This window comes from Triticum aestivum, chromosome 7D (genome assembly GCF_018294505.1).
Source record: "Triticum aestivum cultivar Chinese Spring chromosome 7D, IWGSC CS RefSeq v2.1, whole genome shotgun sequence".
Classification (NCBI taxonomy): Eukaryota; Viridiplantae; Streptophyta; class Magnoliopsida; order Poales; family Poaceae; genus Triticum; species Triticum aestivum.
The window spans coordinates 489,675,232-489,747,320 of NC_057814.1; the positions used below are offsets into that span (position 1 = coordinate 489,675,232).

The 72,089-nt window shown below is 46.4% G+C and overlaps 2 protein-coding genes and 1 pseudogene across 2 annotated transcripts; 2 read left to right on the top strand and 1 right to left on the bottom strand.

Moving 5' to 3' along the window:
• Positions 1 to 1,568: 1,568 nt before the first annotated feature.
• On the top strand, positions 1,569 to 4,206 carry LOC123165440 (probable cinnamyl alcohol dehydrogenase 5). The gene is made up of 4 exons (XM_044583083.1): positions 1,569 to 1,784; positions 2,764 to 3,391; positions 3,475 to 3,628; positions 3,762 to 4,206. Exons 1-4 carry the CDS (start codon positions 1,678 to 1,680, stop codon positions 3,977 to 3,979), a joined length of 1,107 nt encoding a protein of 368 aa, XP_044439018.1. The 5' UTR covers positions 1,569 to 1,677; the 3' UTR covers positions 3,980 to 4,206.
• A 1,363-nt stretch (positions 4,207 to 5,569) lies between these two features.
• On the top strand, positions 5,570 to 5,711 carry LOC123171714 (uncharacterized; annotated as a pseudogene).
• A 10,935-nt stretch (positions 5,712 to 16,646) lies between these two features.
• On the bottom strand, positions 16,647 to 36,161 carry LOC123171153 (uncharacterized). The gene is made up of 14 exons (XM_044588779.1): positions 35,732 to 36,161; positions 33,675 to 34,257; positions 31,328 to 32,285; positions 31,121 to 31,198; positions 29,980 to 30,051; positions 29,786 to 29,890; positions 29,541 to 29,690; positions 19,527 to 19,712; positions 19,365 to 19,444; positions 18,837 to 18,909; positions 18,660 to 18,761; positions 18,115 to 18,226; positions 17,343 to 17,427; positions 16,647 to 17,253 (listed from the first exon to the last, which is right to left on the bottom strand). Exons 1-14 carry the CDS (start codon positions 36,048 to 36,050, stop codon positions 17,031 to 17,033), a joined length of 3,126 nt encoding a protein of 1,041 aa, XP_044444714.1. The 5' UTR covers positions 36,051 to 36,161; the 3' UTR covers positions 16,647 to 17,030.
• Between the last annotated feature and the right edge of the window lie 35,928 nt (positions 36,162 to 72,089).

Genomic DNA, 72,089 nt, shown 5'->3' on the forward strand with positions numbered 1-72,089 from the left:
CACTGTCAATTGCTACTTGTGAGCTGCGTTGAATTTCCTCGAAGAGGAGAGGACGATGCAGTACAGTAGAGATAAGTATGTCCCTCAATTCAGAACCAAGGTTCTCATTCCAGTAGGAGAACCACGCAATACCTCGTGAACATCATCTACACACAAAATAACAAATACTTGCAGCCAACGCAAACAAGGGGTTGTCAATGCCTTGGCGGTTAATTGCAAGGATCAAATCTCGAAGTGATAGATAGATAAACAAAAACACAAAATAAAATAACCTTAAATAAATTGCAGCAAAGTATTTTTTGGATTTTAATATATGATAAAGATATACCCCGGGGCCATAGTTTTCACTGGAGGCTTCTCTTTTGAACATAGCATACGTTGGGTAAACAAATTACTATTGGGCAATTGATAGAAAAGCGCATAGTTGTGACGATATCCAAGGCAATGATCATGTATATAGGCATCAGGTCCGAGACAAGTAGACCGACTCCTGCCTGCATCTACTACTATTACTCCACACATCGACCGTTATCCAGCATGCATCTAGAGTAGTTCATAAAGAATGAAGTAACGACTTAAGCAATGTAACATGATGTAGACAAAGTAAACTCAATTAATATGAATAATCCCCATCTTTTTATCCTTAATGGCAACGATACCAATACATGAATCATTTGTATTGTTCTAATTAATCGGATTCGGACATTTGTTATAATTGAGATGATTATTGTATTGTATGATGTTAAAACATTAATAAGTTTTATTTATATTATTGGTCTATTATATAAGATTATATTGTTTAAAATCATGAATTTGCCTAAAACAAAGAAAACTGGTTAGCGGTACCGCGCGGGCTCAGGCGAAACGGATGCCCTAAATTTGTTTCATCGTGCGGTACCGCAAACCAGTTTTCGGGGGCACCGCAAAGGCGCAAACTATTTTGTGGGACGTGCTTTTTAGGATAGGCTAGAGATGCTCTTATAAAAAGAAAATCAGTGTGTATTACAAAAATTGATCGTTACACTAAGAAAATGTTGACGGTATATTGCAAAAAGTTCCCCGTGCATTACTAAAATGTTCATCGTAAATTAAGAATATGTTCAATGAATACTTAAAAGGTCCACGATATATTTGAGTTATTCAGCGTATATTTACACAAACGTTCACTGTGTATTAAAAAGTTGTTCAACGTAATTTACACAAATGTTGCGTATTCGAAAATTGTTCAACATGCATTACAAAATGTTCAATGCATACTCAAAAATTGTTCAGCGTATATATTCACATTTTCAAAATGTTCTAAATAAAAACCGAGCAAAAGAGCGGGGCGCTACAGTGCCAGTTCTATCCTCCCAAGAATGAAATTAAAAACCGATTTGGGGGCATAGTGGGCCGGCCCAAGCACCCTGACTCCTCTCGAGTGGGCCCTGACGATTTCCTCAACAAAAAAGAGAGTGGGCGCTGACGTCGGCGCTGACCACGGCCAGCGTTGGCCCACTTGGCACATCGAGACTTGCGGGCCTTCCATAAAAGGCGGCCCACCTCTCTTGTCGTCCTTGCCAGCGGACCTCTCTCTTATCGCACCACCTCCCTCAAAAAATTAAAAAGAAAAACTCCTCCCTCTTAGAAATTTCCGGCGGGGTGCTCTAGAGATTGCCGGCCGAGCCTCGCGTCAGGATGGCACCCACGGCGGCGGAGCAGAGCCAGCAGCACACGAGGAAGGCGGTGGGCCTGGCGGCGCGCGACGTCTCCGGCCACCTCGCCCCGCTCGCCATTACCCGAAGGTACGCAAGCCGCGCATCTGGTTCGCGCGAGACGACGAGCCCGCGCCGCCGTGGCCCCCCGGGCACGGCGGCTGTGGCAGCGCTGCGCGCCGTTCGATACGCTTGGTGTCGGGTTGTTTTTCCCCAATGCCATGATCCCTTTGTACAGTACGTGCTACTACGTGGAAATGGAATGCATGGTTCCGTGCAATAATTTATTCTCGTTATTAAATCTGTCGTGTAGCCGACGACGATTGACGGCTGATTGGATCTGGATTTCGTGAAATTAACCGGCGAGATTTCGTCTTAGAGCAAACCCTCCAATATCCTAAAGGTGGCCTCCCTATGATTTGACCGAATTTGTGCGGCCGACAGTGGTCCTTCTTGCACAACTGCGCACTTCATCTCGTATTCTCGTCTGTTCCGGTGCAAATTCTCAAAATAGTCTCTGTGGCATGCCAATTTGTTTCCCTAGATTTGTAATGGTGAGTATTGGGTTGCTTTCTGTGATATCTTTTGTGAAATTTGGCCTTTGCAAAGGGGGCCTGAAATTAAGGGGTGACGTGAAAGGTCAATGGCAGTGGCATACCGTGCACATGATGGTGCACATGATGGAACAGTAAACTGCAGTTGGAACTGAATTAGTAGATGGCGTTAGCAGTTTTATGTGGCTATCATAGCCGCGCCAGTGTGCTACGAGCTGTACAAAGGTGGTTGATGGATGGCTATAGGATTTGCTGCAAATTATTTTCTAAAATCTCTATTTTCCAGAAGAGTTGTTTGACTGAATCATGCCATTTGCTGTAACGGAAAATTCACCGATTGCACGCATGACTGATAATAGGCTAGAATAATTGCTCGAGTGACCACTGAATTGAGTTGATAGACGAACCCATGATTTGCTACTGAGATTGTCATCGTTATCTTGATTTACACACTCAGCATGTAATGGCGTTTCTTTTCAAGACGTTCATGTTTCTCGCAATTCTTACTTCATCAGGAGCACTGGAGATGACGATGTCGTCATAAAGATTCTGTACTGCGGGATCTGCCACTCTGACCTGCACAGCATCAAAAACGACTGGAAGGACGCCACGTACCCCGTGATCCCCGGGCACGAGATCGCCGGCGAGGTCACCGAGGCCGGCAAGAACGTGACCAGGTTCAAGGCCGGCGACCGTGTTGGCGTGGGGTGCATGGTGAACTCGTGCCAGTCCTGCGAGAGCTGCGACAAGGGCTTCGAGAACCACTGCCCGGGCATGATCTTCACCTACAACCGGGTCGACCGCGACGGCACCGTCACCTACGGCGGCTACTCCAGCATGGTGGTGGTGCACGAGCGCTTCATGGTCCGGTTCCCGGATGCCATGCCGCTGGACAAGGGCGCGCCCCTGCTGTGCGCCGGCATCACCGTGTACAGCCCCATGAAGTACCACGGGCTGAACGCCCCCGGGATGCACCTCGGCGTGCTCGGACTGGGCGGGCTGGGCCACGTCGCCGTCAAGTTCGGCAAGGCCTTCGGGATGAAGGTGACGGTGATCAGCTCGTCGCCAGGGAAGAAGCAGGAGGCCCTCGAGAGGCTAGGCGCCGACGCCTTCGTTGTCAGCAAGAACGCCGACGAGATGAAGGTATGCCCATGTGTCCGATCATCAAACAAGACCATAGATGGGTCTTTCTCCGGTGGTGCTTAATTGATATGTTGCGTTTGCAGGCTGCGATGAGCACCATGGATGGCATCATAAACACGGTGTCTGCAAACATCCCCATGGCCCCTCTCTTCGGGCTGCTCAAGCCCAACGGCAAGATGGTCATGGTCGGCCTCCCAGAGAAGCCCGTCGAGGTCCCTCCCTTTGCTCTGGTTGCCAGTAAGTCCTCCCATCTCACAAGCCACCTAGATGTCCTCTCCGATCTCGCAATTGGAAGAAATCATGCATTGATCGACCACATGCATTTTGTGCGTAACTGATACGCATATTGTATGTGTGGCTGAATGGACAGAGAACAAGACCCTGGCCGGGAGCTTCATCGGCGGCATGAGGGACACCCAGGAGATGCTGGACCTCGCGGCGAAGCATGGTGTGACGGCAGACATCGAGGTGATCAGCGCCGAGTACGTGAACACGGCCATGGAGCGCCTTGCCAAGGCCGACGTCAGGTATCGATTCGTCATCGACATCGGCAACACCCTCGACAAGGCCGCCGCCGCCGCCGAGTGACCGACTGACTGCCAGATCAGCCTGACTGCCAGACATAACTCAGCAATGCTCACGGTCTACTTTGGCCTCTGGTCCTGTGCTATTGTCAGTACTATTAACAATGAAGAATGTAAAATTCTTGTCAGTGATGTATTGTGCAATGTTGTTCATGAGAAAACTGCGTTGGCGGATGGATGGAAAGTTTGCTTCTTGACGGGATAATGGAGCTTCTTCCTACTGTTTCCTATTGTCTAAGGGCCTCTTTGATTTGAAGTAGTACTGTCAAAGGAATTGGAGGATGCCCCTGGAAATTTTCATCCACTCCAACCTCCCGTGAAGATTATGGTTTTCTTGTGCACAATTAAACGTCCAAACATTCATGTAGTATTTGAAATGGCATCATGTTATTCATGTGTTTTAGAATTCCTGCAGATCATAGTAGTAAACTGTTATCGTCCAGGTCCAGCTATCGAGTCATTTGTGTGCACTGAGCTCTAGCCACAATAATTACTCCATCCATTTTATCCATTCCACTTCAAAATATAGGACATTTTGTTTTGTTAACACGAGAATTTTACCAGAAATAACAAAATATTTGAAGTGGAAGAATTATTTGTTAACACCCCAGAATTAACGAAGAAACGACACAAATATGTTAGAAAATATTGTACATGTATATACGGTATAACTATAAGCCGTATATACTTCTGGTAGGATCTGGTGTTGCGTGAGTTAACTTGTAATCAGGTGGTTAGGTAGTTAGGATTTATCCTCATCTTGTATAGCCTTTCTTGAGGATCAATCCAGCTCTACCGAACCACCAAACTCTGTAACCTATCGATCTCTATATAACACGCGGCGTGTCCCTGCCAGAGGCATACACTTCAACCAATTATTTCATGGTATCAGAGCCAAGAGGTCTTGAGTTCAAAACCCTGCCAACGCAGTATTAAATAAAACGATTCTGCGGCCTACATCAATCCCACGTCTAAGAACTAAAATAGCCTAGACGTGGGGGGAGTGTTGAAATATATTGCCCATCTCTCTCCATCAGTTCGGACTTTTGGATGAGTTGGCTGGAGCATTAATTCAATATGGTATCAGAGCCTACTTTCTCTTCAACATCCAACCCTAGATATGGCTAGCTCCAGCGCCGGCGCCGCCGCTTTTCCTCTCATTCCCATCGCTGACAAGCTTCACCGGGGCAATTACCTGGTGTGGCGCGCGCAAGCCCTAGCCACCGTCCGAGGAGCGCAGCTGATCGACCACCTTAACCCCGATCATCCGTTCCCGGAGCCCAAGCTTGTTGACAAGGATGGCAAGCCAACCGATGTGCCCAACCCGGCGCATCTCATCGCACTGGCACAAGACTCTTAGGTGCTGAGCTTCATCTTCAACTCGATCTCAGCCCCTGTGATGATCCAGGTCGCCCACTGCACCAAGGCCGCGGTGGCATGGACCGCCATCAGGGAGATGTTCCTCTCCCAGACGCAGGCCAACATCGTCAACACGCAGATCGCCCTCTCCAACACCAAAAAGGGCACCACGACCATCGCCGACTACATCGGGCGCATGAAGGCGCTAGGCGACGAGATGGCTTCAGCAGGGAAGCCGCTCGACGATGATGACATGGTCTCCTACATCCTCGCTGGACTAGACTACGACTACATCTCGTTTGTCTCTTCCATCTGTGCTGCGAGGACCGAACCAATCAAGGTAGCAGAACTCTACTCTCAGTTGATTGGCTTTGAAAAACGCCTTGTTGTGTTCGAAGGTGGCAACCACTCCTCCCAGTCCTCGGCCAACGTCGTCTCCCGTGGCCGTGGTGGTTTCGGCCGAGGTGGAGGTGGCCGCGGCAATGGTGGTCGCGGCAACGGAGGAGGTGGACGCGGCAACAGAGGCCGTGGAAATGGAGGCCACGGCAACGGCAACGGAAACGGAGGAGTTGATGATCTTCCTAAAGTCACTTGCCAAATCGGCAAGAGGCAAAACCACACCGCCCTCAAATGCTAGCGCCGCCTCGACATCTCCTTCACCAAGAATGACAAGAGCGCAGGGTCGGCCACCACCTCTTCCTACGGGGTGGACACAAATTGATACCTTGATACAGGGGCTACCGATCACATCACCAGCGAGCTTGACAAGCTGACGGTTCGCAACAAGTACAACGGCAATGAACAAGTCCACACTGCAAAACGGAGAAGGTATGGAAATTAGTCATATTGGTCAATCTACTGTTCGTACTCCAACTCGTGATCTTCATCTAAAAGACATCTTGCATGTACCTGATGCCACCAAAAATCTAATTTCCGCTCATCGTTTGTCCACTGATAATCACACCTATCTCGAAGTTCACCCAAATTTCTTTTTTGTTAAGGAACAGGGAACAAGGAAAACCCTTCTCTGGGGCAGATGTAGACGTGGTCTCTACCCCCTTTCATCGGCTCCTTTGAGTTCAAGCAATCAAGTTTTTGGCGTCAATAAACTGGTGGCATAGCCGGCTAGGACACCCTTCATCCACCATAGTGCGTCATGTCCTTAGCCAAAACAACATTCCTTTCTCAAGTAGTGAATTGAATAAAGAAGGTGTTTGTGATGCATGCCAAATGGGCAAAAGTCACCAACTTCCTTACCCTAGTTCGATGAGTGTTTCCAAAGCTCCTTTAGAGCAAGTTTTTTTCCGATGTATGGGGGCCTGCCCGTGATTCTATCAATAAGAAAAACTATTATGTCTCATTTATTGATGATTACAGTAAATTCACATGGATATATCTCCTTAAACACCGATCTGAAGTGTTCAAAGTTTTTCATGAGTTTCAAACTCTTGTTGAAAGGTTATTCAATAAGAAAATCATCACTATGCAAACAGATTGGGGTGGCGAGTATGAGCGCCTTAATTCCTTCTTTCTCCAGTTAGGAATTACTCACCATGTCTCCTGTCCGCATGCTCACCAGTAGAACGGATCAGCTGAAAGGAAACATTGACATATTGTTGATGTAGGCCTCTCCCTCTTAGCTCATTCTTCTATGCCCTTGAAATTCTAGGATGAAGCTTTTCTTTCGACCACATATCTGACAAACCGCACCCCTAGCAAAGTGATCAATTTTTAAACTCCATTAGCTCGTTTGTTTCAAGAGAAACCGAATTACCATTCACTTCGCATTTTTGGATGTGCCTGTTAGCCAAAACTCGTCCATACAATTCCAAAAAATTAGCCTTCCGTTCTAAACAGTGTGTATTCCTTGGATACAACAACCTTCACAAAGGTTTTAAGTGTCTAGATGTTGCTGTTGGACGCGTTTATATATCTCGTGATGTCATATTTGATGAGACAATTTTTCCCTTTGCATCCTTAAACCCGAATGCAGGCAACCCTCTTCGTTCCGAAGTATTGTTGCTTCGTGAAACATCTCTCTCTGAACCTATTGATCACGAGGGCGAACTTGTAGTTGATCAATAGACTAATTTTCGTACTAATTCTGGAGAAAATCCCGCTATTATTCATCATTTTATGCAGTCACAACAAGACAAAGATAGCGTCGAGCACGACGAGGATCCAGGTGCTGCGGCAACTGATCCCGAGGCAGCGACAGGCGCAGACGGCACGACAGCAGTAGGCACAGGCGGCCCAGGCGGCGAATCTGTCTCGGGCTCACCAACTCCACCCAGGGAGCGCCGTGCGTCGCGGGCTGGCCCGCAAAATCCTGCCTCCCCTGGCGGGCCAACAGCCGGAGGACACGTTGTGCAGGATGGGCCGCATGAACCCGCGCGGCGATCGTCTCCTCTCGCTGGCTGTCACGTGGACGAGTCCCATGCAGGAGCAGCGTGTGGCGCGTCTCGCGCGGTTCCTGAACGACAGGACGCGCGATCCTCTGCCGCTGACAGCGGATCTGTCACGGGATCCCGTGCCGCTGCTCCCTCCTCTACGAGATCGTCTGTGGCACACCCTGTTGCAGCATCTGGTGTGCCAACCCGAGTAACCAGATCACAACATGGTATTGTGAAACCTCAAATACGTACAGACGGTACGGTCAGGTATGACAAGTTAAAACTGTTGGAAATATGAGCAATTTACCAAATAATTTTGCTAACGGAAATACTAGATAAAGCATGACTAATATAGCAGAGATAAAGTAAGTCATGCAATCTGACAGAGTGAAGGTAAATAGCATCTGCATATACGAACTTGAACTAAACACATCTAGAACAGACACTAGATGAAGTTGCATATATGAAGTAGAACCTATCATATGTAGGGCAGAAACTAGAGCAAAGAACTGTGTCATGACATCTAACAGAAAGAGCAAGAACACGTACGGGACAGTAGCAGCAGAAGCACTGGACTTGGGGTCGACATCCTCTCCAGCCATGTCGTTGCTGAGGTAGTCGACGTCGGGGAAGAAGTCATCGTCAAGGAAGTAGTCGTCGGAGTCCGTAATGAAGAAGCCAGTAGTCGCGCGGAGCGCTCCCCAAAAACCTTATCACCCTTCTCCCGTACAGGACTCAAAAGGTGCGGTTCTGGAGGCCTACTGTCCCGACCTGCGGTGCACGCCGCAATCTGGGATGAGGAAGATCGTAGCAGTAGCTCAGTGGTCAGGAACTTGGAGGCGAGAGAGTTGTGCTGTTCTGGTGTGTCTCTCTGGGAGGAGCGACCTCCCTTTTATAGGCACAGGAGAGGGACGCGAACAGGCTGCGACGGGAGGTGAAGCAATGGAGGGAGACGAAGCGAACAGGCAGCGGCCGAAGAGGCGCGCCGTTCAAATTCAGTGTCCACTACAGAAAACGTTTCAGCTCCCACGTGACCTTTCGTATACCCGCCGCGCGTGGCAAAAACTTAGACATCGGCTCGGCTCACTCCCGCAACCCGCGGCGCGTCGCGTTGTGACGAGGCGTGGCGTGGCGTGGCATGGCGAGGCGGGCGGCGGAGGAGGAGCGCGCGTGGATGTCCCTCTTGTTCTCATGCTCATACATGTGGGGAAAGAACCTCCCTTATAAAGAGGTCCGACTCCCTCTAAACTAGCAATGTGGGACTAAACTTTAGTAGTGTCCCTTGCCTTGCACGAATGGGCTAAGTGGGCCTCTAAGATTTATTAGGAATTTCTGAAATTGTTATTGGGCTAGGCCCATAAATAGATAAAATTCCAGCAATCCCCCACCAGATCCTAGAGCCACATAGAATTTGCCTTTAGTTCCAAAACACTGTTTTATATACCGGTACTGCAGTGGAGACTGTTAAGTTGAACTTCCACCTAGAACTATATGCTAGACTAGTAAGCAACTTGAACAGTGGACTGGGCCTTGAACTGCAAGTTTTCTGCGAATCTAGCTTCACATAAAGCCTTGACCGATACGTGGCTACCGTGGGTCTTCCCCGCGGGTGGAGCTTATGCGTCATACTCCGAGACCTTTCATGAGTTTACTAGAGAGAACCCTACTCTCATAGATTGCGACGTTTAACAATCAGACTCATATAGGTGTGTTCTTCAAAAGATGTTCTGCAGGACAACATCTCTGCTTAAATGAGCCACTTAGAACACATTAAGATATACATCAACCTGCCATGCAGTTTAGGAGAGTATTGCATCTTCATGGAGTGGTATTGTTAATAGTAAGGATACTCTCCTCTCAGTTGACCAACAGCTTGTCTTCCACATCTAATTCACGGGATCTCCGATCACAAAGAATAGGTTACCACTGTGAACAACTCATATTGTGGGTCTCATACCCATCTCCCTCGATGCATTATCTATCACATTACGTGATAGACCCTTAGTAAAAGGATCTGCCAGATTTTTAGACGTTTGGATATAATCCAATGCAATAACTCCGGAGTTTCTCATTTTCCTGACAGACTTTAACCTTCTCTGAACGTGTCTTGATGACTTCATGTTATCCTTTGAGCTGCTCACTTTCGTGATCACAGTTTGATTGTCGCAGTTCATAAGGATACCCGGTACAGGTTTCTCAACAACCGGCAAGTCATTCAAGAGCCGACGAAGCCAATCTGCTTCGACCGTAGCTGTATCTAGTGCTGTGAGTTCTGCTTCCATTGTTGACCTCGTTAAGATGGTCTGCTTGCAAGACTTCCAAGAAACAGCGCCACCTCCATGAGTGAATACATAACCGCTCGTGGCCTTTATCTCATCAGCATCTGAGATCCAGTTTGAGTCACTATACCCTTCAAGCACCTTTGGGTGCCCAGTGTAGTGAATTCCATAATTCGCAGTGCCTTTCAAATAACGCAAAACTCTCTCTAGAGCTTTCCAATGCACATCTCCTGGTTTTGAGACAAACCGACTCAGTTTGCTAACAGCAAAAGAGATGTCAGGTCTTGTAGCACTGGCTAAGTACATAAGCGAGCCAATAATCTGAGAATATTTCAATTGATCTCTAGCAATTCTTCGATTCTTTCGAAGTAACACACTCGCATCATATGGTGTTGGAGAGGGCTTGCAGTCACTATAGCCAAAGCGACTCAAGATCTTTTCCACATAGTGAGATTGAAGCAATGTAATCCCACCATCATCGTCTCTCAACAACTTGATGTTCAGAATGACATCAGCCACTCCTAAATCCTTCATCTCAAAACAACGAGATAGGAAATCCTTGACCTCCTTAATAACATTCAGATTTGTTCCGAAAATCAGTATGTCATCAACATACAAGCAAAGGATAACTCCCTCGCCCCCACCATGGCGATAGTACACACATTTGTCAGCTTCGTTTACAACAAAGCCTGCAGCTGTTAAAGTTCTTTCAAACTTCTCATGCCACTGTTTGGGTGCTTGCTTGAGTCCATACAAAGACTTCAGCAACTTGCACACTTTTCCTTCCTGACCATCTAGTACAAACCCATCTGGTTGTTCCATATAAATTTCCTCGTCCAACTCTCCATTTAGGAAAGCAGTCTTAACATCCATTTGATGAACGAGAAGACCATGTGAGGCAGCTAGTGAAAGTAGAACTCGAATAGTGGTCAGTCGAGCCACAGGTGAGTAAGTATCAAAGAAGTCTTCACCTTCCTTTTGGGTATAACCCTTAGCCACGAGCCGAGCCTTGTACTTTTCAATAGTACCATCAGGCCTAAGCTTCTTCTTGAATACCCATTTGCATCCTATAGGTTTGCACCCATAAGGACGATCAGTTATCTCCCAAGTTTCATTCGCCAAGATGGAATCCATCTCGCTACGAACCGCTTCCTTCCAGTAGTCAGCATCTTCAGATGCATAGGCCTCTGAAATAGAACTGGGAGTGTCATCTATGAGATACACAAGAAAATCATCACCAAAGGACTTTGCAGTCCTCTGTCTCTTGCTCCTAGTAGGAACTTCATTGTTCTCCTCCACAGACTTTCAAAGTGTTCCATCGAAATGGCAGGTTCGGTAATTGTAACTGGTTCCTGATTCGATGAACTAGGCATCTCCTGATTAGATGAGGTAGCCATATCCTTCATGGGAAAGATATCTTCAAAGAAAGTCGCATCATTCGACTCCATGATCGTACCGACATGCATGTCAGGTACCTCAGATTTTACAACCAAGAATCTATAGCCAATGCTATGAAAAGCATATCCCAGGAAAACACAATCCACAGTCTTTGGTCCAAGCTTCCGCTTCTTTGGAATTGGAACATTGACTTTCGCCAAACAACCCCATGTTCGCAGATAAGAGAGTTTTAACCTTTTCTTCTCCCATTCCTCGAATGGAGTTATCTCTTTGTTCTTTGTGGGGACTCGGTTTAGGACATGACATGCCGTCAATATCGCCTCCCCCCACCATGCCTTGGAGAGACCCGATGTGTCTAACATGGCGTTAACCAAATCAGTTAGAGTACGGTTCTTTCTTTCGGCCACCCCATTTGACTGAGGTGAGTAGGGAGGCGTCCTCTCATGGATTATACCATGTTCCGCACAAAAAGCATCAAATTCATTGGAAAAATACTCTCCACCACGGTCGGACCTAAGCCTCTTGATTTTTCGATCAAGTTGGTTTTCCACTTCAGCTTTATAGATCTTGAAAAAGTTCAAAGCCTCATCCTTAGATTTCAGAAGATACACACGGCAGTATCTAGTGGAGTCGTCAATTAACGTCATGAAATATTTCTTTCCACCTTTTGTCAAAACACCATTCATTTCACATAGATCTGAATGTATGAGCTCTAGTGGTGCAAGATTTCTCGTTTCCGCAGTCGTGTGAGACTTACGAGGTTGCTTAGCTTGCACACACACTTGACACTTAGATCCCTTGACAGTGGTGAAACTAGGGATTAAGTTCAACTTCGCTAGTCGCGACATGCAACCAAAGTTAACATGACAAAGACGTGAATGCCACACATTTGATTCACTATTGTTGCAAATATGATTAACAACTTTATTGCAAACGTCTGATAAGGATAAACGAAACAGGCCTCCTGACTCATAGCCTTTACCAACAAAGGTTCCATACTTGGATATTACAAATTTATTCGACTCAAAGACAAGCTTGTAGCCATCTCTACACAGAAGAGATCCGCTAACAAGATTTTTATTGACGGAGGGGACATAATGCACGTTCTTCAGCCGCACGATCTTCCCCGAAGTAAACTTCAGATCGACCGTGCCAACACCACGAACAGAAGCACTTGAACCGTTGCCCATCAGCACGGTTGAAGTCCCTGCGGTCTGATAAGACGAAAACATGGAAATATCACCGCATACATGCACATTAGCACCCGTGTCAATCAACCAATCAGGAGAATGACATACTGAAAGAATAGTGGGAAATATACCATACCCAGCATCCTTTATGTCAGTGTCTCCAATGACAACATTAGCGGTCTTGCCGCCTTTCCAGGATGACGCTTGTCATAGCGATTAGGGCAACTAGGAGCCCAATGATCAGGATCCCCACACACATGACAAGCACCTTTCTTCTTGTCATTCTTCTTCTTGAAGTTCGTGTGTTGCACAGCCTTGTTCTTCCCATCAAACTTTGCTTTACCATCAAACTTGCCCTTGTTCTTGAACTTGTGGGGCTGGAAGTTCTTCTTCTGTACCAGATTGGCACTAGATCCTCCCTCAATACCTCGAGCACGTGTGTCCTTTGCTCTCGCCTTTTCTTCCACATCAAGAGTGACAATGAGATCCGGAACGAAAAACTCCTGCCTCTTATGCTTCAGTAAGGTAGCAAAGTTCCTCCATGAAGGAGGAAGCTTATTGATGATACCTCCGGCAACAAACTTGTCCGGTAGCATACAACTGAAGTGCTCAAGTTCTCTAGCAAATGACTGTATCTCATGAGCTTGCTCAACCACGGAGCGCTCTTCAGTCATCCTGTAATCATAGAATTGCTCCATGATGTACAGCTTAGTGCCAGCATCCGAGACCCCAAACTTGGCCTCGAGTGCATCCCACATATCTTTTCCATTATCAATTGACGCATAAGCATCAACTACGTTCTCACCAAGAACACTCAAGAGAGCAGCCTTAAACAGAGTATCCATTTTCTGAAAAGCTTGTGCCTGTTGAGCATCAAGCTCTCCTTCAGGTTTGCCAAGAGTGGCGTCATAGCAACTAATGGTTTGAAACCATAAGACTGCTCTCACGCGCCACCTCTTATAGTGGATACCCTCAAACATAGGAGGTCTCATGGAAGCAGCACAACCACTTGGTGTAAATTGCCTATAATAAGGTTTTTGGATTGTTGGAAATATGAGCAATTTACCAAATAATTTTGCTAACGGAAATACTAGATAAAGCATGACTAATATAGCAAAGATAAAGTAAGTCATGCAATCTGACAGAGTGAAGGTAAATAGCATCTGCATATACGAACTTGAACTAAACACATCTAGAACAGACACTAGATGAAGTTGCATATATGAAGTAGAACCTATCATATGTAGGGCAGAAACTAGAGCAAAGAACTGTGTCATGACATCTAATAGAAAGAGCAAGAACACGTACGGGACAGCGGCAGCAGAAGCACTGGACTTGGGGTCGACATCCTCTCCAGCCATGTCGTTGCTGAGGTAGTCGACGTCGGGGAAGAAGTCGTCGTCGGGGAAGTAGTCGTCGGAGTCCGTGATGAAGAAGCCAGTAGTCGCGCGGAGCGCTCCCCAAAAACCTTATCACCCTTCTCCCGTACAGGACTCAAAAGGTGCGGTTCCGGAGGCCTACTATCCCGACCTGCAGTGCACGCCGCAATCCGGGATGAGGAAGATCGTAGCAGTAGCTCAGTGGTCAGGAACTTGGAGGCGAGAGAGTTGTGCTGTTCTGGTGTGTCTCTCTGGGAGGAGCGACCTCCCTTTTATAGGCACAGGAGAGGGACGCGAACAGGCTGCGACGGGAGGTGAAGCAACGGAGGGAGATGAAGCGAACAGGCAGCGGCCGAAGAGGCACGCCGTTCGAATTCAGTGTCCACTACAGAAAACGTTTCAGCTCTCGCGTGACCTTTCGTATACCCGTCGTGCGTGGCAAAAACTTAGACATCGGCTCGGCTCATTCCCGCAACCCGCGTCGCGTCGCGTCGCGTCGTGTCGAGGCGTGGCGTGGCGAGGCGGGTGACGGAGGAGGAGCGCGCGTGGATGTCCCTCTTGTTCTCATGCTCATACATGTGGGGAAAGAACCTCCCTTATAAAGAGGTCCGACTCCCTCTAAACTAGCAATGTGGGACTAAACTTTAGTAGTTTAGCAATGTGGGACTAAACTTTAGTAGTGTCTCTTGCCTTGCACGAATGGGCTAAGTGGGCCTCTAGGATTTATTAGGAATTTCTGAAATTGTTATTGGGCTAGGCCCATAAATAGATAAAATTCCAGCAAAAACCTCGTTTCGGAGGATTGACAATCACTGGTGAGCCAAGAAATTTGCAGGAAGCTTTAAATGACAGAAAATGGAAAATGGCTATGAATGATGAATATGATGCTCTTATTAGAAATAAGACTTGGCACCTAGTTCCACCAACAAAAAATAAAAATATTATTGATTGTAGGTGGGTCTATAGGATTAAGAGAAAGGCAGATGGTCAAATTGATAGATAAAAGGCAAGGTTAGTAGCAAAGGGTTTCTGTGTATTTTTTGGTCCCAACCTAATCTCTTGGAGTGTACGTAAACAGGCTACTGTTTCTAGATCAAGTACTGAGGCTGAGTATAAATCTTTGGCTAATGTTACTGCTGAGATTATTTGGGTCCAAACTCTTCTGCATGAACTTGGAGTTGCTCATTCACCAGTTGCTCGTCTTTGGTGTGACAACATTGGTGCCACATATTTGTCAGCAAATCCAGTATTTCATACAAGGACCAAACAAATAGAAGTTGATTATCATTTTGTTCGAGAAAGAGTAGCTAGCAAGCTACTGGATATTCGTTTTATTCACAGGTGATCAAATTGCAGATGGTTTTACTAAGGCCTTATCATGGCGAAAATTGGAAGACTTTAAGAGCAATCTCAACTTGATGAAGTTATGATTGATGGGGCGTGTTAGAAAGTATTGTACATGTATATACGGTATAACTATAAGCCGTATATACTTCTAGTAGGATCAGGTGTTGCGTGAGTTAACTTGTAATCAGGTGGTTAGGTAGTTAGGATTTATCCTCATCTTGTATAGCCTTTCTTGAGGATCAATCCAGCTCTACCAAACCACCAAACCCTGTAACCTATCGATCTCTATATAACACGCAGCGCGTCCCTGCTAGAGGCATACGCTTCAACCAATTCTTTCAAAGTAGAGGTACAATTTTTGAAACAGAATCTCAATAACCTAGTGCTCTTCAAAAGAATATTAACTGCGCTCTTTTTGGAAATTTCTACCACAGCTGCTAACAGACTGACAAAACAGGGTAAACAGAAAATGAAACGTGGAAACTTACTAGCGATCTGGTGATCTGTTCAACAGCTCCTCTTACCAAAGATCCGACGGCACGGTTGGGAGAAGCCCAGAGAGGGTTTGTGAGAGTGAATATTGACGCCGCGTTCAGTTTAGATGCGGAATCTGTTGCTGCAGGAGCTGTGACCAAGATATGACAAAGGTATGTTCGTTGCAGCGAGCTCCTGCAGGATTGCACATGCGGCGGATGCTCTATCGGCAGAAGCTCGAGCACGCCGAGACTGCTTGATTCTTACGGGCCAACCCGGGTGCAACAAGTTAATTGTCAACAGCGACTGCATGGACGTTGTGGAGTGGAGACCATGAATGATGGAGGGCGCTCTAGTTCTCTTGTTGCTGCCATTTACGAGGATTGCATCTTTTTAGTTCATAATTTTTCTAGTATCCTCTTTGTTCATTGCCCTAGGGAGAGTAATGATGTGGCACATGTGCTTGCATCCAAGGCGGAAGGAGACCTGTCCGTGATTTGGCAGAGCGATTCGCCAGATTTTATCGTTGATGTACTTGCAAACGATGTAAGCTTATTTGAGTCTTCATAAAGTGCCATGAAGGCACGAGATCACGGGCATCGTTCAAAACTGGCTGGCCTAGCACAGAGAACTCAGAGGTGAGTCTGCCTCCGAGCTCGCCGGAGGAGAGCTCAGAGGAAGAAGATCGGACAATGGAGAAGCCGGCCGACGACGAACCCGAGCAGGCGATCACTGACAGGGTCAATGTGGAGAGCTCGGAGGACGAAGACCAAACGATGTGTCCGATGCCCTTACTAAATCTCAGTTGTTCATTAAGCCTTTTAATTAGCATTTCTAACCTTTTTTTTGCGAAAGACATTTCTAACCATTCTCTTTCAAAAAAAATGCACCTCTAACCATTTCCATAACCAATCTACTCCTCACTTGTAGATACAAAATGCACCAATATTGTGCAAACTCACACACTTTTCAGACCGTAATTTCTGGCTAGTTGCTTGTATTTCTATGACCGAGATTCACGGAAATTATATCAACCACGGCAGCTTCACTTGGCAGCGCGTCAGGTGCCATTCGTTCAGCATGCAAAGAAACTCCTACTCCATACAAGATGCTCGCACAACCAGGAGGATTAGGAGCACACTGGGCTACTCCATTTGCAGCACAATACCTACTCAAGATCGTTCAGGAAGAGGGTCAGCTCCGAGAGCGGCATTTACAGAAGGTGGTGGTATCCCATCAGATGATCAGATCTCCTGCACAGCTTGCACTTGGCGGCCTGACAGGCAATGTGTTAACCAGCTGGGACACCATCCGGCATAGCCTGAGGATCATCACACGCCCCGGCTGAAGGTCGTCCCTTATGGAGGCCATCAGCTTGTCCAGGTTTGGCTGCGACAGTGTTGTCTGAGCTTGCCACACCTTGATCGGCAGCTCCGATGGCTCAGAAGGGTACACCGCGCTGTTCCAGATTAAGCAGAGGTGCCATTGTAAGCAAATGGTGTAGGTATGCATAGATAGATATATAGGCTCTGGTTTCGCTGGACTAACCGGCTCAGGTCTGTCATGTCAATGGTGAAAGCAACCCTCTTGGCGCTCTTGTAACCGATGAAGCGCAGACTGAAGATGAGTTGCCCTGCTTGACATGGTACAGATTTTGTAGTGACTACACAATTTTCAGGTTAACAGTGTAAATAGAGCTAGGAAAGAATTGAGCTTGCGATGGAGTTCATACTTACGAATCTTACATACTTAAATTAGTAAGGCCATCATGTGGTGCTCTCCGAGTAAACTCGGAGTTGTTAGCATGCCACTATCTTTTGGTCATATGCCCTTTTAGTTTTATCACATAAATACTTACACATATACTCCTTCCGTTCCAGAGTAGAATCCATTGCTATCTATAATGAGCAGTTTTAACTCCATGTGGAAAAAGGAGGTAACAGGGACCATGTTAAAATTAGCCATCTATAATAAATCGTAACGGTTGTATGGGTCAAGTAAAGTAGTCTCCTCATTTCCAGATGTACCTTCAGCAAGCAACGCGTGGCAACATCTCCATATTTTTCCATTAGTAACACTTGCCAGAAGTTCTGCTTACAGCCTAGCATGTGCACTATCTGCTTACCTACTTTCCATAAAGCAAAATAACAATAAAGACTACACACTGAGGATTTGTCTGAAAATAGTCGTGCATGTACCCGTTCTGTGAAACTTATTAGGAGTGTTGTAATATGTTAATAATATATGTTTATGAGTTAGTGCTTTATGATACAAGCAGTCACTGCATGAAAGTACAAAAGAGAATGGATAGAGAGGAAACCTGTCTGGGAGTCCACACTAAAATCTGCAGAGATCAGACTCAATAATTCCCCTTTAGCATCCTCGATTTCTTCTAGGACATCAATAAGATTACCGAGAAGCAAACTTGTTTCCTGCAAAAATATGTGGGGCTCATTATACTGAATTTTGCTATGTAACTTCCGAGACATGACAGCTGTTGTGGTTGACGCACACAGTTGTGAAGTCAAGCACCGAGGGTTGGGTCTCACTTCTACCTTGATTTTAAAAGTGTAGGGGAACAAGTCTTACCCCTCAAATCTCGATTCTTTTACCAAACCTAAAAGCTTAAGTGTCTTAATATTATTATAGGCATAACATCTCTCAAACTACAAATCAGTACACAAATGTGGTCTAAAATATGTGTATGCCGTATGTGTACAAAGGTAGTGCCCCAATGTCTGCTTAAGGCACACAAATATATTTCATATGCAACTACATATTATAAGAATTACTTTTAACTTTACTCACAAGAATTAGTCCAAATTGTCTCATATGTAAGAACTTTCAAAGTAAAGGCAAACTCACCATTGTCTTCTTCTGCAAGGATCGTAAGTCACTGAGTCTTTGATTCTCCTCAGCTTTGAAAAGGAAACTGAATGCCACAGTTGCTTTCAAATTTGGAAATGCCTGACCAAGAGAACAGTACCATGAGTTTCGTACATGCAGACACAGAAGAAGAAAATATCAGTTTCCTCATCTCACCTTTTCTATTTTGGTTCCCATCAGTGAGTTACTCACAAATAAGGTTGACATATCACTAAGGTTTAAGATGATCCTGTAAAAGGCACAGTAACACAAGACGTAAGACAAAGACACATGATAACAAGGTTGTCTTCCATTGCTGGCTTGCTGCTACCAATTGTTTTGCAAAACTGGCGGTCACAAGCAGGTACAAGATTGGCAAGATTATGTGCCCCAGGTTCAGGGTTAGACACCACCAAACCTCCGATGTCGGGTTCATTTTACTAGCAAAAAGTTTTGGCTGGTTGAAGAAAGGTTTCATTGAACATAGACATCCTTCCAAAATACGGTAAATAACTTGCCAAGTCCATGCAGGTTCGTCAGGACTAGAGAAAAACAGTTTAAGGTTTAAAGTACATTGGGCCAGTTAAGACCGGTAATTGGTTTCAACAAGTACCAAAGACCTGGAAGTTTCCTGTTCCACAGTGGAGAGGGAAATCATGGTTGCTACACTATGCAAAAGGGAAGGTGAATACAAGGAGTCAGTACCTTTGTAAGAGCAAATTGCGATAGTTGAGAATGACATCACGCTTATTTTCCCTTTTAACAATGTCTTTCAACTCCCAGAGCTAAAAAACAAAAAGTAAATGTAAATGTAAATCACTGAAGGAAGAGAAGTATATACGGTAGACCTAAGGCATGCACCAATACCGATGCTTGCTGGTTGATGATACGACACTGATTTCTCATCTTCAATTGCTCTTCAGCAACCCTGAGGACTTCACTAATATCACCTTTAATGTTGCAAAAATGTTCAAGCGAAATCTTGAGGTTCTCCACCTTCTGTTGAATCATGCTGAGTGCAAGCTTCTTTTCAGTTATCCTAGCATTTCCTTCCTGGGGAAACACATGATACGTTCCCCATAAAAATGTGTGAGTGTCTGACTGAACACACAAGTATTTGCACAAGTGCTATATTTTGGCAAATGCAAGTATGTAACGGGATGATGGTAGAAGCAACTGAATTTATGGAAAAAGAAAGGATAAACTAGAATAAGAACAAATGAGATAACTGGAAGTAAGAGCTGCATTAATGACAGTAGCAATATACTATTATAGCAAGAATCGTTGGTACTGATAGTTGATAGCCCAGAAGTAATACATCAGCTTCACGAAACATAACAGCAACCAAACAAAAGAAAATATATTGCCGAATGTCAGATCTTTTGCAGTTATTCAGTTAACAGACTCTTACAACTTTGGCAAATAAAACAAACATGGTCATTTGAAAGGAATAACTCCGCCTATGTTGTCTCAACATAGCCGGTCCCAAGCCCGGGTAAAGGAGGAGGGTTGTGATAGGCTTGGCGAGCCAATGTAAAAACTCAGCCACTCTTATGGAGATGAAACCCAAAAGATTTTCGTTGGGGTGTAACCCTCTCAGCTGTTAGATGTGTATAGCCCTTTTCTGTTTATCCCCATTGTATAAGGGGTCTCTTGCACTTTACCATACACATGTATATGTATTGGCCTTTGGCCCTCCTGTGAAGGTAGTTGCTGATTATCCAACATGGTATCAGATGCTAGGCTAGCCCCCTCCTCCCGCACGCTGCAACTCCGTGCCCCTCGTTCCTAGCCTGCTCGTCTCCGACCGTCCTGCCGTTCGGCTGCTGCTTCTCCGGCCCGGTCTGCTGCTCCTCCAGCCAGACGCCGTCTCGTCCGGCTCCTCCGGCTGCCTCCTCCGCCGCCCCGTCCGGCAGTTGCGGCCGTTGCCTCGTCCGGCATCCGCGGCCGCTCCCTCGTCCTCAGCTGCGGCCGTTGTCCCGCTCAGCTCCGCCTCTGGCTAGCGCTGCCAAGGCTGGCTAGCGGTTTCTGGATCGGCCGCCCGCTCCTCTCGATCCGTTTCTGGATCGGACGCTCGCCCCCTCCCTCGATCCTCCCTGGCGCATGAGCGCGTGCTGGTCTGCTCGCCTCTCTCGATCCAGATCGAGGCTGTGGGTTCGTTGACTTCCAAAAAAAAACAGAGAGCTCCTCATGTCTTCTTCGGGCTATGTCGTCGTTCCTCGGTGTTCGGTGATCTTCGATGGCACCAACTATGCCGAGTTTGCGGGGTTTATGCGTATCCACATGCGCGGTCTTCTTCTGTGGGGTGTTCTCTCTGGCGAGGTCCCCTGCCCACCTTGCCCGGTTGCTCCTGTGGCTCCTACCCCGCCAGCACCGCCGGTTCTTGCTGCTGACGCTTCTCAGGCCGATCGAGATGCCGCCAAGGCTCTCGATGATGCTGCAGTTGATGCTTATGATCAACAGATGTCAGCTTATTCGGATGCCCTGTCTGCCTACCGTGATGATCTGTCTGCTTACACTCAGTGGTGCAATGATGATGCTCGTGTTGCTGCTGTTCTTACTGCGAGTGTCCTCCCTCAGTTCGCCTCGGAGTTCATGGGACTTGGCACAGTTGCAGCGATGTGGTCTTATCTCTGTCAGCGCTATCAGCCCTCTGGTGATACTCTCTACCTCTCTGTGGTGCGTCAGGAGCACGCACTCCAGCAAGGTGATTCCTCTGTTGATGAGTTCTATTCCCAGTGCTCTGCCATCTGGCGTCAGCTTGACTCTCTTCGGACAGTCGTTTGTGGAACTTGCCGTTGCTGCCAGACTACACGGTCCGATTTGGAGTTTCAGCAGGTTCACGAGTTCTTATCTCGTCTCCGCTCTGAGTTCGAGCCTCAACGTGCTCACATGCTTGCTCGTGGTCGTGTTCCTATCTCGGAGGTGCTTGCTGAGCTTCGTGCTGAAGAGACCCGCCTTCGCTCTGCTGGGTTACTTGTGGTTCCATCAGTGTTGGCCGCCCGAGCTCCTATGCCACCTGCTCGCCTCACCGCTCCACCGCTCTTGCCTACTCCTTCAGGGGGGGTGGGTCGCCCTTCTTATGCTGAGAGGGGCCGGTCGCGCCGTGACACCTTCTGTGGTTACTGCTCTCGGCCAGGTCATCCAGAGTCTGATTGCCGTGAGAAGAAGCGAGACCAGAGGCGCTCCTCTTCCAGTGGGACTCCTGGATCCTCCTCGACTCTATCACTCACTGACCAGGACATTGTGAGGCTCAAGCGTCTCTTGGCTTCCTCAGGCTCTTCGTCGACCGGTTCCGTTGCTGCTGTGACTGCATCCACTTCTCCACCACCGCAGGCATCTACACAGTCAGGTACATCTTCGTGGGTTCTCGATTCTGGAGCCTCCTTTCACATGTCTTCTGATTCTTCCATGCTGTCTTCTCTTCGACCTCTTGATTCGCCTGTTAATGTTCTTACCGCTGATGGCACACCTCTTCCTGGTGCTAGTCGTGGTCTTCTTTCCACTCCATCTTTTTCTGTTCCTAGTGTTTCACATGTTCCTCGCCTCACCATGAATCTTTTTTCCGCTGCCCAACTTACTGATTCTGGTTGTCGTGCCATTCTTGATACCGACTCTTGCTCCATTCAGGATCGTCGCACCAAGGCTTTGGTTGGTGCTGGCCCCCAGCGCCATGAGTCAGAGGGCCTTTGGGAGGTTGACTGGCTTTGTGTTCCTTCCGCTGCCACCACTTCTGCCAGCTCCCATGCTCTTGTTGCCTCTTCGTCTGCGTCCTTCCAGCAGTGGCATCATTGCCTTGGTCACATCTGTGGCTCTCGCTTGTCTTCTTTAGTTCGTCAGGGCCTCTTAGGGTCTGTATCTGGAGATGTTTCTTTACATTGTAATGGCTGCAGACTTGGCAAACAGACCCAGTTACCTTATCTCAGCGTCCTTTTGACTTAGTTCATTCTGATGTATGGGGTCCTACCCCCTTTGATTCGAAAGGTGGTCATCGCTATTATATCTTGTTTATTGATGATTTCTCTCGCTACACTTGGCTCTACTTCATGAAATCTCGCAGTGAGGTTCTCTATATACAAACGTTTTGCTGCCATGGTTCACACCCGGTTTTCCACGCCCATTCGTACTTTTCGTGCTGACTCCGCTGGTGAGTTTATCTCCCAGCTGTTGCGTGGTTTTCCTGCGGAACAGGGTACTCTTGCCCAGTTCTCATGTCCTGGTGCACATGCTCAGAATGGCGTTGCCGAACGTAAGCATCGTCATCTACTTGAGACGGCTCGTGCACTAATGATTGCCGCTACCCTCCCACCCCACTTTTGGGCTGAGGCTGTTTCTGCATCCACCTATCTCATCAACATTCAGCCATCGACTGCTCTGCAGGGTGGTATTGAGTGTCTCACTGGTCGCTCTCCTGACTACTCAGCTCTTCGTATGTTTGGATGTGTGTGTTATGTCCTTGCACCGCGAGAACGCACCAAACTGACTGCTCAGTCGGTTGAGTGTGTTTTCCTTGGCTACAGTGATGAGCACAAGGGCTATCGCTGTTGGGATCCTATTGGTCGTCGTTTGCGCATCTCGCGTGATGTGACCTTTGACGAGTCTCGCTCTTACTACCCACATCCTTCTTCCTCGAGCTTCTCTGTGGACGATATTTCTTTTCTTCTTCTCCCTAATACACCCTGCTATGTACCTCATGTTTCCCCTCCTCCTCCTGCACCTCTCCTTCCTTCTCCTTTCCCACCAGCACCATCTTCCCCATCCTCCTCCTCCACCATCATCTCCAGTCCGTCGCCCTCTCTCACCATTTCCTCTCCACTATACTCGTCGCCCTCGTTCTGAGGATGCTTCCCCTGACGCGCCTTCCACCTCTGGTGCACCTCCTTTCACGCCTCCTCCGGTTCATAACCTCCGTGCTCGGCCTTGCCCCCCGCCTGATCGGTACTCTCCTGATCGGTACGGTCTCTCTGTTATTGCTGAGCCCACTTCCTATCGGACTGCCATGACTCAGCCTGAATGGCAGCTTGCGATGGCCGAAGAGCTTGTTGCCCTTGAGCGCTCTGGCACATGGGATCTAGTTTCCCTCCCTTCCGGTGTTCGTCCCATCACCTGCAAGTGGGTCTACAAGATTAAGACTCGCTCCGATGGTTCTCTTGAGCGCTACAAAGCGCGCCTTGTGGCCCGTGGTTTTCAGCAGGAGCAGGGATGCGATTATGATGAGACATTCGCTCCTGTGGCCCACATGACCACTGTTCGCACTCTTCTTGCTGTGGCTTCTGTTCGTCATTGGTCTATCTCTCAACTTGATGTTCAGAACGCCTTTCTTAATGGCGAGTTGCGTGAGAAGGTTTATATGCAGCCACTACCGGGGTACTATGCTCCTGATGGTATGGTCTGCAGACTTCGCCGCTCCCTCTATGGTCTTAAACAGGCCCCTCGCGCCTGGTTTGAGCGTTTCGCCTCTGTGGTGACTGCCATTGGTTTCTTGCCCAGTGATCATGATCCCGCGTTGTTTGTTCACACATCTCCTCGTGGTCGGACTCTTCTCCTTCTCTACGTTGATGACATGATCATCACCGGTGACGACTCTGACTACATAGCCTTTGTTAAGGCTCGCCTTCGCGACCAGTTCCTCATGACTGATCTTGGTCCACTTTGCTATTTTCTTGGGATTGAGATCTCCTCGACCTCTGATGGCTTCTACATCTCCCAAGAAAAATATATTCAGGATCTTCTTGCTCGCGCTGCTCTCGGTTATGAGCGCACTGTTGTGACTCCTATGGAGCTCAATGTTCAGCTTCGTGCCTCTGATGGTGACCCTCTCCCTAATCCCACTCGCTATCGTCACCTTGTTGGCAGTCTTGTCTATCTTGCTGTTACGCGTCCTAATATCTCCTATCCTGTCCACATCCTGAGTCAGTTCGTTTCAGTCCCCACCTCTGTCCACTATAGTCATCTCCTCCCTGTTCTACGATATCTTCGTGGCACGATCTCTCAGCGCCTTTTCTTTCCCCGCTCCAGCTCTCTTGAGCTCCAGGCCTACTCTGATGCTACCTGGGCTAGTGATCCCTCTGATCGACGCTCGTTGTCTGCTTATTGTGTCTTTCTTGGTGGCTCTCTTATTGCCTGGAAGACAAAGAAACAAACTGCAGTTTCTCGCTCGAGTACAAAGGCTAAGTTGCGAGCCATGGCTATGCTGACGGCTGAGGTGATCTGGTTACGGTGGTTACTTGAGGATTTTGGTGTGTCTGCTACTACCTCGACTCCCTTATTGTCAGACAGTACTGGTGCTATTAGTATTGCGCGTGACCCGGTGACAGGCCCGTTGACAAGGGAGGCCAAATTGGCCGACCGCACAGGGCCCCCAAATTTTAGGGGCCCCAGTCTAGAAAATATTATGTGTATATATGAGAAAAGGGCCCAGTAAACCAACACTTAGGCAGCCCATTCTAGCAACCAAATACATGCACGCACGCAGCCTCGTGCCTGCCTGTTGGTTTGCCGTAACTCCCGATCGCATCGCCAGTTTTATCCCTGATTTAGCTATCCCTAGATCGAGGAGAGGTCTCTAGCAGCGCAAGGGGCGGCTGGTGACGGCAGGCGAGGGCGGCAGGAGTAGGAGACGTGCGTACGCGCCGCCGGCCGGCTACGCTCCACGGCGCCGTATTAGGTATTACAGCCGCTACGGCGCATCGTCCCTGCCGGCATAAATCCTTTTATAAGAAGCCCTATTTTATTTTGCTAGAGTAGACTCGTTTTTGTTAAACAATTTTTTACAATGTTACATCAAGGTGAAGTATGTTTTATACAAGGTGAAATATTACATAGAATTCGAAATGATTCATATTATTTTTGTCTGTTTTGTAAAACAGAAAGAATCATGCATAGAAGGAACTATGATTCTAGTGCTGAAAAGCATATGAAGAAAACAAAACTATAAGTTGATGCTCGATCCCAAAAGGGTACTCTTGATAAATGTGATGAAAGAATCTGATCGCAAAAAGGAGAAGATTAATTATGAAGATATCATCAAAGATTATACTTCTTTTAGTACAAATGAGGTCAGTTTATTGCTTCAGTACCATCTTCACTATTTTACCATTAGTATTCGGTATATTTTCTAAATATTGTATCAAATAACACATATTTGAAGTTATATAATTAAATTAAAATTAGAGTATGCTTTACTTACATTAGTTCTTTAGGTATAGGTATATGATTTAAAAAAAATCAGGGCCCTACTTTGATCCTCGTCCCGGGCCCCCAAATTTCTGGAGACGGCCCTGCCCGGTGAAGCACGAGCTCACCAAACACATCAGTGTGGATGCCCACTTTGTGCGTGCTGCTGTGCAGGATCAGACTCTCGCTCTTCACTATGTGCCCTCTGAGTTACAGTTGGCGGACTTCTTCACGAAGGCACAGACTCGAGCGCAGCATAGTTTTCTTCTCTCCAAACTCAATGTTGTTGATCCACCATGAGTTTGAGGGGGGGTGTTAGATGTGTATAGCCCTTTTCTGTTTATCCCCATTGTATAAGGGGTCTCTTGCACTTTACCATACACATGTATATGTATTGGCCTTTGGCCCTCCTGTGAAGGTAGTTGCTGATTATCCAACATCAGCGACGCGCCACATCGAAACCCGGGTGTGGTGGAAAATGAGCAAGGGTCGGGCCGTCACCCCCCAGGTGGCGCGCCGTATCTTGATCCGGATACGGTGGCAAGTGAGCGAGGATCGGGTCGTCGCATCCTTAGTGGCGCGCTACATCGGCGCCCGGATGTAGTGGAAAATGAGCAAGGGTCTTCGCATTTGACTCGACGAGTGCGAAGGGTAAGGAGCTAGCCGAGCCTAGGAGGATTCGCTTAGGTAGCTGGAACGTAGGGTCTCTGACAGGGAAGCTTCGGGAGCTAGTTGATGCAGCGGTGAGGAGAGGTGTTGATATTCTTTGCTTCCAAGAAACCAAATGGAGAGGACAGAAGGCGAAGGAGGTGGAGGATACCGGCTTCAAGCTGTGGTACACGGGGACGGCTGCAAACAGAAATGGCGTAGGCATCTTGATCACCAAGAGCCTCAAGTATGGAGTGGTAGACGTCAAGAGACGTGGGGACCGGATTATCCTGGTCAAGCTGGTAGTTGAGGACTTGGTTCTCAATGTTATCAGCGCGTATGCCCCGCAAGTAGGCCACAATGAGAACACCAAGAGGGAGTTCTGGGAAGGCCTGGAAGACATGGTTAGGAGTGTACCGATTGGTGAGAAGCTCTTCATAGGAGGAGACCTCAATGGCCACGTGGGTACATCTAACACAGGTTTTGAAGGGGCGCATGGGGGCTTTGGCTATGGCATCGGGAATCAAGGAGGAGAAGATGTCTTAAGTTTTGCTCTAGCCTACAACATGATTGTAGCTAACACCCTCTTTAGAAAGAGAGAATCACATCTGGTGACTTTTAGTAGTGGCCAACACTCTAGCCAGATTGATTTCATCCTCTCGAGAAGAGAAGATAGGCGTACCTGGAGAGAGTGTTGTACCCCAGCATAAGCTGGTGGTTGCTGACTTCCGCTTTCGGATTCGTGTCCAGCGGGATAAGCGTGCCAAAGTCGCTAGAACGAAGTGGTGGAAGCTCAAGGGGGAGGTAGCTCAGGCGTTCAAGGAGAGGGTCATTAAGGAGGGCCCTTGGGAGGAAGGAGGGGATGCGGACAATGTGTGGATGAAGATGGCGACTTGCATTCGTAAGGTGGCCTCAGAGGAGTTTGGAGTGTCCAGGGGAAGGAGAAGCAAAGATAAGGATACCTGGTGGTGGAATGATGATGTCCAGAAGGCGATTAAAGAGAAGAAAGATTGCTTCAGACGCCTATACCTGGATAGGAGTGTAGACAACATAGAGAAGTACAAGATGGCGAAGAAGGCTGCAAAGCGAGCTGTTGGTGAAGCAAGGGGTCGGGCATATGAGGACCTCTACCAACGGTTAGGCACGAAGGAAGGCGAAAGGGACATCTATAAGATGGCCAAGATCCGAGAGAGGAAGACGAGGGATATTGGCCAAGTCAAATGCATCAAGGACGGAGCAGGCCAACTCTTGGTGAAGGACGAGGAGATTAAACATAGATGGCGGGAGTACTTCGACAAGCTGTTCAATGGGGAGAATGAGAGTTCTACCATTGAACTGGACGACTCCTTTGATGAGACTAGCATGCGTTTTGTGCGGCGAATCCAGGAGTCTGAGGTCAAGGAGGCTTTAAAAAGGATGAAAGGAGGCAAGGCGATGGGCCCTGATTGTATCCCCATTGAGGTGTGGAAAGGTCTCGGGGACATAGCGATAGTATGGCTAACCAAGCTTTTCAACCTCATTTTTCGGGCAAACAAGATGCCAGAAGAATGGAGACGGAGTATATTAGTACCAATCTTCAAGAACAAGGGGGATGTTCAGAGTTGTACTAATTACCGTGGAATTAAGCTGATGAGCCATACAATGAAGCTATGGGAGAGAGTCATTGAGCACCGCTTAAGAAGAATGACAAGCGTGACCAAAAATCAGTTTGGTTTCATGCCTAGGAGATGGACCATGGAAGCCATTTTCTTGGTACGACAACTTATGGAGAGATATAGGGAGCAAAAGAAGGACTTGCATATGGTGTTCATTGACTTGGAGAAGGCCTATGATAAGATACCACGGAATGTCATGTGGTGGGCCTTGGAGAAACACAAAGCCCCAGCAAAGTACATTACCCTCATCAAGGACATGTATGATAATGTTGTGACAAGTGTTCGAACAAGTGATGTCGACACTGACGACTTCCCGATTAAGATAGGACTGCATCAGGGGTCAGCTTTGAGCCCTTATCTTTTTGCATTGGTGATGGATGAGGTCACAAGGGATATACAAGGAGATATCCCATGGTGTATGCTCTCTGCGGATGATGTGGTGCTAGTTGACGATAGTCGGACAGGGGTAAATAGGAAGTTAGAGTTACGGAGACAAACCTTGGAATCGAAAGGGTTTAGGCTTAGTAGAACTAAAACCGAGTACATGATGTGCGGTTTCAGCACTACTAGGTGTGAGGAGGAGGAGGTTAGCCTTGATGGCCAGGTGGTTCCCCAGAAGGACACCTTTCGGTATTTGGGGTCAATGCTGCAGGGGGATGGGGGTATTGATGAAGATGTGAACCATCGAATCAAAGCCGGATGGATGAAGTGGCGCCAAGCTTCTGGCATTCTCTGTGACAAGAAAGTGCCACAAAAGCTAAAAGGCAAGTTCTACAGGACGGCGGTTCGACCCGCAATGTTGTATGGCGCTGAGTGTTGGCCAACTAAAGGGCGACATGTTCAACAGTTAGGTGTTGCAGAGATGCGTATGTTGAGATGGATGTGTGGCCACACGAGGAAGGATCGAGTCCGGAATGATGATATACGAGATAGAGTTGGGGTAGCACCAATTGAAGAGAAGCTTGTCCAACATCGTCTGAGATGGTTTGGGCATATTCAGCGCAGGCCTCCAGAAGCTCCAGTGCATAGCGGACGGCTAAAGCGTGCGGAGAATGTCAAGAGAGGGCGGGGTAGACCGAATTTGACATGGGAGGAGTCCGTTAAGAGAGACCTGAAGGATTGGAGTATCACCAAAGAGCTAGCTATGGACAGGGGTGCGTGGAAGCTTGCTATCCATGTGCCAAAGCCATGAGTTGGTTGCGAGATCTTATGGGTTTCACCTCTAGCCTACCCCAACCTGTTTGGGACTAAAGGCTTTGTTGTTGTTGTTGTTGTTTGGTCATTTGAAAGGAATGCCTGACAGTATGATATTTTGATATGCAACACAGAAAGAGCAGGAAAAAGGATATAAAACTATGAATGACCATAATTATGCGAAGAACGGTAGTACACAGTGATGTACCAGTCTGTCACAGGTATTAATCAAAGTTTCTGTATAAAGAGGACCTCCCTTCATCTGTGCAGCACCCATTGTAGGACGACGAAGCTGTGAAATCTTGGATTTCAAATAGCGGCATTCTTGAATTCCAACTTGACATAGTTGTGCTTTGTTCTGCACCAAAACAGACGGGGGCAAGCTAATAGCTTACTGCACTTGTACCTTATAAGCTATCAAAAAAGCTGAAAGGAAGACAAAGAAATTCTTACTCGCAGTTTATCAAGTTTAACACGATTTATTTGCAGTTTTGCCTTTTCATATGAAAGCTTGCCATGGAGAGTCATTGCCTCAGCTAGTCTGGGATCTTGCATCCTCTGCATTCAGAAAACGAACACAACAGATAAGTGGAAGTAATTTTCCTAACAGCGACAGGCAATATGACAACTAATTAATGATAGCATACCACAGCAGCAGGAAGCCTCTTATATGTTCTAGCCACATGAACCTTCCCCAGCATATCTCCTAACATATCAAGCTTCATTAAGAAAACAAGATAAATATATAAGATACAACAAACTCACGCTCCAACATTTCCACAAGATATTTTGAATGCTAGATCATTAGGTTGAACTACAGAATTGAACACATATAAGAATAAATCAAGTTGCAGCAAAAGGAAGTTCACAAAAGAGATATAGAGAACCATAGATTCTGAAGATCAATTAGTAACTGTACACAAGCTCCAAATAGGCAAATGTGCCATATCAGATTGTCTCTAAAAAGTCTGCCAAAACTTGATGGGAGAGGAATTCACTAAGGACCGCAGCTTCCAGATTTGCGAATAGAAACAGATATGTTTGGAACAATCAAACGATGTTTGAAGGAATGTGGTCAGAACTAATCCTAGATTACTTTTTCCAGCCACCTTGTGTGTTTATTACGGAAGATAATGCTACCTCAAAACTCTTGAGAGTTAAAAGATGATTGCTTTCCAAACACAGTTACAAGGTTCGAAGAACTATGTGGAGCCAATGTTTGATCCTAAAGACCACAATAATATATTTGCTCAGCTAAAATTGAAGGAATAATCAAGATCGAGGCTAACAACTTGAGTATGAGATCGTGATGCAAGAATCTATAGGACTAAAGAATTATTTTCACAGTGCAGTAGATATTTCATCTAAACAGTGTAAAAGGTTTTATTCATTTGAAGAGTTAGCATAGTTAAAAAAGGCGCGCCTAGGCAGGCGCTTAAGCACACCTAGGCTCCAGGCGATAGCAAAACGCCTAGTGCTTAATATGCGCTGCGCTTAAGCGTGCGCTTTGGCCATAAAAATGCAAGGCGGTAACAAAATGCACAATTAACTCCTAGCGTTTTTTTTTAACTTCGAGAGTTAGTGAGTTATACCTATGTTTGTAACTAGTTTTGAACAGAACCAGCAAAGAGAATAATTCGAGTAGAGTAATGTACTACTCCCTTCAGTACGAGCAATTACTGAAGCACATCAAAATAGAATAAGCAGTACTGCAAGGGTCTCTGAAGTATTCGAAGTGAATGAACAAGAAGACAGTAACTTAGTCCAGTAACAGGGCAAAATGCATACCTGTTGTAGGTTAAGCTTACTAATAGATTCTGGGCGTATATGCATTTGCTTCATGGAATCAGATACGCTGAATACTACCTGCACGAGGGAAACACTCAAGATTTTATACTGACTATTCACTCCGAAGTTCAAACATCTTGAAGACCAACAAACATGAATGACTTTGAAATCTTGGATACAGTTTAAACTGGCAGCTTTCTGTCTTACCTTGTTCCAATCATCACTTAATGATTGTGCACTATCATGAGCCTCACTCTGACTTTCTTCTGCCATACGAGAAGACAATGATACACAAGGAAGTTGTTTTCGTGATGTTACTGGGCTTCTAGGTCCCTTTGCTCTTTTCTCAGGCAATGAATGTTCAGCACAGACATTTTCTTCAGAGCTCCTTTTTCTTCCAGTGCCATCCACATCCATATGAGAATTGCATTCATGATTTGCTAGGCTACCCAAAGCAGGGACATCGCACAGAGTATCCTGAACCTCAGTGGCCTCACTCAGCTCCTGCCTTGGAGGAGCACCTAGAATAGAAGCCTGACCGGTTTTCTCTGGCTGTTGTGGTGTTTCAGAATAAGAAGCTGACACGGTGCAGCCATGATCTTCAGCTTTGCTGAATGTGTTATGTGGTTTCTGAACAAGCTCATTTCTCTCAACTAACGGTAATCGACAATTATGAGCTACAGGTGATTCATGAAGCTTGAACTTTAGTACATGATCGAGATCTGAAATTCTCTTACCATGTTTCATAAACTCACTCCCCAAAGAAGATGCCTCATGGCTTACCGCATTACCAGTGGAATGAACAATAGGACTGAAGATTTGCTGCCTTTTGGAGCGTAGGGAAGATACAGAACCTTGCGTAATTTGCAACGGCTGAACTAGTGTTTTAGGAGTATGTAAAACAGTTTCCGAATTCAAGATTTCACTTTGCTGGTGCAACTGCTCAGCATCCCTCGTTGAAAAGGTAGGAACTGCACTTGCAATTTGATTTGCTCCATGTGCTTCATCTTTTGACAATGATTGATCCAATACAGGAGGTTGCAAGTCAATATTACTCATGAAGGACCCATAAGGTGGAGGTGGAGAGAGCAACGAAGCAGTTTTTACAGTTCTATTGACATCAGGATGAACGGTTATATGATCATCACTGCAGTTCTCCTGCAAACTAAGCAATTCCAAAAAACAGGTAAGTGCCAAAAAAATGGATTGCCAGCAAAGCAAGTCAACTAATTATTAGTTTCGAACCAAATCACAGTAAAGAAATTAAGAGAAATATGAGAAACAACAAACTTGTAAATGATTTTAGCTTATATTCAACAGTCCTATGGTAGTATAAGTGCATAATTGTCTCCAACTATTGCTATGGAGAATGTTTACAGAAACAATGGCATGCTAGATAGCACACTAAGCTGAACGATCAAGTTCAGCCTTCAGGCTTCAGGTGCTTGACCCAATAGGTCACTAAGAAATCTCTGAAGTACAAAGCATCCATAAACAGTTAGGGGGTGTTCGATTTGTGACTATGGTTGCCTTAGGTTGCCACGCCCCTTATGACCAAATTAGTGGGGTGTTTGGTTCAAGCCTAACCTTAGGCAAGATTTTTTGTCACACTAGGACCCCACATCACAAAAACTCAAAAAGTGTGGCAAGATTCCCTTAGGCTTGCCAACTTGTGGCTTCCATTTTATTGTACTAAGCTTAGGCAAGTTTAGCAAAAAAATGTGTGGCAAAGTGTGGCATTGCAAAGCTTAGAACCAAACAGCCCCTTATGATTTTCATGTTTGCTATCAAGAATATTTGAAGTTTTTTATTACATAAAAAAATGTCATCAACACTGATTGCAATGATAATTCCTAGGACATACCAATAATACGGACAGAAAACTGCCAAAAAAAACTTCTCAGTGATATATTGACCATAGTATTGACAGAGTGAGATTATTTGTGATTGAGGTGTTATGTGACACAATGGGCTAACCGGTTATATCAGATATTTCTCGCTTTAAGCCATATATTATTGTTATATTTCTAGAAATTCAGTTAAATAGGGCTAAACCAAGTTCTCCAAAAAGACCGGATCCCAACGAGAACCTAAGTACACCAAAGGTTCTAAAGCTTGTACTATTATTCACTCTAGGCAAGCAATTTACACATTGATTTAGCAGGTACCCACAGATGCTTATTGTACTCGCGTCACTTAATACAACAGCCATAGGTAACAATAGCATGCCTTATGCCGCAAGCCCGCAAATACTTCTTAACTGACACCAAGTAACAAAGCTGCAAGCAACATGCCCAATCACGTGCTATGAAATGCAATCATGAAACCTTGTGTGCATTCACTCTTTTGCTACTTCTAACCAACAGATAGCTATATTGGCGCATGAGAATCTTTGAGCCCGAATTAAACCAACACTGGGAAGTAGGACAACCAAATAATGTTTAGAGACTTTAGTAACACAATTTAATGTCACAGGTTCATGAATTGCAGTGATATCATGCATGGGCTGCTTTCTCAAAGAAAAAAAGGCAAATAAGAGAGAACTGTCAAATACCTGATCTGAGATTTATCATGAATATCAACTACCATTGCATTGTCTTCTTCGGTCGGATCAGAGCTACTAGTAATGTGCTCCTCAAGAGAACTAACGGAGCCCAGCTCATCAGAAGACACACCATTGCCAATATATGATTTTTCTCGCCTGTGTTCTTTCTCAGATGCAGGCAGTGTCAAAGCATGCTTGGAAGTTATGAAGTTCGTTTCATCTTTAGGAGACGTTGGTTCCTGAACCTCTTGCAGTAAATTGTTCAATGTGGGTGACAAGTTAGTATAATCATAACGTTTAGGGTTTTCTGCACACAGACTCATGTCGGTCAACGCATCCCGGCCACCACTTGATTTTACAGACTCTGATCCCTTCAGCGCCTTTAGCGGTGTTGCAGATTCCGAACCGAGTGTCCTTAGACTTCCAGCTGAGTGGAGTGAACAATCATCTGGAGGAATAACATTGTTGAAATGCAAAGAAAACGTGTGGGAATCTAAAGTTAAATCATGGCCATTGTCCTCCGACATTCCAGAATCTGATGGTCTCCCAGATTGAATAAAACTTGCTGACACGACCCCAAAGAAGTTGTCATCTGTCAAGACAAACAAGCATGCAGGTAAGAAGATATAGCACCTGCACACAGAATAATCCAGCACACTAGCTAAGGAATAACTAAGAAAACAGAATGGCTAGTGGCTACAGTAAAGGAACGGATAATTTGCCGTTGATCTAAACTACCATACATCATAGCAACATTTTAAGAGAAAGATATAGTGAAACTACTAACATGTAACCTCAAATGCATTAGCAAGGTGTGGTCTGGAGATCTTAGTGAGCAGACAGTAACAATATCTGGTCCTTACTATATTAAGCAATAAAATACCCAATATAAATATGTATTTGCATGTATATTCAACAGTCTACCAGTCAACAGTCACTTTCTGTACACTCTGCATCAAACAGATCGAAGTGATACGGAAAATGATTTTGGAACCCAAATTGCTCAAGTTCTCACAACAAAGCATAAAGCCCAGCCTTAAGTGCTCACTGTGACACACTTCACACAACACTCGGACGAAATAAAAACTATGGCATCGTAAATGAGTAATTTCCATCTTCAACCGTCTGCGGCCTCAGCTTTCTAAGGCAAATGCGTAGACAAGGACAAAAAAGGGCATGACCGAAATCTTTGGTTCCAGCAAGAAAGTGAGCAAAAACAGAAAACCTGAAAGCAACTAAAATTAATGTTATGTTTTCATATGGAGGATTTGGATTCAAATCCTATAGAATTTGACCAAAAACGAAAGCCTCCAAAAGATATCTAACTCATTCCAACACTCGTTGCCATTAGTGTTTCTAGACTCTTTTTTCAGAAGCAAGGGGAAAAATAATGCCTAAATTCTAAACGAAAGTAGAAGTTCAAGGCCTAGTTAATTTAATTATCTCTTCCATTCCAGGGACCCGAGAATGCCAATATTAGCACGAATTCGTATGGAAATGTAACTCAGTATTCAAACAACTATTCAGAGTTCCTAGAGCTCCTTGTACGGCCTGTTGGAAAACCCGCTGTCGGACCTGATTCATTGCCCTTTGTTTTTCAAAATAAAGGGTTTCGATTTTAGACTTTTCTAATTGTTCCAAACTAATAGAAGTAGCATTAATCAAATTTGCTTTTTCTCGTTCTATCTCAGAGTATCCATTCATTTGATACTCATCCGCTTCTAGTTCGACTTTCTGTAATCGAATGCGAGCTTTTAAACATAAGCAAATGAACATGGCTCAGCAACAAGTGAAACCGTTTGTCCATTGAAGACTGAAGGGTGAAGGCCAGCCTTAAAATAAACCATTGACTCGAGCAGTTAAAGTGAGGTGAGGAACCCCTGATAAACAAACATAACTAATCTAAAAATTGGCTTGATAGATGCAACATTCTGAGCCTCGAAATTAATTAATGCCCAAATTAACCAGTGTGCATCACTTGTAATGAGCTAAATGTGGGCTGGTAATGAAATGAAACAAGCTACTCGCAAGAAGAAAATCTTAGACAAACAAAAGGAGGAGGCTACCTCCTTCGAACGAGGACATGGACCCGGCAGCGCTGCCGGGGGAGGCGGAACTGGCACCCACATCCCCGAGCCAACCGAAGGGTGACTCGTCCTCTCCCTCCGTCTCGTCGCCCTCCGCCGCGTCGCCCGCGAGGGGCCTCCCGGGAGATGGGGACGGGGAGGCGGGGCGCTCGTCCGGGGGCGTCTCGAAGTCCTCGTCGCGGTCGAACACGTGCACGGCAGTGGTGTCCGCGAAGCTCACGCGGCGGGAGCGCTTCCGCGCCATCGTCTCCTCCTCCGTCGCCGGCGACTGGAGGACGGCCCCGCCGCTGGTGTCCATGGGAGCGGGGCTCGGGGTGGTGGAGCTAGGGTTCCGGCGTTGGAAACGGTGGGGAAGACGACGGGGGACTGGGGTGCGGGCTTTTGGAGGGAAATTGTTTTGGGTTGGCGAATTTCCGTGAACGGGACGAAAAGGTTGTTGCGCAATGGGCTTCCGTTTTTTTTTCAACACAGTACAGACGCAAGCGTTCATATACACACGCATACACTCACTCTATGAACGCACACACGCACATCCCACCCCTAGAAATTCTGAAATAAATTCAAAAATAAATGCGAGCACCAGGACTTAAAACTTGATGGCTGGGGATACCACAATCCCTCTAACCATCCAACCACAAGTTGGTTCGCCGCAATGGGCTTCCGCTACCACGTTTGGAAAGGGTAAAGTGTGCGCATATCTTGGCTGAATATTTTTTTAAGAGCTATTACTATTTGCATTGTGTTGTCAACAAGAAAAATACTATTTGCACTATGGTGTAAAAAAAACTCTATTCGCATGGAAAAAAAGGCGCGTGGCGACATGCAGAGGGTCAGATCGGTTTGTCCGATTGCAAAAATCCGTTGGTGCTCCGAGAGCACCCGCTCCTACGTGCAAAATTATTTTTTGAAATATCAACAAAATTCTATGTGTTTTTTGTCATATCCAAATGCTACATGCAGATTTGTAGGCAAAAAGATTGAACATTTTGGCCCGTGCAAAAATAACAAAATAAACACCAAATGTAACCTCAAAATGTCATCCTGAATTTGTTTTTTTCACCGGCAAAACACCGTTGCTCCGTTTCGCATGAAAATTCTCAAGGATGCTTGCGACACTAACACGAACATCTACAAAAAAATTCAGAATTCTTTTAAAACATTTACTATATTTTTTTATTTACTATTCATGAGGGAGCGCTTGCTCCCGGGAGTCAAAACGCCATTCTCGTCCGATTGGACCAACATTAGCCGCTAGATTTGGATCTCATCCCCCGCACACATCCCTAGTTGCAGTCACGTTACGTACAGTTGCAGTCAGGAGCAACGCTTCAGTTTCACTTTCAACAATAAGTCAAAAGTGAGCGCTCGTCTATCTCATCATCGACAGCGCCCATTTGGCTCAAAGCAAATGGCACAATTGGCGGCCATAGACATCCCGCCCCCTAGTGTGAGGAAAAAAATACCATGGCGTAAAAAATCCAGTTCTACCTTGTGTACTTGCTAATTCTCCTACTAAAACTTGAAAAGACCATCCTAAAAGCATAACCAAATATGACATTCAAAAAATAATAAATGCAGTAAAAAATAATGAAAAATGGCCAACAAAATGTATGAAGATTGCCGAGGGTTCATTCCGTAGACTAAAACTGGAAATTTGAATTTAGTTGCTCACATGGGTTTGCTACCGTTTCAGAGTTCTTAGATACAGTCAAACAAAAATCGAAAAAACACATGGGCTATTATACACAAGTGGTTGGCTGAAACCAAAGTGGCATTGGAGTTCAAAGCCATGCAACTTTGACGGCGAGTTTCTACCAACAAACTGATAGCAATCATTAACTTTATCCCATTGTTGATTGAAAATGAATGGGAAATCAAAGTGGCAAACCCTCGTCGAGGAGCTCAAAAGGCGGCCCCAAGAAGATAAAGAAAAACGATGGCTCTAGCTCCCTTGGATTGGATGACGAAGAGGGGCAAAGTGGAGGAACGGACATACAAGCCACATGCCAAAGAGGAACCAACAGGTGATGGGAAACAAGTGGGAGAAAGAGGGTCACACGTGATGGCGCGACAAGAAAAATGTCTGTCACATGGACGGGTATTTTTTCCGCCAAGGAGCTGAAGGGCGAAAGAGAAGTTGAACATTGAGAGGGAGAAAACAGATTTGTAGAGGCAAAAGAACATGACTACGATCTTTCGAAGATTGAGGTTCCTAACAACTCAACCCCCACCCCCACCCCGCACCGCCACTCTCGGGCGACTCGAGGGTGACCCACATGTTGGGGAACGTAGTATTTCAAAAAAAAATCTACGATCACGCAAGATCTATCTAGGAGAAGCATAGCAACGAGCGGGAAGAGTGTGTCCACGTACCCTCGTAAACCGAAAGCGGAAACGTTTAGTAACGCGGTTGATGTAGTCGAGCGTCTTCGCAATTCAACCGATCAAGTACCGAACGCACGGCACCTCCGCGATCTGCACACGTTCAGCTCGGTGACGTCCCTTGAACTTCTAAATCCAGCTGAGGTCGAGGGAGAGTTTCGTCAGCACAACGGCGTGTTGACGGTGATGATGAAATTACCGACGCACGGCTTCGCCTAAGCTCTACAACGATATGACTGTCGGTGTCAAAACCGGCGAATCTCGGGTAGGGGGTCCCGAACTGTGCATCTAGGATCGATGGTAACAGGAGACGGGGGACACGATGTTTACCCAGGTTCGGGCCCTCTCTATGGAGGTAATACCCTACTTCCTGCTTGATTGATCTTGATGAATATGGGTGTTACAAGAGTTGATCTACCACGAGATCGTAATGGCTAAACCCTAGAAGTCTAGCGTGTATGACTATGGTAATGAATATATTCTATCCGGACTACTCTCTCCGGTTTATATAGACACCAGAGGGATCTAGGGTTACATAGAGTCGGTTACATAAGAAGAAATCTTCATAGTTGGTCGCCAAACTTGCCTTCCACGCTAAGGAGAATCCAATCCGGACACGGGTAGAGTCTTCGGCCTTCATGTCTTCACAGCCCATCAGTCCGGCCCATGTGTGACGCCCGGATAATTAGACTACAGTAATTTCCTACTAATGATGCCACGTCATCTCTGTCACTATAGTTAATATCAGGTTAGTTCAAAACCGATTAAAATTCAAAATTGAATTAAAGGCAAACAACAAAAGTTTTCAAACTTTAAAACTAAAATGTCCGGGTTGAGCCAAATAATGCATAGGTAATTATGGCGGAGAAACCACACTTTCATAAAATGTTTAAATAATCTAAAATGAATAAAACAGTAGCTAAAACAATTAAATAAATGCCTTTTGAATTTTATAAGATACTAAACTATTTTGTTCAGGGGTAAAAACTTTTTGTGACAGTATAGTTGGAATTTTAACTCTATTTTAGGTGTGGGTTTTACTTTTTGTAAAACTATAAACTATTAAAGAAACAAAAGAAAACTTAAAACGAAGGTAAGAATAAAACAAAACAAAACAAAAAAAACCAAACCCCATTTCCCTTGGGCCGTTTGTCCCAACCGAGCATCCAGGCCACCAGGCCCAGCCCACCAGCTCCCCATCTTCAACCCCTATTCATCAGGGGAGTGCTGGCCGTTGCTCGTGCATCCATGGACGGATCGTCCACGCGCCGTTCATCCATGGCTCCTCGACGGCCTATAAGATTCCCCTCGACGTGTTGACGAACCCTAGCTCTCCTTTTTCCCCACCCCTGTGCTGCTTTCGTCCCCGCAACCCTTGGCCGAACCTACATCGCCATGGCCTCTGACATCCACTCGCCCACCGAGCTCCCCGCGCCCAGCACCTCGTCCGTGAGCTTCGCCGACGTCCACTCCTTCGACTACGTCCACCAGTTGGAGCCGGGAGCCACTGGATCGCAGGGGTCGACGTCGTCTTCAACCTCCAGCCACCGCGACGCCATCGACGAATTCGTCGCCGTCGCTCCACCCTCGGCCTTCTCGAGCTCGCCTACGACATTGCGGTGAGGTCCTTACTCGATTCCCGCTCTTCCTTGCTCGATCCATGCCTATAGCTGTCGTTCCCCACAGAACTCCGGCCGCCGTTAGTCCTCGTCGCCTCTTGCTCCGGCCACCTCCACTGCTGCGCTACTGCTGCTACTGTCGCGCACGCTCGTTCGCTGCTGCAGCTTGCGCTCCCGCACGCGCCCACCCGTGGCCTCGCCTTCGCCTACCGCCGCTCACCCGCTGTCGTGCCTCTGCCTCGCCTGGCCGCGTCGACCGTGGCCGCCATTGCCGTCCACGCGCGCGACAGCGCGCCTGGCGCTGCTCACCGCCCACGACGCGCCTGCTTTCCCTGGTCGCGCCCCTGCACCACCGCGCGTGCTCGCCGCCGTGCCCGCTACCCCCCCCCCCCCCCGCGCTGTTGTGGCTGCTACTACGATGAGTTTGCTGCTGCGCTGCTAATAGCTGTCGCTGTTCAGCTGCTCTGCTTGCCACTATTGCTCGCTTATACTGCAGCTGCTCAAGCTGCCGCCGCCGCGTGCTACTAACTACTGTTGCTCACTTGCTGCTATTGCCTTCTACTGCTACCGCTCCTGTCCATGGCCGCCAAGGCCCCTGTACATCTGTACAGGCCGTGTGTGAGGCCGGCTTAGGCCTTTGCAGCTGGGGCTAGCCCCGTTTAGACTAGATAATAGTTAGTGGTTAGATTAGTCCATGTATAGATGACATGTGGGACCTTGCCAGTTAATCCCTGTTAAACTGGCAGTGTATGACATATGGGTCCCGGTGGTCCCTTTGACCAGTCAACGGGTCCATTTTGACTGCTGACTGTGCAGTCAACTAGACCCCGTTTGTCAGCCCCTCTGTACCCTATCCTGGGTACACTTTTGGGTGCACATAGAATTTAACTGTTTAACAATTTCGAATTAATAATATTCCTAAAAATCCAGAAAATAATTAAAACTCTAAAATTAATATAAAATAATCTGTAACTCGGATGAAAATACTTTGTACATAAAAGTTGCTCAGAACGACGAGACGAATCCGAATACGCAACCCGTTCGTCCGCCACACATCCCTAGCATAGCAAAGACGCAACTTTCCCCCTCCGGTTCATCTGTTCGAAAACGCGAAACATCGGGGATACTTTTCCGGATGTTTTCCTCCTTCGTCGGTATCACCTCCTACCGCGTTAGGGCACACCTAGCACCGCTCATTGTCATGTCATGCATCGGCATGCATATGTTTGCATTATATCTATTGTTTCTTCCCCCTCTTCTCTCGTTAGACACCGAGACCGACGCCGCGGCTATCCAGTACGACTACGGTGTTGACGACCCCTCCTTCTTACCAGAGCAACCAGGCAAGCCCCCCCCCCTTGATCACCAGATATCGCCTATTTCTTCTCTCTACTGCTTGCATTAGAATAGTGTAGCATGTTACTGCTTTCGGTTAATCCTATTCTGCTGCATAGCCTGTCATTGTTGCTACAATTGTTACCCTTACCTGCAATCCTAAATGCTTAGTATAGGATCCTAGTATTCCATCAGTGGCCCTACACTCTTGTCCGTCTGCCATGCTATACTACTGGGACGTGATCATTTCGGGAGGTGATCACGGGCATATGCTATATACTTTATACTGTTACATTACTTATGGTACTGTTCGGAGATGGGGGCTGAAGGGGCAGGTGGCTCCATCCCGGTAGAGGTGGGCCTGGGTTCCCGACGGCCCCCGACCGTTACTTTGTGGCGGAGCGACAGGGCAGGTTGAGGCCACCTAGGAGAGAGGTGGGCCTGGCCCTGGTCGACGTTCACGGATATTTAAAATAACATGCTTAACGAGATCTTGGTATTTGATCTGAGTCTGGCCACTAGCCTATACGCACTAACCAACTACGCGGGAACAGTTATGGGCACTCGACGTCATGGTATCAGCCGAAGCCTTCTTGATGTCAGCGTGAAAGCACAAGTGCTCCCTGGGTGATTTGGTAATTAATGTCAACATATCTCTTGTTGGACTAATGCTTCTACCTAGTATGTTTCAGATAAGTTCAACAATGGAGTGGCATGGACAAGAGGATGTGGAAACCCTTCAAGATGCTAAGGACAAGGGATTGGCTCAAGCTCAAAGCTCAAGACTCTACATGTTCTATTTTAGTGATCCAAGATCACATTGAGTCCATAGGAAAGCCAATACTATTAAGAAGGGATCAGGTGTTGCTTAATGGCTTGCTTGCTCAAAGTGCTTAGTGATATGCTCCAAAGCCCTCAACCACTTTCTCACTTCCACATATGTCCTAATCCAAAAAGTCCAACTCGGCCCCACCGATTCTTTCTATCCGGAGCCACCGAGTTCAGTTGACATAGCCACTGCCAGAAACCCTAATCGGTTCGGTCTCACCGATAGGATCTCTGTCTCACCGATAGGATCTCGGTCTCACCGAGATGGGCTTGCAAACTCTCTGTTGTCTGTTGCAATAATTTCGATTCCACCGAGATTTGCAACCGGCCCCACCGAGTTTGCTTGGCCAACATTATGTTTCACTTATTACCCAAATCGGTCCCACCGAGTTTGAGTAATCGGTCAAACCGAGTTTTGGATTTACCCTAACCCTAGCACATCGGTCCCACCGAGTTGATCAAGTCGGTCCCACCGAAATGCCTAACGGTCACATTATGAACCAAATCGGTCCGACCGAGTTCTCTGAATCGGTCCCACCGAGTTTGGTGATTTGTGTGTAACGGTTAGATTTTGTGTGGAGGCTATATATACCCCTCCACCCACTCTTCATTCGTGGAGAGAGCCATCAGAACATGCCTACACTTCCAATACATATTTTCTGAGAGAGAACCACCTACACTTGTGTTGAGGTCAAGATATTCCATTCCAACCACATAAATCTTGATCTCTAGCCTTCCCCAAGTTGCTTTCCACTCAAATCTTCTTTCCACCAAATCCAATCCTATGAGAGAGAGTTGAGTGTTGGGGAGACTATCATTTGAAGCACAAGAGCAAGGAGTTCATCATCAACACACCATTTGTTACTTCTTGGAGAGTGGTGTCTCCTAGATTGGCTAGGTGTCACTTGGGAGCCTCCGACAAGATTGTGGAGTTGAACCAAGGAGTTTGTAAGGGCAAGGAGATCGCCTACTTCGTGAAGATCTACCCTAGTGAGGCAAGTCCTTCGTGGGCGACGGCCATGGTGGGATAGACAAGGTTGCTTCTTCGTGGACCCTTCGTGGGTGGAGCCCTCCGTGGACTCGCGCAACCGTTACCCTTCGTGGGTTGAAGTCTCCATCAACGTGGATGTACGATAGCACCACCTATCGGAACCACGGATAAAAAATCTCCGTGTCTCCAAATTGCGTTTGCACACTCCAATCCCATCTCTTTACATTCTTGCAACTTGCATGCTTTACTTTCCGCTGCTCATATACTCTTTGTATGCTTGCATGTTTGCTTGATATGTATTGTGAATGTTTAAACTTGTGCTCAAACTTCACATCAACTAAAGGAAATTAAAAACTGCAACTTTTCTTGATTAGAGTCTATTCACCCCCCTCTAGACACCTCTTCTCGATCCTTTCAATTGGTATCAGAGCTTTGGTCTCCATTGCCTTGGTTTAAACACCTTTGGAGGAAGATGGATGTGTCTACTTTGGGGAGTCTTAGACGTAGAGTGCCTATTCTTGATGGAGAATATTTTCATGAGTGGAAAAATGAAATGCTTGAGATTTTCAATGAATATCATTTGAACAAGTACATTACTAGCCCTTGTGCACCTCATATTGATCCTTTGCATCCTACACCCGAAGAGGATCTTGACATGATTCACAATCTTAGAACCATAAATCTTATCATTAGAGGATTGCCCAAAAATTTGATTGCTAGTTTACCTACTCTTGATTGTGCCTATACCATATGGAGATTTCTTGAGGAACGATTTCCAAATTATTCCTTGAAAAATTTAGACGAAATTCTCCATAAGTCTATTGCCTTGAGTAAAATGAATTCAAGTGATCCTAGCTTTGGTGATTGTTTATTTGAGCTTACCAATCTCATGCGTGCCATAGGAGATGTTGGGATCATTAGCAATATTATTTCCGAAGCTATTAGAATTCATAAAGATAATCATAGAAATGATCATTTGTCTAATGAATTACCCTCTCTAGGAATTGATCAATCACAAGATGATGTTGAACATGGATACTATGATGAGGATGATGATAGTGACTATGATCTTGATGATGCGATGAGACACTTTGGTCTTATGGCAAATCTTCGCGGCTACATGGCCGGAGGAAAGGAATGGGTCCTTGATAGTGGATGTACTGATCATATGACCGGAGATAAAGATATGTTCCGTGAGCTTGCTGAAAACGACGGCCCTCGAAAATATGTCACTTTTGGTGATAACTCAAAGGGTAAGGTGGTTGGCCTCGGTAAGGTGGCCATCTCACATGATAGCTCCATACAAAATGTCATGCTCGTTGAATCTCTTGGGTACAATTTACTTTCAGTTTCTAGACTTGCTGATTTCGGTTTCAATGTCCTATTCACTGAAGTAGATTGCCAAGTGTTTCGTAGAGACAATCGTAAAATGGTCTTTACCGGTATACGTAGAGGTGATCTTTACATTGTTGATTTCACTAAAAAGGCTCAACCTAGAACTTGCTTAATTGCTAAATCTTCTAAGGGTTGGCTGTGGCATAGAAGGCTAGGTCATGTGGGTATGCGAAATCTTGATAAGCTTATTAAAGGTGATCATATCCTTGGAGTAAAAGATGTCATATTTGACAAGGATAGACTTTGTAGTGCTTGTCAGGCAGGGAAACAAGTTGGAGGAAGTCATCGCGCGAAGAACATCATGACCACGAGAAGACCACTCGAGCTACTTCACATGGATCTCTTTGGTCCAAATGCCTACAAGAGTCTCGGTGGTAACTCGTTTGGACTAGTCATAGTTGATGATTTTTCAAGATTTACGTGGGTGTTCTTTCTTGATGACAAATCGCAGGTCCAAAAGATCTTCAAAAACTTCGCTAGGAAGGCCCAAAATCAATTTGACGTGAAGATCAAGAAGGTTCGGAGCGACAACGGAACGGAGTTCAAGAACGCAAATGTGGATACCTTTCTTGACGAAGAGGGGATTTCACATGAGTTCTCGGCTACGTACACACCTCAACAAAATGGAGTCGTTGAGAGGAAGAACCGGACTCTTATTGAGATGGCAAGAACGATGCTTGATGAGTACAAGACTCCAAAACACTTTTGGGCGGAAGCGGTTGAGACAGCTTGTCATGCAACAAATCGCTTGTATCTTCACAAGCTACTCGGCAAGACGGCATACGAGCTTCTCACCGGTAACAAACCCCAAGTTGGATACTTTCGAGTATTTGGCTCAAAATGCTACATTCTTGATAAGCATCGTCGTTCTAAATTTGCTCCTAAATCTCATGAAGGTTTCCTACTTGGTTATGGCTCAAACTCTCACACTTACCGTGTCTACAACAATTTCACCCGAAAGGTTGAAGAGACGGTAGATGTGAAGTTTGATGAATCTAACGGCTCGCAAGTAGAGCAATTGCCAATTGATGTAGGAGACAAAGACCCTTCGGAAGCAATCCAAGACTTGTCTATTGGCAAGATTCGTCCAACGGAGGTGAAGGAGAGTACCTCGTCCGTCCAAGTGGAAGCTTCTACCTCACGACAAGGTGAACCAAGAATTGATATGGAAGCATCCACAAGTGGGACACACCAAGACGAAGAAAACGAGGAAGCACACCAAGATGAACATCAACAACCTCCTTCTCCACCACGACAAGAGAATGACAACGTCAACAATGAAGAAGGCCAAGAAGAAGAACAAGATGAAGAAGATGTTCCACCCCGAGCCAAGCCAAAGCTCCCACGAGTTCGAGCAAGAATCGCCAAAGATCATCCCGTCGAGCAAATCTACAATGATATCCAAACCGGGAGAATCACTCGCTCTAAAACTCGTTTAGCTAATTTTTGTGAACATTACTCATTCATCTCTAGCATTGAACCTATGAAGGTTGAAGAAGCATTGGAAGATCCGGACTGGATAAACGCTATGCATGAAGAGCTACACAACTTTGAGAGAAATCAAGTATGGACATTGGTCGAGAAGCCCGACAACAACCACAACATCATTGGTACCAAATGGGTGTTTCGCAACAAGCAAGATGAAGATGGTCAAGTCGTCCGCAACAAAGCACGCCTAGTCGCCCAAGGCTACACTCAAGTCGAAGGTATGGACTATGGTGAGACATATGCTCCCGTTGCTAGACTTGAGTCCATTCGCATCTTACTTGCTTATGCTAATCACCATGATATCACCTTGTACCAAATGGACATTAAAAGTGCTTTTCTAAATGGTGAAATTGAGGAGGAAGTTTATGTTAAGCAACCTCCCGGCTTTGTCAATCCTAAGAAACCTAATCATGTCTACAAACTTCACAAAGCCCTTTATGGTCTTAAACAAGCTCCTAGAGCGTGGTATAAATGCTTGACCAAGTTCCTTATTGAAAAAGGCTTTGAAATTGGTAAAATTGATTCTACCCTTTTTACTAAAAGGGTCAATGGAGAGCTATTTGTGTGCCAAATTTATGTTGATGATATTATATTTGGTTCGACTAACCCTCATTTTAGTGAGAAGTTTGGAAAGCTAATGTCGGAGAAGTTTGAGATGTCTATGATGAGTGAACTCAAATTCTTTCTCGGTTTGCAAATCAAGCAAACTAAGGAAGGTACCTTTGTCTCTCAAACAAAGTACACCAAGGACTTATTCAAGAAGTTCAATATGCAAGAATGCAAAGGTATGACTACACCCATGCCTACTAGTGGACATCTTGATTTGACCAAAGATGGTGAACCGGTTGATCAAAAAGTTTACCGCTCTATGATTGGTTCATTGTTATATCTATGTGCCTCTCGTCCCGATATTATGCTAAGTGTGTGCATGTGTGCACGATATCAAGCGGCACCTAAAGAATGTCATCTTAAGGCTGTGAAAAGGATAGTGAGATACTTAATACATACACCAAATTTTGGCATTTGGTATCCTAAGAGGTCTTCCTTTGATCTTGTTGGCTACTCCGATTCGGACTATGCCGGAGACAAGGTTGATAGAAAGTCCACTTCGGGTACTTGTCAATTTCTTGGTAGATCTCTTGTGTCTTGGTCCTCCAAGAAACAAAACTCGGTATCCTTATCCACCGCCGAAGCGGAATACATTGCCGCTGGTTCATGTTGTGCTCAATTACTTTGGATGACCCAAACTCTTAAAGATTATGGGATATATGTGAAACATGTTCCATTGCTGTGTGACAATGAAAGTGCTATTAAGATTGCTCACAATCCCGTGCAACATTCTCGAACTAAACATATTGAAGTTCGTCATCATTTCATTCGAGACCATGTTGCCAAAGGGGACATTAATCTTAAGCATGTTCGCACCGATAAGCAATTAGCGGATATATTTACCAAACCGCTTGATGAGAAAGTCTTTTGCCGTTTGAGAGGTGAATTGAACATCATTGATGCTTCAAACTTGGAGTAGGAACTCCATTTGGATACATGCAAGGCATGAGTCTTTGACTAATCCTTGATATTTCTTTCATGATGCTATCTATATGTCTTGGATACTTTTGCACCCTTGTATGCTATCTAACCCTTGTAGGTACTTGGATGAAACTAAATCCATGAGATTGCAACTCACTCACATCTTGAGCAATCTCTACATCATCAAGTCTCTATACAATGGTGGTTGAAGTCAAGGAAGCACAAAACCCCTCAAATATATCCTTTGACTCATTCTATGTTAAATTGTATGATTGTCATTTTGGATACACAAGTGCTCTTCCTTGCAAAGCTAACCCATGTAGGAAGATGAACTCAAACTCCAAGTGATGCTCCCAACTCTTGATGAGCTACATCAACCTTGAGCAACCCACACAAGTTCGACTACATGATCAAGATCGACACCACCACCACCCAAGGTATGCTATTCCATCTTAGAGAAGCTTTACTCCAAGTCATGGGATAAAGCAACTCAACAAGATGTGAATACATCAAGAAGCTTAAACGAAAAATGGTGACCCCATTTTGAGCTTAAACGATGAGTATGACCAAAGATCAAGTGATCTCACTTGACTCCTAAGTCAATATACTCTAACATAGGTGACTTTGTCACCGCCCACTTCTAGATGAAGTTCTCTTGTGTTTCCTTTTGCATTTGTCTCTTGCATATTTGTTCTTCATCTAGATCTTTTCATTTCTTCTTGTTCTGCATTTTCTGCATCCAATTCATTGCAAATCTTTTAGCTAATTCCTTGCAAATCCTTGTGAGATCTTAAAGTGCCTAGTGAGCTGAGGTGACAAGTGTTTTACTGTGATGAACTCGGCCACACTGGTCTGTTTTCTTCGGCCCAACCGAATTCTCTCGGTGCCACCGAAGCACACAACTCGGTGCTACCGATTTCACTACAGGAAAGACAACTTGCCACTTATTCCTGCAGTCCTTTTGCTCCAGCTCCACTCAATGATTCTTGTCCTCTACCAGCATCACATTCAACTTGCTTTGTGACTCAAGGACCAAACCCTTCTGCAATAACACAAAAATCCAGAAGAGCCCTTCTTGGAAATTGATGTCAAAGGGGGAGAGAGAGATCACATCAAAGCTCTATGCTTAATCATTTCTATAGGGGGAGAGGATACTCAGGGGGAGTGTGTGTAAGAAACCTCAGACCTCAGATGCTTGGTGTTCAAGAGGAGAGAAATTACATGTCTTTAAGAGGGGAAAGACATGTTCATATTTGATCATATTTGATTGCTTGCATTAAGCTCAAGCTCTGTTGTTTTTTCTTTTGCTCTGATTTTCTGTTCCCTATCTTCTCCCAATATCCCAATGCAAGATTCAGGGGGAGCAAGACATCTAAGGGAAGGAAATCTCTGATTTTATTGCATATCTTTACCTTTGGGGACATGTCTATACCCAATGGGGTACTCAGTACTCACTCTCTACATGTCATCCCAGTCTTGGTTCTCTTGTGGTTTCTTTTGTTTGCTCTGGCTAGTAGGTGTATCTGTGTTGTCTAACCTTGTTTACTCAGGTTCATTCCTTCCTAAGCCAACTCAAGACCACAAGGTAAGTATATGCATCACAGTCATGTGTATGAGGATTTCTTGCTGATGTACATACTGTTTGCAAGAAGGACTCATGGGCATGAAGGTACATTTCCTATATTCACATCATTTGCTCTGATGCATATAGCCAAGATACATGTAACACATGGATTACTCTGTCATGCTTATGCATTCACATGCTCCTATGTTTCATATTTATATGATTGCATACATGTAGGGGGAGCCTATGCATGTTACATGTCTTTCCAAAGCTTTACTTGTTGCTCTCTATATCTTTATCTAAAGCTTTGATGTATGTTGTCATCAATTACCAAAAAGGGGGAGATTGAAAGCACAAGTGCTCCCTGGGTGATTTTGGTAATTAATGTCAACATATCTCTTGTTGGACTAATGCTTCTACCTAGTATGTTTCAGATAAGTTCAACAATGGAGTGGCATGGACAAGAGGATGTGGAACCCCTTCAAGATGCTAAGGACAAAGGATTGGCTCAAGCTCAAAGCTCAGGACTCTACATTTTCTATTTTAGTGATCCAAGATCACATTGAGTCCATAGGAAAGCCAATACTATTAAGAAGGGATGAGGTGTTGCTTAATGGCTTGCTTGCTCAAAGTGCTTAGTGATATGCTCCAAAGCCCTCAACCACTTTCTCACTTCCACATATGTCCTAATCCAAAAAGTCCAACTCGGCCCCACCGATTCTTTCTATCCGGAGCCACCGAGTTCAGTTGACATAGCCACTGCCAGAAACCCTAATCAGTTCTGTCTCACCAATGGGATCTCGGTCTCACCGAGATGGGCTTGCAAACTCTCTGTTGTCTGTTGCAACAGTTTCGGTCCCACCGAGACTTGCAACCGGCCCCACCGAGTTTGCTTGGCCAACATTCTGTTTCACTTATTACCCAAATCGGTCCCACCGAGTTTGAGTAATCGGTCAAACTGAGTTTTGGATTTACCCTAACCCTAGCACATCGGTCCCACCGAGTTGATCAAGTCGGTCCCACCGAAATGCCTAACGGTCACATTATGAACCAAATCGGTCTGACCGAGTTCTCTGAATCGGTCCCACCGAGTTTGGTGATTTGTGTGTAACGGTTAGATTTTGTGTGGAGGCTATATATACCCCTCCACCCACTCTTCATTCGTGGAGAGAGCCATCAGAACATGCCTACACTTCCAATACATATTTTCTGAGAGAGAACCACCTACACTTGTGTTGAGGTCAAGATATTCCATTCCAACCACATAAATCTTGATCTCTAGCCTTCCCCAAGTTGCTTTCCACTCAAATCTTCTTTCCACCAAATCCAATCCTATGAGAGAGAGTTGAGTGTTGGGGAGACTATCATTTGAAGCACAAGAGCAAGGAGTTCATCATCAACACACCATTTGTTACTTCTTGGAGAGTGGTGTCTCCTAGATTGGCTAGGTGTCACTTGGGAGCCTCCGACAAGATTGTGGAGTTGAACCAAGGAGTTTGTAAGGGCAAGGATATCGCCTACTTCGTGAAGATCTACCCTAGTGAGGCAAGTCCTTCGTGGGCGACGGCCATGGTGGGATAGACAAGGTTGCTTCTTTGTGGACCCTTCGTGGGTGGAGCCCTCCGTGGACTCGCGCAACCGTTACCCTTCGTGGGTTGAAGTCTCCATCAACGTGGATGTACGATAGCACCACCTATCGGAACCACGGATAAAAAATCTCCGTGTCTCCAAATTGCGTTTGCACACTCCAATCCCATCTCTTTACATTCTTGCAACTTGCTTGCTTTACTTTCCGCTGCTCATATACTCTTTGTATGCTTGCATGTTTGCTTGATATGTATTGTGACTGTTTAAACCTGTGCTCAAACTTCACATCAACTAAAGGAAATTAAAAACTGCAATTTTTCTTGATTAGAGTCTATTCACCCCCTCTAGACACCTCTTCTCGATCCTTTCACAGCGACTGAGGGGCGCGCGCCGGATTGGACCGTAAGCCTGCGCTTGCATTAAGGGGGCTAGGTCTGCTTCCGGCCGCCCTCGCAACGTGCAGGTGTGCAATGGGTGATGGGCCCAGACCCCTGCGCCATAGGATTTAGACCGGCGTGCTAACCTCTCTGTTGTGCCTAGGTAGGGTTGCGACGTGTTGATCTCGCGAGGCCGGACATGACCCAGGAAAATGTGCCCGGCCAGAGGGATCGAGCGTGTCGGCTAATGTGGTGCACCCCTGCAGGGAAGTTTATCTATTCGAATAGACGTGATCTTCGGTAACAGGATGACTTGGAGTTGTACCTTGACCTTATGACAACTAGAACCGGATACTTAATAAAACACACCCTTCCAAGTGCCAGATATAACCCGGTGATCGCTCTCACACAGGGCGACGAGGGGAGGATCGCCGGGTAGGATTATGCTATGCGCTGATACTTGGTGAACTTACCATCTACTCTCTTCTACATGCTGCAAGATGGAGGCTGCCAGAAGCGTAGTCTTCGCAGGACTAGCTATCCCCCTCTTATTCTGGCATTCTGCAATTCAGTCCACCAATATTGCCCCTTTACATAGATACCCATGCATATGTAGTGTAGATCCTTGCTTGCGAGTACTTTGGATGAGTACTCACGGTTGCTTTTCTCCCTCGTTTTCCCCTTTCCATTCTACCTGGTTGTCGCAACCAGATGCTGGAGCACAGGAGCTTGACGCCACCGTCGACGACGACTCCTACTACACCGGAGGTGCCTACTACTACGTGTAGGCCGCTGACGACGACCATGAGTAGTTGAGGAGGATCCCAGGCAGGAGGCATGCGCCTCTTTCGATCTGTATCCCAGTTTGTGCTAGCCATCTTATGGCATCTTGTTTAACTTATGTCTGTACTCAGATATTGTTGCTTCCGCTGACTCGTCTATGATCGAGCACTTGTATTCGAGCCCTTGAGGCCCTTGGCTTGTATTATGATGCTTGTATGACTTATTTATGTTTTTAGAGTTGTGTTGTGATATCTTCCCGTGAGTCCCTGATCTTGATCGTACACCTTTGCGTGCATGATTAGTGTACGATTGAATCTGGGGCGTCACAAGTTGGTATCAGAGCTGACTGCCTGTAGGAATCCCCCTTTCCAACTCCTTGGCCAAAGTTGAGTCTAGTCATTGCAAAACCTTTACTAACATGGTTGTGTGGCCTATGGGCCCACGTCGCCATTGGGTGGTATTAGGATCTTTTATTCCTCGTCTATGCTCTGGGACTCTTATCTCTCTTCTACTCGGGTTAAATGGTTTTACTAACTCTAACTCTAGGTTCTCGTAACTACTTCCTCCTGGAGAGCCACTCGATACACATGATCACTTGATGCACTAGAAGATTCCGAAGTTACTCTCCGATGTTCCCTCGATACTTTGTACCATCACTTTTGCAATTCCATTCCATCGATAAACCCCAATGGATAACCAAGTACACTTGCCATTCATACAATCATTCCTCGTTGATCTTGCTATTGCAAGATACCCCGAAATTCTCTCTAATGTTCTGAGAATACTTTGTGCCTACTGCCTTGCAGTTCTTTGCCACATGAATACCCCTACGGATAAATTTCTCGCACTTACCGAGTATCCGCTCATTCCTGGTTGTTCATGTGTTTCACAAAAGTCCTCGAAATACCATTCAATTTTCTGGAAATCCTGAGCAGCCTATGGCTCTTGAAATTCTTGCTTGCTTGCATTATGGTTAATCCCATAAGTCTCATAATCTGATTGACATCACTTGTCATTATCATTTAGAGTCTATTGATTCGATATGTTGCGGATGCTTGCAGTCCTCAGGATTTATCCTTCAGGCTCAGACATTATTTTAAACATGAGCTGGTTCTCGACCAATCGGATTGCCATCGATTGTACCCCTAAGCCTACGCAACTTAACCATCCTTAATCAGAGTGTTTGCTTCTGATCCCTTGATCGGAAATCATAATTCTTTTGCATTTGAGCTTTGAATTAGTCAGTTGTTTCTATAGTCTGATGTCCTTGCATTGTTTCTTCCTCTGGTTGAGTACCGATACTCACATCAGATCCTTTGTGGACCATCAAGTCCTTTGTTGGATTGTTATCCGACAGCGTCCTTCAGATTTAATCACCTTGTGAGTTATTTCCCTGATACATAATACCATTGGTAAATCCTATACTCTGATTTGGCCAACCATGCTCTGCTCTCGAGCTGGTGATGTTTACTATGAAGTTTGTGCTATTTGTTCCTAAGATGCCCCGATGGGTTGAACCAACGCCTTCCCTAATCTGTGTGAACCTGAAAGATTTTGCGGGTCATACTTATCTGGTATTGCACCAGGTAAAACTTTCCACAACTAATGTCATTTTTGAAATACGAGAGGTCAATGTAAGGTTATACATTGAAGAAGTGGGAGTCGACCTTGAACTTTGTGTTCATGCCCATGGAAACGATGTAGATCCTATCATGGAAGCTTCTTGTAATAATAACTATTTCCCTGATATGATATCATCTGGTATCTGTGAATTGATCCTTTGCAATCGTGGTTCTGACCATGATTGTTCTCCTTTGATTCCATTTCTCAGACAAGATGAAGTACTTGTCTTCTGCAGATCATTTAACGCGTCCACCCTCTACTCTGCTCTACCGTCGAGTATTACACTCTGGTATCTCGAGAATATCATGGAACTGCATAACTTCTTATGGGTTCTTCACCAACTGTTTTTTCTCACTGATTCCAATTTTCCTGGGTTCTGGGTTGTCGTCAACCGAGAACACCGCATTGTGAATCGAGTCCGCACTCCGATTCGATAACTCTAAGTAATTTTCATTGCTTAATAGTTTAATAATCCTCCAAGTCATCCCAAGCCTTATCGGCTATATCATTATCGTGCTAAATTTTAACTGTGCTACCTGGTCCTTATCCCCGGAGCACAAATTTTGACGATGAGCTAATCTTACGTCGATCTCCCTCGTCATATCATTTCTCCTTGAACAACAAACTTGATTTCGAGTTTGTGTCGTACTCGTGGTTCCAATAACCTTTCGCTTCATCATTCCTTTGACTTGATGTCATCGCCGATTGATTACATTTTCATGAAATCTCTCGACAATTGTGTCGTGATCATCATCAACATTCTAAGCTCTTACAGTATATCAATCAAATTCGTGTTGAGAAATACCATCCTTGCCCCTCGATGATTTGTGTTATCATTGACAACATTCTTGCCTTCCCTCCAACACAAACTTGATCCTGTTTTATATTATACCTTGAGTTCCTTGCTATCCAGCATTTTTTCTTCCTTACCTTGGAATATTACCACCTTTTATGTCCAGAATGTCGTGGGAATTTCACCACCTCTTAAGAAATTCTTGATGCGGTGATACTTCTTGCCATATCCGTTCATATCTTGGTCCCTGTGTTGTTTCTAACCGGGATACCAGCCATTTAACTGTGATGTGTAATTCCAAAACATCTAGCAACCCTATTGCTTGAAGTTAATGGTTGATAGCTTGATTCTTAGACTATTGGTTATCGAATCACCCTTCTAACATTGATCTTGCTACCTAAGCCCATATATCGAGTGCACCTTTCAACCAATGTTTAATTGTGTATGTTTTTTCCCTGAGCATACATCATCATATCATTGGATATGACAAATGTTATCTCCTTGTTCACATAATTGTGGAAATCCACCTTTTTGTAAATCTCAATGAATTGTCGCTGAGCCCATCAGCCACCTCCTCATCCTCTCCTTGGTTTAATGATGAACTCTTGTTTCGGAACTCGCTTCCGTAGTTCATTTCCTGAGAAACTTACTATGTCATCTCGTCAAATTGTGTTGCACCTTGTATTCTTAGACATCTTGAGTCTGAGGTATCCTGACACCAATCAGATCTGAAACTCGGTCAGATATGATCGTTGGAACATTTTCCAAGAGTTATAACATTGGTCTCTACATAACCCGGTAAGGTGGTGTCTTTGCTTAGCACCCCTGGCCGGAGGACCTATTGTTATAGTATATGTGTCCTTTTATCAAGGTTAGCCATTCTTCCATGAGGAAATTGTAAGACTTATTTTATAGTTGTTCCTGATGGATCCTTTGTGTATCCAAAGTCTGATCTTTACCCAATGACCATGTCAATGCTATCTCGAAGCATGTCTTTGGTACTCCGATTTTCAATAAGAACATTTGAAGCACAATGCTAAATTTCTTTATCAAATTATCCAAACATCGTTGTATGGGTAAATGTCATGAAATTTCTCTCCCCTTTCCTAAAGGGTTTTCTACAATTATATCATGTCATGGATATCATGCTCTCCTTGTCCTTGGGAAGGATATACCCCTGAATTATGTGTTTAAACACATTTTTCCTTTCCATTGTTTTGTTTAACCTTCTTGAGGTTTATATGATCTAAGCAGTGATAAGTCACTACTTTTGTAAGCACCTCGGTGTACAACTTTGTCAATAAGACTGTGTTACTATTGTTGGTGACATTTCGGTAACCACCGATGGATGAGAACTTTGCCTAGTGGTCCGCCTCGTTCAACGAGCAGGAAAATGGTTCTCTTCGTCCCTCGCCCTTGGTACCAATGTTGTTGTCAACATAACTGACCGGCTATCCTCTAACATACCCTGCTATTTTAACCATGCAAGATGTCACCGCTCCTTCTACTTCTAAAACCTCATGGTGGGCCCATAACCCACAGTTCCACAGGATCGAGACCCGACTCTCCTGTACACCCATGTTGCCAAAGTTTTTCCTCGCACTTGATTTCATATGTAATTCATGGGTCATCCTCCTAGTAATCTATTTTGGTATCAGACACAACACTTATTCGCGTTGCTTTGAACCCGTTTCACGCCCTGTTTCAGGCATTGAACGATTGCCTGCCCGCTTGAAACTTCCCATAATACTTCCTCGCTTTGCTCTCGATAATGTCTTAAGTTTCAATTCGAGAGTTACTTTCCGCCACCTTCCCTGATGTTATCTACTAGATAAGCAAACATTGTAGCGGTCCGTTCTTCCTTAATACTCCCTTATCCTTTCGTAAGTACGATGGAGTTCTTAAAGAAAGGACGACAACTTCATCATGATGCATTGGAATAAAGAATTGAAGACATCAACGAAAGGGATTAACTTCTTCAAGAAGATCCGTTATAATATCGTAACCAGAACTTTCCCCCTTACTCCCCTCTTAAATCTCAGGACGAGATTTCTTGTAGTGGAGGAGAATTTGTGACGCCCGGATAATTAGACTATAGTAATTCCTTGCTAATGATGCCACATCACCTCTGTCAGTGTAGTTAATGTTGGAAATATGCCCTAGAGGCAATAATAAATGGTTATTATTATATTTCTTTGTTCATGATAATTGTCTATTGTTCATGCTATAATTGTGTTATCCGGAAATCGTAATACATGTGTAAATACATAGACCACAACGTGTCCCTAGTAAGCCTCTAGTTGACTAGCTCGTTGATCAACAGATAGTCATGGTTTCCTGACTATGGACATTGGATGTCATTGATAACGGGATCACATCATTAGGAGAATGATGTGATGGACAAGACCCAATCCTAAGCATAGCATAAAAGATCGTGTAGTTTCGTTTGCTAGAGCTTTTCCAATGTCAAGTATCTTTTCCTTAGACCATGAGATCGTGCAACTCCCGGATACCGTAGGAGTGCTTTGGGTGTGCTAAACGTCACAACGTAACTGGGTGACTATAAAGGTGCACTACGGGTATCTCCGAAAGTGTCTGTTGGGTTGGCACGGATCGAGACTGGGATTTGTCACTCCGTGTGACGGAGAGGTATCTCTGGGCCCACTCGGTAATGCATCATCATAATGAGCTCAATGTGACTAAGGCGTTAGTCACGGGATCATGCATTGTGGTACAAGTAAAGAGACTTGCAGGTAACGAGATTGAACAAGGTATTGGGATACCGACGATCGAATCTCGGGCAAGTAACATACCGATTGACAAAGGGAATTGTATATGGGATTGATTGAATCCTCGACATCGTGGTTCATCCGATGAGATCATCGTGGAACATGTGGGAGCCAACATGGGTATCCAGGTCCCGCTGTTGGTTATTGACCGGAGAGGCGTCTCGGTCATGTCTGCATGTCTCCCGAACCCGTAGGGTCTACACACTTAAGGTTCGGTGACGCTAGGATTGTAGAGATATGAGTATGCGGAAACCCAAAAGTTGTTCGGAGTCCCGAATGAGATCCCGGACGTCACGAGGAGTTCCAGAATGGTCCGGAGGTGAAGAATTATATATAGGAAGTCCAGTTTCGGCCACCGGGAAAGTTTCGGGGGTTATCGGTATTGTACCGGGACCACCGGAAGGGTCCCGGGGGTCCATCGGGTGGGGCCACCTGTCCCGGAGGGCCCCATGGGCTGAAGTGGGAAGGGAACCAGCCCATAGTGGGCTGGGGCGCCCCCCATGGGCCTCCCCCCTGCGCCTAGGGTTGGAAACCCTAGGGTGGGGGGGGGGGCGCCCCACTTGACTTGGGGGGTAACTTACCCCCCTGGCCGCCGCCCCCCCTCCAGATGGGTTTTGGCCGGCGCCCCCCTCCCAGGGGGCCTATATAAAGGGGGGGAGGGAGGGCAATAACACAACAACCTTGGGCGCCTCCCTCCTCCCCTGCTACACCTCTCCCTCTCGCAGAAGCTAGGCGAAGCCCTGCCGAGACCCGCTACATCCACCACCACGCCGTCGTGCTGCTGGATCTCCATCAACCTCTCCTTCCCCTTGCTAGATCAAGAAGGAGGAGACGTCGCTGCACCGTACGTGTGTTGAACGCGGAGGTGCCGTCCGTTCGGCACTCGGTCATCGGTGATTTGAATCACGGCGAGTACGACTCCGTCATCCACGTTCATTGGAACGCTTCCGCTCGCGATCTACAAGGGTATGTAGATGCACTCCTTTCCCCTCATTGCTAGTATACTCCATAGATGGATCTTGGTGAGCGTAGGAAAATTTTAAAATTATGCTACGATTCCCAACAGTGGTATCAGAGCCAGGCCTATGCGTAGTTACTATGCACGAGTAGAACACAAAGCAGGAATGGGCGTTGATGTTGCCAATTCTTCTTGCCGCTACTAGTCGTATCTTGTTTCGGCGGTATTGTAGGATGAAGCGGCCCGGACCGACCTTACACGTACGCTTACGTGAGACAGGTTCCACCGACTGACATGCACTAGTTGCATAAGGTGGCTAGCGGGTGTCTGTCTCTCCTACTTTAGTCGGAACGGATTCGATGAAAAGGGTCCTTATGAAGGGTAAATAGAAATTGGCAAATCGCGTTGTGGTCATACGTAGGTAAGAAACGTTCTTGCTAGAAACCTACAAGCCACGTAAAAACTTGCAACTACAATTAGAGGACGTCTAACTTGTTTTTGCAGCATGTGTTATGTGATGTGATATGGCCAGAAGATGTGATGAATGATATATGTGATGTATGAGATTGATCATATTCTTGTAATAGGAATCACGACTTGCATGTCGATGAGTATGACAACCGGCAGGAGCCATAGGAGTTGTCTTTATTATTTTGTATGACCTGCGTGTCATTGAATAACGCCATGTAAATTACTTTACTTTGTTGCTAAACGCGTTAGCCATAGAAGTAGAAGTAATCGTTGGCGTGACGACTTCATGAAGACACAATGACGGAGATCATGATGATGGAGATCATGGTGTCATGCCGGTGACGAAGATGATCATGGTGCCCCGAAGATGGAGATCAAAGGAGCATAATGATATTGGCCATATCATGTCACTATTTGATTGCATGTGATGTTTATCATGTTTTGCATCTTATTTGCTTAGAACGACGGTAGTAAGTAAGATGATCCCTTATGATAATTTCAAGAATGTGTTCCCCCTAACTGTGCACCATTGCGAAGGTTCGTTGTTTCGAAGCACCACGTGATGATCGGGTGTGATAGATTCTAACGTTCGCATACAACGGGTGTTGACGAGCCTAGCATGTACAGACATGGCCTCGGAACACACGCAATACACTTAGGTTGACTTGACGAGCCTAGCATGTACAGACATGGCCTCGGAACACGGAGGACCGAAAGGTCGAGCATGAATCGTATAGAAGATACGATCAACATGGAGATGTTCACCGATCTTGACTAGTCCGTCTCACGTGATGATCGGACACGGCCTAGTTAAACTCGGATCATGTTTCACTTAGATGACTAGAGGGATGTCTATCTGAGTGGGAGTTCATTAAAATAATTTGATTATATGAACTTAATTATCATGAACTTAGTCTAAAATCTTTACACCATGTCTTGTAGATCAAATGGCCCACGTTGTCCTCAATTTCAATGCGTTCCTAGAGAAAACCAAGCTGAAAGATGATGGCAGCAACTATACGGACTGGGTCCGGAACCTGAGGATCATCCTCATAGCAGCCAAGAAAGATTATGTCCTAGAAGCACCGCTAGGTGAAGCACCAATCCCAGAAAACCAAGACGTTATGAACGCTTGGCAATCACGTGCTGATGATTACTCCCTCGTTCAATGCGGCATGCTTTACAGCTTAGAACCGGGTCTCCAAAAGCGTTTTGAGAAACATGGAGCATATGAGATGTTCGAGGAGCTGAAAATGGTTTTCCAAGCTCATGCCCGGGTCGAGAGATATGAAGTCTCCGACAAGTTCTTCAGCTGTAAAATGGAGGAGAATAGTTCTGTTAGTGAGCACATACTCAGAATGTCTGGGTTGCACAACCGCTTGTCTCAGCTGGGAGTTAATCTCCCGGATGATGCGGTCATTGACAGAATCCTTCAGTCGCTTCCACCAAGCTACAAGAGCTTTGTGATGAACTTCAATATGCAGGGGATGGAAAAGACCATTCCCGAGGTATATTCAATGCTGAAATCAGCGGAGGTGGAGATCAGAAAAGAACATCAAGTGTTGATGGTGAATAAAACCACTAAGTTCAAGAAGGGCAAGGGTAAGAAGAACTTCAAGAAGGACGGCAAGGGAGTTGCCGCGCCCGGTAAGCCAGTTACTGGGAAGAAGTCAAAGAATGGACCCAACCCTGAAACTGAGTGCTTTTATTGCAAGGGAAGTGGTCACTGGAAGCGGAACTGCCCCAAATACTTAGCGGACAAGAAGGCCGGCAACGCCAAAGGTATATGTGATATACATGTAATTGATGTGTACCTTACCAGTACTCGTAGTAGCTCTTGGGTATTTGATACCGGTGCGGTTGCTCATATTTGTAACTCAAAACAGGAACTACGGAATAAACGGAGACTGGCGAAGGACGAGGTGGTGATGTGCGTCAGGAATGGTTCCAAGGTCGATGTGATCGCCGTCGGCACGCTACCTCTGCATCTACCTACGGGATTAGTTTTAAACCTCAATAATTGTTATTTAGTGCCAGCTTTGAGCATGAACATTGTATCTGGATCTCGTTTAATTCGAGATGGCTACTCATTTAAATCCGAGAATAATGGTTGTTCTATTTATTTGAGAGATATGTTTTATGGTCATGCCCCACTGGTCAATGGTTTATTCTTGATGAATCTCGAACGTGATGTTACACATATTCATAGTGTGAATACCAAAAGATGTAAAGTTGATAACGATAGTCCCACATACTTGTGGCACTGCCGCCTTGGTCACATTGGTGTCAAGCGCATGAAGAAGCTCCATGCAGATGGACTTTTGGAGTCTCTTGATTACGAATCATTTGACACGTGCGAACCATGCCTCATGCGTAAGATGACCAAGACTCCATTCTCCGGAACAATGGAGCGAGCAACCAACTTATTGGAAATCATACATACCGATGTGTGCGGTCCAATGAGTGTTGAGGCTCGCGGAGGATATCGTTATGTTCTCACTCTCAATGATGACTTAAGTAGATATGGGTATGTCTACCTAATGAAACACAAGTCTGAAACCTTTGAAAAGTTCAAGGAATTTCAGAGTGAGGTTGAGAATCAACGTGACAGAAAATAAAATTCTTACGATCAGATCGTGGTGGAGAATATTTAAGTCACGAGTTTGGTACACACTTAAGGAAATGTGGAATAGTTTCACAACTCACGCCGCCTGGAACACCTCAGAGAAACGGTGTGTCCGAACGTCGTAATCGCACTCTATTGGATATGGTGCGATCTATGATGTCTCTTACCGATTTACCGCTCTCATTTTCGGGCTATGCTTTAGAGACTGCCGCATTCACTTTAAATAGGGCTCCGTCGAAATCCGTTGAGACGACACCGTATGAATTATGGTTTGGGAAGAAACCTAAGCTGTCGTTTCTAAAAGTTTGGGGATGCGATGCTTATGTCAAGAAACTTCAACCTGAAAAGCTCGAACCCAAGTCGGAGAAATGCGTCTTCATAGGATACCCTAAGGAAACCATTGGGTATACCTTCTACCTCAGATCCGAAGGAAAGATCTTCGTTGCCAAGAACGGGTCCTTTCTGGAGAAGGAGTTTCTCTCGAAAGAATTGAGTGGGAGGAAAGTGGAACTTGATGAGGTGATAGTCACCCCTTCCGTGCCGGAAAGTAGCGCAGCGCGGGAAAATGTTCCTGTGGTGCCTACACCGACTGGGGAGGAAGTTAATGATGATGATCATGAAGCTTCGGATCAAGTTACTACTGAACTTCGTAGGTCCAGAAGGACACGTTCCGCACCAGAGTGGTACGGCAACCCTGTCCTGGAAATCATGTTGTTAGACAACGGTGAACCTTCGAACTATGAAGAAGCGATGGCGGGCCCGGATTCCGACAAATGGCTAGAAGCCATGAAATCCGAGATAGGATCCATGTATGAAAACGAAGTATGGACTTTGACTGACTTGCCCGATGATCGGCGAGCCATAGAAAATAAATGGATCTTTAAGAAGAAGACAGACGCGGATGGTAATGTGACCATCTATAAGGCTCGACTTGTCGCTAAGGGTTATCGACAAGTTCAAGGGGTTGACTACGATGAGACTTTCTCACCCGTAGCGAAGCTGAAGTCCGTCCGAATCATGTTAGCAATTGCCGCATACTATGATTATGAGATATGGCAGATGGACGTCAAAACGGCATTCCTTAACGGCTTCCTTAAGGAAGAGTTGTATATGATGCAGCCGGAAGGTTTTGTTGATCCTAAGAATGCTAACAAAGTATGCAAGCTCCAGCGCTCAATCTATGGGCTGGTGCAAGCATCTCGGAGTTGGAACATTCGCTTTGATGAGATGATCAAAGCGTTTGGGTTTACACAGACTTATGGAGAAGCCTGTGTTTACAAGAAAGTGAGTGGGAGCTCTGTAGCATTTCTCATATTATATGTGGATGACATTTTATTGATGGGAAATGATATATAATTCTTGGAAAGTATACAGGCCTATTTGAATAAGTGTTTTTCAATGAAGGACCTTGGAGAAGCTGCTTATATATTAGGTATCAAGATCTATAGAGATAGATCGAGACGCCTCATTGGTCTTTCACAGAGTACATACCTTGACAAGATATTGAAGAAGTTCAATATGGATCAGTCCAAGAAGGGGTTCTTGCCTGTATTGCAAGGTGTGCAATTGAGCACGGCTCAATGCCCGACCACGGCAGAAGATATAGAAAAGATGAGTGTCATCCCCTATGCCTCGGCCATAGGGTCTATTATGTATGCCATGCTGTGTACCAGACCTGATGTAAACCTTGCCGTAAGTTTGGTAGGAAGGTACCAAAGTAATCCCGGCATGGAACACTGGACAGCGGTCAAGAATATCCTGAAGTACCTGAAGAGGACTAAGGATATGTTTCTCGTTTATGGAGGTGACGAAGAGCTCGTCGTAAAGGGTTACGTCGACGCTAGCTTCGACACATATCTGGATGACTCGAAGTCACAAACCGGATACGTGTATATTTTGAATGGAGGAGCAGTAAGCTGGTGTAGTTGCAAGCAAAGCGTCGTGGCGGGATCTACATGTGAAGCGGAGTACATGGCGGCCTCGGAGGCAGCGCAGGAAGCAGTCTGGATGAAGGAGTTCATTACCGACCTAGGGGTGATTCCCAATGCGTCGGGCCCGATGACTCTCTTCTGTGACAACACTGGAGCTATTGCCCTTGCGAAGGAGCCCAGGTTTCACAGGAAGACCAGGCATATCAAGCGTCGCTTCAACTCCATTCGTGAAAGTGTTCAAAATGGAGACATAGATATTTGTAAAGTACATACGGACCTGAATGTAGCAGATCCGTTGACTAAACCTCTCCCGAGGGCAAAACATGATCAACACCAGGACGCAATGGGTGTTCGATTCATCACAATGTAACTAGATTATTGACTCTAGTGCAAGTGGGAGACTATTGGAAATATGCCCTAGAGGCAATAATAAATGGTTATTATTATATTTCTTTGTTCATGATAATTGTCTATTGTTCATGCTATAATTGTGTTATCCGGAAATCGTAATACATGTGTGAATACATAGACCACAACGTGTCCCTAGTAAGCCTCTAGTTGACTAGCTCGTTGATCAACAGATAGTCATGGTTTCCTGACTATGGACATTGGATGTCATTGATAACGGGATCACATCATTAGGAGAATGATGTGATGGACAAGACCCAATCCTAAGCATAGCATAAAAGATCGTGTAGTTTCATTTGCTAGAGCTTTTCCAATGTCAAGTATCTTTTCCTTAGACCATGAGATCGTGCAACTCCCGGATACCGTAGGAGTGCTTTGGGTGTGCCAAACGTCACAACGTAACTGGGTGACTATAAAGGTGCACTACGGGTATCTCCGAAAGTGTCTGTTGGGTTGGCACGGATCGAGACTGGGATTTGTCACTCCGTGTGACGGAGCGGTATCTCTGGGCCCACTCGGTAATGCATCATCATAATGAGCAAAATGTGACTAAGGCGTTAGTCACGGGATCATGCATTGTGGTACGAGTAAAGAGACTTGCCGGTAATGAGATTGAACAAGGTATTGGGATACCGACGGTCGAATCTCGGGCAAGTAACATACCGATTGACAAAGGGAATTGTATACGGGATTGATTGAATCCTCGACATCGTGGTTCATCCGATGAGATCATCATGGAACATGTGGGAGCCAACATGGGTATCCAGATCCCGCTGTTGGTTATTGACCGGAGAGGTGTCTCGGTCATGTCTGCATGTCTCCCGAACCCGTAGGGTCTACACACTTAAGGTTCGGTGACGCTAGGGTTGTAGAGATATGAGTATGCGGAAACCCAAAAGTTGTTCGGAGTCCCGAATGAGATCCCGGACGTCACGAGGAGTTCCGGAATGGTCCGGAGGTGAAGAATTATATATAGGAAGTCCAGTTTCGGCCATCGGGAAAGTTTCGGGGGTTATCGGTATTGTACCGGGACCACCGGAAGGGTCCCGGGGGTCCACCGGGTGGGGCCACCTGTCCCGGAGGGCCCCATGGGCTGAAGTGGGAAGGGAACCAGCCCATAGTGAGCTGGGGCGCCCCCCATGGGCCTGCCCCTGCGCCTAGGGTTGGAAACCCTAGGGTGGGGGGGGGCGCCCCACTTGACTTGGGCGGTAAGTTACCCCCTGGCCGCCGCCCCCCCTCCAGATGGGTTTTGGCCGGCGCCCCCCCTCCCAGGGGGCCTATATAAAGGGGGGGAGGGAGGGCAGTAACACAACAGCCTTGGGCGCCTCCCTCCTCCCCTGCTACACCTCTCCCTCTCGCAGAAGCTCGGCGAAGCCCTGCCGAGACCCGCTACAACCACCACCACGCCGTCGTGCTGCTGGATCTCCATCAACCTCTCCTTCCCCTTGCTGGATCAAGAAGGAGGAGACGTCGCTGCACCGTACGTGTGTTGAATGCGGAGGTGCCGTCCGTTCGGCACTCGGTCATCGGTGATTTGAATCACGACGAGTACGACTCCGTCATCCACGTTCATTGGAACGCTTCCGCTCGCGATCTACAAGGGTATGTAGATGCACTCCTTTCCCCTCGTTGCTAGTATACTCCATAGATGGATCTTGGTGAGCGTAGGAAAATTTTAAAATTATGCTACGATTCCCAACAGTTAATCTCGGGTTAGTTCAAAACCGATTAAATTCAAAATTGAATTAAAGGCAAACAACAAAAGTTTTCAAACTTTAAAACTAAAATGTCTGGGTTGAGCCAAATAATGGATAGGTAATTATGGCGGAGAAACCACACTTTCATAAAATGTTTAAATAATCTAAAATGAATAAAACAGTAGCTAAAACAATTAAATAAATGCCTTTTGAATTTTATAAAATACTTAACTATTTTGTTCAGGGGTAAAAACCTTTTGTGACAGTATAGTTGGAATTTTAACTCTATTTTAGGTGTGGGTTTTACTTTTTGTAAAACTATAAACTATTAAAGAAATAAAAGAAAACAGAAAACAAAGGTAAGAATAAAACAAAACAAAACAAAAAAAACCAAACCCCCCTTTACCTTGGGCGGTTTGTCCCAACCGGGCATCCAGGCCACCAGGCCCAGCCCACCAGCTCCCCATCTTCAACCCCTGTTCATCAGGGGAGTGCTAGCCGTTGCTCGTGCGTCCATGGACAGATCGTCCACGCGCCATTCATCCATGGCTCCTCGACGGTCTATAAGATTCCCCTCGATGCGTTGACGAACCCTAGCTCTCCTTTTCCCCCTCCCCTGTGCCGCTTTCGTCCCCGCAACCCTTGGCCGAACCTACATCGCCATGGCCTCTGACATCCACTCGCCCACCGAGCTCCCCGCGCCCAGCCACCTCGTCCGCGAGCTTCGCCGACGTCCACTCCTTTGACTACGTCCACCAGTTGGAGCCGGGAGCCCCTGGATCGCAGGGATCGACGCCGTCTTCAACCTCCAGCCACCGCGACGCCATCGACGAATTCGTCGCCGTCGCTCCACCCCCGGCCTTCTCGAGCTCACCTATGACATTGCGGTGAGGTCCTCACTCGATTCCCGCTCTTCCCTGCTCGATCCATGCCTATAGCCGTCGTTCCCCACAGAACTCCGGCCGCCGTTAGTCCTCGTCGCCTCTTGCTCCGGCCACCTCCATTGTTGCGCTACTGCTGCTACTGTCGCGCACGCTCGTTCGCTGCTGCAGCATGCGCTCCCGCACGCGCCCACCCGTGGCCTCGCCTCCGCCTACCGCCGCTCACCCGCTGCCGTGCCTCTGCCTCGCCTGGCCGCGTCGACCGTGGCCGCCATTGCCGTCCATGTGCGCGACAGCGCGCCTGGTGCTGCTCACCGCCCGCGACGCGCGCGCTTTCCCTGGCCGCGCCCCAGCACCACCGCGCGTGCTCGCCGCCGTGCCCGCTAACCCCCGCGCGCTGCTGTTGCTGCTACTACGATGAGTTTGCTGCTGCGCTGCTAATAGCTGTCGATGTTCAGCTACTCTGCTTGCCACTGTTGCTCGCTTATACTACTGCTGCTCAAGCTGCCGCCGCCGCCTTCTACTAACTGATGTTGCTCACTTGCTGCTATTGCCTTCTGCTGCTACCGCTCCTGGCCATGGCCGCCAAGGCCCTTGTACATCTGTACAGGCCGTGTGTGAGGCCGGCTTAGGCCATTGCCGCTGGGGCTAGCCCCGTTTAGACTAGATAATTATTAGTGGTTAGATTAGTCCATGTATAGATGACATGTGAGACCTTGCCAATTTAATCCCTGTTAAACTGGCAGTGTATGACATATGGGTCCCGGTGGTCCCTTTGACCAGTCAACGGGTCCATGTTGACTGCTGACTGTGCAGTCAACTGGACCCCGTTTGTCAGCCCCTCTGTACCCTATCCTGGGTACACTTTTGGGTGCACATATAATTTAACTGTTTAACAATTTGGAATTAATAATATTCCTAAAAATCCAGAAAATAATTAAAACTCTAAAATTAATATAAAATAATCCGTAACTCGGATGAAAATACTTTGTACATGAAAGTTGCTCAGAACGACGAGACGAATCCGAATACGCAGCCCGTTCGTCCGCCACACATCCCTAGCATAGCAAACAGCAACTTTCCCCCTCCGGTTCATCTGTCCGAAAACGCGAAACATCGGGGATACTTTCCCGGATGTTTTCCTCCTTCGTCGGTATCACCTCCTACCGCGTTAGGGCACACCTAGCACCGCTCATTGTCATGTCAGGCATCGGCATGCATATGTTTGCATTATATTTATTTTTTCTTCCCCCTCTTCTCTCGTTAGACACCGAGACCGACGCCGCGGCTACCCAGTACGACTACGGTGTTGACAACCCCTCCTTGCCAGATCAACCAGGCAAGCCCCCCCTGATCACCAGATATCGCCTATTACTTCTCTCTACTGCTTGCATTAGAATAGTGTAGCATGTTACTGCTTTCGGTTAATCCTATTCTGCTGCATAGCATGTCATTGTTGCTACAATTGTTACCCTTACCTGCAATCCTAAATGCTTAGTATAGGATGCTAGTATTCCATCGGTGGCCCTACACTCTTGTCCGTCTGCCATGCTATACTACTGGGCCGTGATCACTTCGGGAGGTGATCACGGGCATATGTTATATACTTTATACTGTTACATTACTTATGCTAATGTTCGGAGATGGGGGTTGAAGGGGCAGGTGGCTCCATCCCGGTAGAGGTGGGCCTGGGTTCCCGACGTCCCCCGACTGTTACTTTGTGGCGGAGCGACAGGGCAGGTTGAGGCCACCTAGGAGAGAGGTGGGCCTAGCCCTGGTCGACATTCGTGGATATTTAAAATAACATGCTTAACGAGATCTTGGTATTTGATCTGAGTATGGCCACTGGCCTATACGCACTAACCAACTACGCGGGAACAATTATGGGCACTCGATGTCGTGGTATCAGCCGAAGCCTTCTTGACATCAGCGACTGAGCGACGCGCGCCAGATTGGACCGTAAGCCTATGCTCGTATTAAGGGGGCTAGGTCTGCGTTCGGCCGCCCTCGCAACATGCAGGTGTGCAATGGGCGATGGGCCCAGACCCCTGCGCCATAGGATTTAGACCGGTGTGCGGACCTCTCTGTTGTGCCTTGGTAGGGCTGCGACGTGTTGATCTCCCGAGGCCAGACATGACCCAGGAAAGTTTGCCCGGCCAGAGGGATCGAGCATGTCGGGTAATGTGGTGCACCCCTACAGGGAAGTTTATCTATTTGAATAGACGTGATCTTCGGTAACTGGACGACTTGGAGTTTTACCTTGACCTTATGACAACTAGAACCGGATACTTAATAAAACACACCCTTCCAGTGCCAGATATAACCCGGTGATCGCTCTCACACAGGGCGACGAGGGAAGGATCGCCGGGTAGGATTATGCTATGCGCTGATACTTGGTGAACTTACCATCTACTCTCTTCTACATGCTGCAAGATGGAGGCTGCCAGAAGCGTAGTCTTCGACAGGACTAGCTATCCCCCTCTTATTCTGGCATTCTGCAATTCAGTCCACCAATATTGCCCCTTTACACAGATACCCATGCATATGTAGTGTAGATCCTTGCTTGCGAGTACTTTGGATGAGTACTCACGGTTGCTTTTCTCCCTCTTTTTCCCCTTTCCATTCTATCTGGTTGTCGCAACCAGATGCTGGAGCACAGGAGCTTGACGCCACCGTCGATGACGACTCCTACTACACCGGAGGTGCCTACTACTACGTGTAGGCCGCTGACGACGACCTTGAGTAGTTTAGGAGGATCCCAGGCAGGAGGCCTGCGCCTCTATTGATCTGTATCCCAGTTTGTGCTAGCCATCTTATGGCATCTTGTTTAACTTATGTCTGTACTCAGATATTGTTGCTTCCACTAACTCGTCTATGACCGAGCACTTGTATTCGAGCCCTCGAGGCCCTTGGCTTGTATTATGATGCTTGTATGACTTATTTATGTTTTTAAAGTTGTGTTGTGATATCTTCCCGTGAGTCCCTAATCTTGATCGTACACGTTTGCGTGCATGATTAGTGTACGATTGAATCGAGGGCGTCACACCATGGATAACAGGCCAGACGCCCGAGGACCCCTTAGTCCAGGACTCCCTCAGTAGCCCCTGAACCTGGCTTCAATAACGAGGAGTCCGGCGCGCAGATTGTCTTCGGCATTGCAAGGCGGGTTCCCCCTTCCGAACTCCAAGGTAGTCTTCAGAAGTAATGATTGTATCCAGACTTGTATACACAACTGCAGAGGATATAATTTCACGAGTCCAACCCGTCGACATCTTTCGGTATTATAACATCATGCCTACTCGGCCATTATTTTCGAACCGTTAGCTGGCCCGTCGTCCCACGTCTCAAGACGTGGTTTTATTGGCCTGTCTTATCCAAGCAGAGATCGTGTCTCCCTTTTTTAAGGGATTCTTGTCAACCCGGACGTGGGTAACCCAACCGTCGTTTGGGTACAACTCCTTGGGAATAGGCAAGTTTTGAGGCCCAGGACGAGACGTTTGATATTCGCAGTCTTTATATAGGGGTACAAACCCGTCTTTTTCTTTCATGCTTGCTTCCCCCTCAACCCTTACTCCCCTGAGTTCCAACACCCGGGTTTTAGTCGCCACAAACCCCAATCATGTCCAGGTCCAGCCGTCAAGGCCGGTGGGTAGCTTCTTCTGTCACGGAGGGAGATATTGCAAAGCTTCGGGCGGCAAGGTATCTGACCGCAGAAATCCACCATCGGCTTCCAGCCAAGGGGCAGGTTATTCCCACCCCCAGATCCGGCGAGAGGGTCGTGTTCGTGTCCCACTTCCTCCGCGGGCTAGGGTTTGCACTTAACCCCTTCGTTCGAGGGCTCATGTTCTATCACGGGCTAGATTTTCACGATCTGGCCCCGGACTCTATTCTTCTTATCTCGGCGTTTATCGTCACGTGCAAAGCCTTCCTCTGGACTCCTCCGCACTTCGGCTTGTGGCTCAAGACCTTCGATGTGAAGCCGCAAGTGATAAAAGGGGAGCAAGCCGAGTGCGGCGGCGCTGTAGTGAGCAAGCTTGCTAGTGCCGTTTGGATGAAAGGATCCTTCGCCAAATCTTCCGATTTATGGCAGCAAGGGTGGTTCTATATCACCGAGCCCCGTGGCCCCAAGTGGGCAGCTGTGCCTGCATTTCGATCCAGCCCCCCAATTCAGCTTGCATCATGGATTAATAAGGGGCTTGACCGGGGATCAGCAGACGAGGTGCAAACTCTGCAAAGTCGCATCCGAAGCCTCACTGAGAGGAACATCAATATCGTCAATGTCGTTCAAGTAATGTTAGTTCGTCGGACCCTGCCGTGCCAGCGACGGCCTCTCCGTCTGTGGGAGTTCAATCCAGAAGGGCCGAGGACTCTTCAGCACTTCTTCGGCATTACACACGAAGGAATGTGGAGATTATTCTTCGGGAAACGAAGGCAATGGCCGGACACCACCGAAGATGTCGGCCTAGACTGTAACCATCCGGATACCCCGGTGAGTACCCGTTTGCCGAATACCTCATAACTAGATATCCAACGACAAGATATTGACAGAATCATCCTTTTTCAGGGTTGGATAAAGAAGGTGGAACGGATTAGGTGTCCGGCTCCCCTTCCCGAAGACTCGGCTACTCCTGTGCTAATAAGGATGCTGGCCTCGGTACCATACCAGGCGCCAGCAAGGGAGGGTGAAGAGGAGAGTGAGAAGACCCAAGATGACCTTGGCTCCGGAGGTAAGTCGGACACTGAGTCCGGAGAAATCGACCTTTCCTCGCCTGAAGACAGAGGCAGAAAAGGACCCAGTATCCCTTCTCCAAGCAGGAGGAAAAGGGCCGCCTCCGAAGATTGGGAGGGGCGGTCTTCCAAGAGGGACAAGATGCCACCGTCCAGTGGCTTGGGTTTGGAAAGCGATGCCGTTGAACAGCTCCCACAAGGGGACAAGCCCTCGGCCAAACCGTAAGTGAATCCAGAGTACTTTGATAGCATCCCGCTCCGTTGCTGTTTACCGAAGATATACGTAACACGTTCATGCATTTTTGCAGGTCGGCACAGAATTTTTCTGGGCAATCCTCTTCTTCAGGAAGTCTCCTCCCAGAGATGATGAGAGCGAGACGCCTCCTCCAACCTCTTCGCCCAATAAGGCGGATGACTCTGAAGTGTCATCGCGGAGGGTCTCTCAACAAGTTACGCAGGGGACAAAAGAGGCAGCACCCGAAGGTGGATCTCCGACCATCCGAGATTCTGGGGCTGATGATAACAAAGGCCCCGGACTGTCTGGTTCGCAGCCGACAGTGATTCTGGAGACGGGTGAACAGATTCCTTCAAAGGATGGCGGTGCTCCTAGAGCGGCTTCCGGAGACCCGGAGGCTCCGAATATATTGCGGGACATGTTGCGAAAAGCATCTGTCTCGGGGGAACAGCGTACCTTGATGGGTACAGTGGTTGAGAAGATTTTGTCCGCGAAGAGCGGATTGGATGAAGCCTTCATGAGCCTGCTAAAAGGCTTCGAGGTTTGTGATGTAATATTTTCAGCTATGTTTTATTTGCAAAGATGCACCTATGTATTGGTAGTAGCCCTTGAGACTCGGGTTGGCTTCCACTGGGAAGCGAATCGGAGGATCAAAAAGGATTACTCAAGGATTGACCTGATGAATTTGAACGCATGCTGTTTCCCCCTTAGCTACTTCCCGGACTATGGATATTGCGGAGCTGCAGCAGAAGCTTGATGTAGCAGGGGATGACCTTGCGTTAATCAATATGCGTCTTGACGAGTCGCAAGGTATGTATTTGGGGCCATCCCCATACATTTTTGGTGGTATAAGCATGATGCTAAAATCTGTATGCTGGAATATGCGTGGCTGCAGATGGTGCTGCTGCCATTGAAGTTCTTCGAGCGGAGCTGGCCCGGGCCAAGGAGCAGGCCCAGCGTAGCAATGCTGCTGCCGAAAAGGCATCGACTGAGCTAAAAGCCGAACAAGCTGCACGACGCCAAGACGAGGAGAAGATGTCCACAGTGGCGCTCGAACTGGAAAATGCCACTGGCAGCTGCGAATTTCTGGAGAAGGAGAATAAAGCCTTAACGGCTGAGCTAGACAAGGCCTTACAAGAGGCGAAGGAAGCGCGATCGGAATCCAGAGCAACCCGTGAGGAGGTTCGGCAGGCTAGGGAGATTGCGGCTGGAAAACACTTTCTGCTACAAACTAAGTTCGGTGACCCGAACTATGCTCAGCTTAACCAAGTATGGAGTTCTTCGGACGAGTTCTTGGACTTGCCGAAGAGTTCTTCCG

Bases quoted from the DNA above. Each gene is read 5' to 3' on its own strand.
- LOC123165440 (XM_044583083.1), top strand. From the start codon at position 1,678: ATGGCACCCACGGCGGCGGAGCAGAGCCAGCAGCACACGAGGAAGGCG. The intron at 1,785-2,763 runs GTACGCAAGCCG...TTACTTCATCAG, and splicing joins CCGCTCGCCATTACCCGAAG to GAGCACTGGAGATGACGATG. The intron at 3,629-3,761 runs GTAAGTCCTCCC...CTGAATGGACAG, and splicing joins TCCCTTTGCTCTGGTTGCCA to AGAACAAGACCCTGGCCGGG.
- LOC123171153 (XM_044588779.1), bottom strand. From the start codon at position 36,050: ATGGACACCAGCGGCGGGGCCGTCCTCCAGTCGCCGGCGACGGAGGAG. The intron at 29,891-29,979 runs GTATGCTATCAT...TTCTGAATGCAG, and splicing joins AGAGGCTTCCTGCTGCTGTG to AGGATGCAAGATCCCAGACT. The intron at 17,428-18,114 runs GTTTCCTCTCTA...CATGTCAAGCAG, and splicing joins TAGTGTGGACTCCCAGACAG to GGCAACTCATCTTCAGTCTG.